The sequence below is a fragment of the Heterodontus francisci genome, chromosome 5 (genome assembly GCF_036365525.1).
Source record: "Heterodontus francisci isolate sHetFra1 chromosome 5, sHetFra1.hap1, whole genome shotgun sequence".
In the NCBI taxonomy this organism is placed as follows: domain Eukaryota; kingdom Metazoa; phylum Chordata; class Chondrichthyes; order Heterodontiformes; family Heterodontidae; genus Heterodontus; species Heterodontus francisci.
The window spans coordinates 58,188,323-58,260,411 of NC_090375.1; the positions used below are offsets into that span (position 1 = coordinate 58,188,323).

The window sequence follows — 72,089 nt, forward strand, 5'->3', positions numbered from 1 at the left end:
ACAGAACACTAGAACGTCTTACATTTCACCTCAACTCTCTTCTTTTACCTGCGAGTCATAATAACACAATAAACTCCCAACACTAATTGCTTCCTTAGAGCCCCAACTTAACTTTACAGAACATTAAATTGACACAGACACACTCAATAATTACATCACACTTTCATATTTCCATGCACCCCAGAATTATGAACTCCTGTAATGAGTTATAAACTCAAAGTGCCAAAGAACACATTAAAACTCACACACATACATTATTATCGGAAGCTTCCTTTGTATTCTCTGTTCTTACAAACATTTGTCTTGACAACTTGAAATTTAAGTTAGGACTCAAAATAGAAGCAAGCAAGATAAATAAATTACATTAGTGGTTTTGATTCCCCTTTCCTTCAACTGCTTTTAGTTTTCTAGGAAGCAAAAGAACTAAAGAGGAAATGAGAAGAAATTTCTTCACAAGGGGGGGTTGATAGGATGATGTATTCAGATTCAATAAGAACTTTTAAAGGCAATTGGTAATGTACTTAAAGAGGAAAAATTTGCAGGGGGATAGGGAAAAAGCTGGGGTGTTGGACTAAATTGGACAGTTGTTTCAAAGAGCCAGCACAGGCTTGATGGGACAAATTACTTCCTTCTGTGCCGTATGATTCTATGATTCGTTTTTTAAATTCTTTTGTGAAATGTGAGCATTGTTGGCAAGGTCAACATTTGTTGCCCATCTCTAATTTCCCCTGAGAATTTAGTGGTGAGCTGCTTTCTTGAACTGCTGCAGTCCATCTGGTGTAGGTACACCCACAATGCTGTTAAGGAGGGAGTTCCAGATTTTTGACCCAGCGACAATGAAGGAACGGCGATATAGTTCCAAATCAGGATGGTGTGTGGCTTGGAGGGGAAATTGCAGGTGGTGGTGTTCCCACGTATCTGCTGCCTTTGTCCTTTTAGGTGATAGCGGTCACGGGTTTGGAAGGTGCTGTCGAAGGAAGCTTGACGAGTGATTGCCATCTATGGTTCCTTGGATCTTGAGGTATCTGGCCTGCTGATATGATTAGAGTCACTGAGCCTCCATGGGGAGTTGGCTTCAACAAGCAAGCAAAGCATCTGTCACCTGCCTGTTGTAGCTGTGAACAGATAACTGAGAGATATCAGAAAATCATCTGAAGCAACTAGAATGAGGCCAAGGCATAGAAATTCAGCACTGGAACTAGGGTCACTGCCATCATCATCATTATGTCAGCCATAAATCAAAGAAAATAATGTCACTAAGCTTGTTTTAAATATTTACTTCCCCACACCACCCCACCACCACCCCGCAATTACCTATTCCATTATAACCCCAACCTAGCCATATCACTTCAGAAGCACTTGCGATGGACTATGGAGGGCCCTGACTCATCATATTCTTGCTTGGTGATCCACATTTGCTGGAAGGTGGAGAGAGAAGCCAAGATGGAGCCACCGATCCACACTGAATACTTCCTCTCGGGCGGAGCAATGATATTAATCTTCATTGTGTTCGGAGCCAGTTCTGTGATTTCCTTCAGCATTCGATCAGCAATGCCAGGAAACATGGTAGATCCACCAGCCAGGACAATATTTGCATAGAGACCACTCCTGATGCAGCTTTCACATGCCTTGATGCTATCATTGGCAGTCTCATGAACTCCAGCTGATGGCATTCCCAAGAAGGAAGGTTGGAATAGAGCTTCTGGGCATTGGAAACGTTCATTGCTGATGGTGATCACTTGACCATCAGGAAGTTCATAGTTTTTGTCCAGGGAGGAAGAGGAAGCGGCCATTGCCATCTCCTGGTCATAATCAAGAGCCACATAGCAAAGCTTCTCCTTGATATGTGTTGCAACCAATTTCTCAGCAGGCGTGATGAAATGGCACCTACGGTGAATCAAACTCTCTATTAAGTAGTCATTGAGCTCCCTGCCAGCAAAGCTTAGACGCCTAACACTATCCGGTACCATATAACCATCATTGACTGGCATAGCATAGGTCACACCATCACCACAGTCCAACACAAGGCCCGTGATGCGGCCTGTTGCATACATGGAGAGTACACCGGGGAGAGCAACATAGAATCCTGGTGGAGCAAAACTCTCAAATATCATCTGGGTCATCTTCTCCCGGTTTGCTTTGGGGTTCAGAGGTGCCTCTGTGAGTAAAACAGGACGTTCTGCTGGGGTAACTTGCAGCTCATCATAGAATGCGTGGTGCCAGATCTTCTCCATGTCATCCCAGTTGGTCACAATCCCATGTTTGATTGGATACTTGGAGATCCAAATGTCTGGCCTATCCCTGGCTTCATCCCCAACACAGTGGTCTTTTGGACCTTTGCTGACCATGGCATCCTAGAGTATAAAAGAAAACATTATTGTTTATCTTCCCCTTTCCCTACTCTATCATTCATCCTCCTCTTTTTCTACTCTATTATTTATCTCTCCTTTCCCTATTGTTTAACCTTCGATTTGCTCACCCTATTGTATATAAAACCCTTTCTCCACTCTGTTGTTTATCCTCCCCTTTCCTAGGTATTGAATTAGTGGACAACAAACTTACACCCAGCCAATTTGAGCATGTAAAGTCCTGTCTACCAACCTCTTTGGACAGATGCTGAAGCTGGGACAGCTGTCCCCTATACCAGCCAAGCAACAACCTGACATAGGCTTAGTGAAAGAATATCAGCCAATAGCTTAGACTTCATCATCAGCATTTCTGTGCATGTCCTCCCACTGGGCAGAACAGACCCACCAGAGCTGCAGGCATGGTGGTATAAAATTTGGGGTTGTTGCGGGAAATGGTCCTGGGAGTCCTCAACGTTCACTTTGGGCCCCATTAAGTCCTATGATTTCAGGTCAAACATGGGCATGGAAATCTCTTGCTGATTATCACTGAGTGCCCTCCCCCAGCTGGTGATCCAGTACTCCTCCATGTTGAGCACCATTTGAAAGAAGCACCAAGGGTAGCAAAGACACAGCATGTGATTAGGGTGGGGGACCAATGTCCACCACCAAGTGTGGCTCAGTGATATCCCCACTTACCAAGCTGAGTCCAGACGAGCATAACTGCCAGACTATCACAGAGCCTTGTGGAGACCAAATCCTTTCTTCACACTGAGGACACCTCCTTCATGTCTTTGATTAAGAACAGATCTAGCTGCTCAAAACTGGGCATCCATGAGGCACTGTGAGCAATCGGCGGCAGCTACAGAATTGTAAGCCACCACAATCTGTAACCCAGTAGCCCAACATACCCCTCAGTCCTCCATCTCCATCAAGCCAGACAATTAACCTTTGCTCAATGAGCAGTATGGAAGAGCATGTCAGGAGCAGCATCAGGCATACCTGAAAATAAGGTGCGAAAACTACTTGCATTCTCAACAGTGAAAGCAGCATACTATAGACAGAGCTAAGAAATCTCACAACCAACAGATCAGGTCAAAGCTCTGCAGTTCTGACACATCAGATTATCAATAATGGTGGACAATTAAGTGACATCCCTGTCCTCAATGATGGCAGAGCCCAGCACATGAGTGCAAAAGAAAAGGCAGAAATGTTTGCAACCATCTTCAGCCAGAAGTGCCGAGTGGATAATTTTTCTCAGCCTCTTTGAGCTTCTCACCATCATTGATGCCTGTCTTCTGCCAATTCAATTGCACATGACATCAAGAATCAGCTGAGTGCACTGGACAGAACAAAGGCTATGGGGCTGAAGAACATCCTTACTGTATTGCTGAAACTTGTGCTCCAGAACGAGCTGCGCCTCTAGCTAAGCTGTTTCAGTACAGCTACAACACTGACATCTACCCAACAAAGTGAAAAATTGCCCAAGTATGTCCTGTCCACAGAAAGCAGGATAAATCCAACACAGTCAATTACCATCCCATTAGAACAAGAACAAAGAACAGTACAGCACAGGAACAGGCCATTCGGCCCTCCAAGCCTGCGCCAATCTTGATGCCTGTCTAAAATAAAACCTCTGCAATTCCGGGGTCCGTATCCCTCTATTCCCTTCCTATTCATGTATTTGTCAAGATGCCTCTTAAAAGTCATTATCGTACCTGCTTCCACCACCTCCCCCGGCAGCAAGTTCCAGGCATTCACCACCCTCTGTGTAAAAATCTTGCCTCGCACATCCCCTCTAAACTTTGCCCCTCGCACCTTAAACCTATGTCCCCTAGTAACTGACTCTTCCGCCCTGGGAAAAAGCTTCTGACTATCCACTCTGTCCATGCCACTTATAACTTTGTAAACCTCTATCATGTCACCCCTCCACCTCCGTCGTTCCAGTGAAACCAATCCGTGTTTATCCAACCTCTCCTCATAGCTAATACTATCCAGACCAGGCAACATCCTGGTAAACTTCTTCTGTACCCTCTCCAAAGCCTCCACATCCTTCTGGTAGTGTGGCGACCAGAATTGTACACAATATTCCAAGTGTGGCCTAACTAAGGTTCTGTGCAGCTGCAGCATGACTTGCCAATTTTATACTCTATGCCCCAACCGATGAAGGCAAGCATGCCGTATGCCTTCTTGACTACCTTATCCACCAGCGTTGCCACTTTCAGTGATCTGTGGACCTGTACGCCCAGATCTCTCTGCCTGTCAATACTCCTAAGGGTTCTGCCATTTACTGTATACCTCCCACCTGCATTGGACCTTCCAAAATGCATTACCTCACATTTGTCTGGATTAAACTCCATCTGCCATTTCTCCGCCCAAGTCTCCAACCGATCTATATCCTGCTGTATCCTCTGACAATCCTCATCACTGTCCGCAACTCCACCAACCTTTGTGTTGTCCGCAAACTTACTAATCAGACCAGCTACATTTTCCTCCAAATCATTTATATATACTACAAACAGCAAAGGTCCCAGCACTGATCCCTGCGGAACACCACTAGTCACAGCCCTCCATTCAGAAAAACACCCATCCACTGATACCCTCTGTCTTCTATGACCGAGCCAGTTCTGTATCCATCTTGCCAGCTCACCTCTGATCCTGTGTGACTGCACCTTTTGTACCAATCTGCCATGAGGGACCTTGTCAAAGGCTTTACTGAAGTCCATGTAGACAACATCCACTGCCCTTCCTTCATCAATCATCTTCGTCACTTCCTCAAAAAACTCGATCAAGTTAGTGAGACACGACCTCCCCTTCACAAAACCATGCTCCTCTCGCCAATAAGTCCATTTGTTTCCAAATGGGAGTAAATCCTGTCCCAAAGAATCCTCTCCAATAATTTCCCTACCACTGACATAAGGCTCACCGGCCTGTAATTTCCTGGATTATCCTTGCTACCCTTCTTAAACAAAGGAACAACATTGGCTATTCTCCAGTCCTCTGGGACCTCACCTGTAGCCAATGAGGATACAAAGATTTCTGTCAAGGCCCCAGCAATTTCCTCCCTTGCCTCCCTCAGTATTCTGGGGTAGATCCCATCAGGCCCTGGGAACTTATCTACCTTAATGATTTTCAAGACGCCCAACACCTCCTCCTTTTTGATATCGACATGACCCAGACTATCTACACTCCCTTCCTTGGACTCATCATCCACCAAGTGCACTTTAGTGTACACTCAATCATCAGCAAAGTAATGGAAGGAATTTCAAACAGTGCTATCAAGCTGCACTTACTCACCAATAATCTGCTCACCAATGCTTAGTTTGGTTTCCACCAGGACCAAGCCACTCCATTCAAGGGCAATGAGGGATGGGCAATAAATGCTGGCCTAGCCAGCGACGCCCACAAACAACTAAAAAAGGGATAAATAAAGAAGGCAGACATAATATTGTTTATAAAAACAATCACATCGCTGAGAAGGGATGATTTGCTGGAAGGATCATCAATGAGGCCATATCAGTTGAACTGAAGAACAGGAAAGGGTCAATCACGCTACTGAGAGTGCAGTATAAGCCCCCAAGTAGTCATAGAACATAGAACATAGAACATACAGCACAGAACAGGCCCTTCGGCCCACAATGTTGTGCCGATCCTTTGTCCTCTGTCAAGGACAATTTAATCTATACCCCATCATTCTCCTTTATCCATATACCTATCCAAAAGCCTTTTGAAAGTCCCTAAAGTTTCTGACTCAACAACTTCCCCGGGCAAGGCATTCCATGCCTCGACCACTCTCTGGGTAAAGAACCTTCCCCTGACATCCCCCTTATATCTCCCACCCTTCACCTTAAATTTATGACCCCTTGTAACGCTTTGCTCCACCCGGGGAAAAAGTTTCTGACTGTCTACCCTATCTATTCCCCTGATCATCTTATAAACCTCTATCATGTCACCCCTCATCCTTCTCCTTTCTAATGAGAAGAGGCCTAGAATGTTCAGCCTTTCCTCGTAAGACTTATTCTCCATTCCAGGCAACATCCTGGTAAATCTCCTCTGCACCCTCTCCAAGGCTTCCACATCCTTCCTAAAATGAGGCGACCAGAACTGCACACAGTACTCCAAATGAGGCCTTACCAAGGTCCTGTACAGCTGCATCATCACCTCACGGCTCTTAAATTCAATCCCTCTGCTAATGAACGCTAACACCCCATATGCCTTCTTCACAGCCCTATCCACTTGAGATGCAACTTTCAATGATCTATGCACATAGACCCCAAGGTCTCTCTGCTCCTCCACATGCCCAAGAACCCTACCGTTAACCCAGTATTTTGCATTCATGTTTGTCCTTCCAAAATGGACGACCTCACACTTTTCAGGGTTAAACTCCATCTGCCACTTTTCAGCCCAGCACTGCAACCTATCCAAGTCCCTTTGCAGACGACAATAGCCCTCCTCGGTATCCACAACTCCACCAACCTTTGTATCATCTGCAAATTTACTGACCCACCCTTCGACTTCCTCATCCAAGTCGTTAATAAAAATCACAAACAGGAGAGGACCCAGAACTGATCCCTGCGGCACGCCACTGGTAACTGGGCTCCAGGCTGAGTATTTACCATCTAAGACCACTCTCTGCCTTCTATCAGTTAGCCAATTCTTAATCCAACTGGCCACATTCCCCACTATCCCATGCCTCCTGACTTTCTCCATAAGTCTACCATGGGGGACCTTATCAAATGCCTTACTAAAATCCATGTACACCACATCCACTGGTTTACCCTCATCCACTTGCTTGGTCACCTGCTCAAAGAATTCAATCAGGCTTGTGAGGCAAGACCTACCCCTCACAAAACCGTGCTGACTGTCCCGAATCAAGCAGTGTCTTTCCAGATGCTCAGAAATCCTATCCCTCAGCACCTTTTCCATCAACTTGCCTACCACCGAAGTAAGACTAACTGGCCTGTAATTCCCAGGGTTGTTCCTATTCCCTTTCTTGAACAGGGGCACAACATTTGCCACCCTCCAATCACCTGGTACCACCCCCGTCAGCAGAGAAGATGAAAAGATCATTGCCAGCGGCTCTGCAATTTCATCCCTTGCTTCCCATAACATCCTTGGATATACCCCGTCAGGCCCGGGAGACTTGTCTATCTTCAAGTTATTCAAAAACCCCAACACATCTTCCCTCCTAACGAGCACTTCCTCGAGCTTACCAGTCTGTTTCACACCATAGTCAGAGCGAGACAGAAGAGCAAACATGTAGGCAAAGTCTATGGGCCCTGACAACATTCGGGCTATAGTACTGAAGACCTGTGCTCCAGAGTAGCCACACCCCTAGCCAAGCTATTCCAGTAAAGCTACAATACTAGCATCCACCCAGCAATGTGGAAAATTGTGCAGGGATGTCCTGTGCACAAAATGCAGGACAAATCTAACCCGGCCAATTACTGCCCTATCAGTCTACACCCTGTCATCAGTAAAGTGATGGAACGGGTCATCAACAGTGCTATCAAGCGGCATTTGCTTTGCAATAACCTGCTCAATTTGTGTTCTGCCAGGGCCACTCAGCTCCTGTCCTCATTACAGTCTTGGTCGAAACGTGGACAAAAGAGCTGAAATCCAGAGGTGATGTGAGAATGACTGCCCTTGACTGAATATAGCTTCAAGGAGCCCTCGCAAAACTGGAGTCAATGGGAAATCGGGGGAAACTCTCCACTGGTTGGAGTCGTACCTCGCACAAGGAAGATGGTTGTGGTTGATGGATGTCAATCATCTCAGTCCCAGGACATCACTGCAGGAGTTTCTCAGGGTAGTGTCCTAGGCCCAACCATCTTCAGCTGCTTCATCAATGACCTTCCCCCATCATAAGGTCAAAAGTGGGAATGATTGCACAATGTTCAGCACCATTTGCGACTCCTCAAATACTGAAGCAGCCTGTGTCCATATGCAGCAAGACCTGAACAACATCCAGGCTTGGGCTGATAAGTGGCAAGTAATATCCGCACCATACAAATGCCAGGCAATGAACATCTCAAACAAGAGAGAATCTAACCATCTCCCTTGATGTTCAATGGCATTACCATCACTGAATTCCCCACTATCAACATCCTGGAGGTTACCATTGACCAAAAACTGAAGTGGAGCAGCCACATAAATGCTGTGGCTACAAGAGCAGGTCAGAGGCTGGGAATTCTGCAGCGAGTAGCTCCCCAATACCTGTCCATCATCTACAAGTCACAAGTCAGGAGTGTGATGGAATACCCTCCACTTTCCTGGATGGCTGCAGCTCCAACAATATTCAAGAAGCTCAACACCATCCGGGACAAAGGAACCTGCTTGATTTGCAACCCATCCACCACATTCAACATTCACTCCCACCACCACCAAGGCACAGTGGCAGCAGTGTGTACAATCTACAAGATGCACTGCAGCAACGCACCAAGGCTCCTTCGACAGCACCTTCCAAACCCGCGACCTCTACCACCTAGAAGGACAAGGGCGACAGATGCATGGGAACACCACCACCTGCTCGTTCCCCACCAAGCCACACACCATCCTGACTTATATAAATACCGTGGCTACAAGAGCAGGTCAGAGGCTAGGAATCCTGCGGTGAGTAACTCACCTCCTGACTCCCCAAAGCCTGTCCACCATCTACAAGGCACAAGTCAGGAGTGTGATAGAATACTCTCCACTTGCCTGGAGGGGTGCAGCTCCAACAACACTCAAGAAGCTCGACACCATCCAGGACAAAGCAGCCCACTTGATTGGCACCCATTCACATACATTCACTCCCTCCACCACCGACACACATTGGCAGCAGTGTGTACCATTGACAAGATGCACTGCAACAACGCACCAAGGCTCTTTAGACAGCACCTTCCAAACTGGCGACCTCTACCAACTAGAAGGACAAGGGCAGCAAATGCATGGGAACACCACCATCTGCAAGTTCCCCTCCAAGCCACATGCCATCCTGACTTGGAACTATATCGCCGTTCCTTCACTGTCACTGGCTCAAAATCCTGGAACTCCCTTCCTAACAGCACTGTTGGTGCATCTACACTCCCAGGACTGCTGTAGTTCAATAAGGCAGCTCACCACCACCTTCTCCAGGGCAATTAGGGATAGGCAATAAATGCTGGCCTAGGCAGCGATGCCCACATGCCATGAATGAATAAAATAACATTGCTGAGAAGTGGGGTGGCAGAGCAATTAGCACCACAGCCTCACAACTCCAGCACCTGGGTTCGGTTCTGGGTACTGCCTGTGCAGAGTTTACAAGTTCTCCTTGTGACTGTGTGGGCTTCCGCTGGGTGCTCTGATTTCCTCCCAGAGCCAAAGACTTGCAGGTTGATGGGTAAATTGGCCATTGTAAATTGCCCCTAGTGTAGGTAGGTGGTCGGCGAATGGGTGGGGATGTGGTAGGGAATATGGGATTAATGCAGGATTAGTATAAATGGGTGGTTGTGGTCGGCACAGCCTCAGTGGGCTGAAGGGCCTGTTTCAGTGCTGTATCTCTCTAAAACAAAATGGAGCAAAACTAGGAGAGGATTTCAACTACCCCAATATCAACTGGGATAAAATCAGTGTAAAAGGTACCGAATTGTTAAATTGCATTCAGGATTTTTTTTTTAGCCAGTATGTAGCAAGCTCAATAAGAGAACAGGCAGTTCTGGATTTAGTTTTCGGAACTGAAGCTGGACAGGCGGAAGGGAAATCAGTGGGAGTACATTTTGCTGGTAATGATCAATATTCAGTTAGATTTAGCATAGTTGTAGAAAAGGACTAAGATAGAGATAGAACTCCATGGGCTGGATTTTACCGAACCCCCCGACATCGGGGGTCGTGGCACGGCGGACCGGAAAATGCCTCCGGGAGAGACCCGCCACGCTCCCTGATGCTGGGAAGGCCAGGCCACATATTGCCCGCGGCGGCGAGGCCTCATGGCGCCGCCCCACCCCCCTCCACCACCGCTCAGCAATGGGAGCCATATTTAAATATGCAAAGCGCTACTTACCTTGCCACATTATGCATCCCGTTGCCACTTCGGAAGCACCTTCGAATATTCAGGTGAACTGGCATCTTTCACGTGCCTTCCCATTCCCAACTGATAAAAGCCAACAGGACAGAAGGTGCAGTGCCTGGAGCTAGTGAAGATTAGCGTTGCAATATGGATCTCAACTCTGCTTGCATGTGTACAGAGGTGGGAGGGGGATGGCATTACCGGAACACAACTCTGCAGGCATGAAGGGAGGTGGGTGGGGGGAAGGTATTACTGGGACACAACTCTACAGACATGAAGGGAGCTGAGGGGGGGATGGTATTACCGGGGGCACAGCTCTGCAGGCATGAAGGGAGGTACCGCATATCCTCCCTACATAAAGAGGGGCACTCTGTGCCCTTGAATGTATATGGGAGTGAAGGAACAATGGCACTCTGGGAACCCTTTGTGTAGCATGGTTGCCATTAATGGTAGGTATTTGAAGGTAACCTGGTTGGTGTGTTTTATTCTGGGATAAAAATACACTCTATGATTGACCGTATTGGTAAGTGAGAAAAAATTTAAATATATGTTGTGATCCATGGAGAAGTGGAGCTAGAATAAACAGTGCACTTCTCCCACCTCGGTTGTAACGCTACAGTGACTGGAGTAATACCTGACACAAGGAAGATAGTTGTGGTTGTTGGAGACAAATTATCTCAGCCCCAGGAGATGCTTGTAGGAGTTTGTCACGGCAGTATCCTTGGCTCAATTCTGAACTGCTGCTTCATCAATCACCTGCCCTCTCTCATAAGGTCAGAAGTGGGACTGCTTAATGAAGATTGCAGAGCATTCAGCTCCATTCTTAATTCCTCAGATAATGAAACTTCCATGACAGCTTTCAGAAAGAACTGAACAACATTCAGGCTTGTTTTAAAATATCAAAAATAAAAAGCTGGCATCACTAAACGTCCAAAATCCAAACTGTCCACTAATTTTCTTTGTAAAGGAAACCTGCCATCCTTACCTGGTCTGTCCTATATGTAACTCCCCAATATCACACTAAAGTGGTTGACTCTTAACTGCGCACTGAAATGGCCTGGCGAGCCATTCACACAGTTATATCAATCATGGCAACTAGGAATGGGCAATAACTGTGGCCTTGCCAATGACACTCGCATCTTGAGAATGAAACAACGTGTCATCAAGGAAAAAGCTGTCTGCTTGATCAGCACCTCATCCACTAGCTTAAATAACCATTATCTCCACCACCAACATACAGGGAGTATTATCTACAGGATGCAATGCTGCAACTCTCCAAGGCTTCTTTCGCAGCAGCTTCAGAACCCTACTCTATCCTTCATACACCCCTTTCAAATATCTATCCTTTATCCTCCCATATCCCACTCCTATCCTTTATTCTCCCATATCCCATCTCTATCCTCTATCCTCTTCGTTCTCTGCTGTTATCATTTTCTTTTCTTATTTTAACTCCTTGATTCTTCTGTTTTCCACAATGCATCTCCGCCGGTCAGGAAACCAGGACGACACAGATCAGAACCTGACAATAATTTTTCAATTTTGTCCCATCATGATCCAGCAGTAAGTGTGATCCAAGCCCTTTTACCTATTTCGTCCTTCCCTGTCCTGACCCTCAACTGTCCAGCACTATGGATGCAAATAAACATTTCAAGTAAAAGGATGGGTGCAGTTGGAAATGCAGTTTAAGTCATCAACAGCCAGAAGGAAATTTAGGGATGAAATTTGTTCTCTTTAAGTATTTCAGTTTGAGCAATTTATGAAGTTTACCTGGCGTTGAGGTATCCCCACAATAGAGGGAAACGCAGCTCTGGGAATATCGTCTCCTGCAAACCCAGCCTTGATTATCCCAGTTCCATTATCCACAACCACAGCCATAACTCAGAATCTGTGTGAAAAGACAAATATAAAATCACAACGTGGTTACACATGGGGATAAGAGAGTAGTAAAGAGAGAGACTGGCCTTTTCCAGCTCTCTGGGAGTTTTAACCATATTTAAAAGCTTGTATTCCACAGACATTCAACATTAGTTCCATCCAGACCGTGCATTTTTTGGAACATAAAGTGCAAGACAGGCAAATGCCATTCAGCCCATCAATCCTACTCCACCCAAAGCCCACCTTTGCTTACTATACCATGAATCCTTCTCTCCCCACCCAACCAATGTACATTAACCCATACTGAGCAACATTTTTAACTCTCCTTCTGGCACTTCAGTACAGTACTGAGGGTGAGTGATAAAAAAAAGTTTACACAGAAAGTTGTTATGATCTGGAATGCACAACCTGAAAGTGTGGTTTAAGCAGATTCAATCATAACTTCCAAAAGAGAATTGAATATCTACTTCAAAAGAAAAATTTTCAGGGTTATGGGGGAAACACAGCTGAGTGGAAATAATTGGATCATTTTTGTTATTAATTGCTGGGATTTGAGTGTCACTGACAAGGCCAGCACTTATTGCCCATCCCTAATTGCCCTTGAGAGGGTGGTGGTGAGCTGCTTTCTTGAACCCCTGCATCCATGTAGTGTAGGTACACCCACAGTGCTGTTAGAGAGGGAGCTCCAGGATTTTGACCCAGTGACGATGAAGGAATAGTGATATATTTCCAAGTCAGAAAGGTGTGTTACTCAGAGGGTAACTTGCAGATGGTGGTATTCCCATGTGCATGCTACCCTTGTTCTTCAAGGTGGTAGAGGTCAGGGGTTTCAAAGATGCTGTCAACTTGCTGCAGTGCATCTTATAGATGGAACACATTGGAGCCACAGTGAGGCAGTGGTGGTGGGAATGAATGGATTGCAATCAGGCAAGCTGCTTTGTCCCAGAAGATGCCGAACTTCAGCATTGCCGTTGGAGCTGTACTCATCCGAGTAACTGGAGAGTATTCCATCACAGACTTGTGCCTTATAGTTGGTGGAAAGGCTTTGAGGGGTCAAAAGATGAGTCATTTATTACAGAATACCCAGTCTCTAACCTGCCACAGTATTGATGTGGCTGGTCCAATTCAGTTTCTGGTCAATGGTGACCCCCAGTATGTTGATGGTGGGAGAGTCAGCAACAGCAATGCTATTAAATGTCAAGGGAAGGTTGTTAAATTCTCTCTTGTTGGTGCTGGCCATTGTCTGGCACTTGTGTAGTGTGAATGTTACTTGCTGCTTATCACCCTAAGCCTGAATGTTGTCCTGGTCTTGTTGCACACAGCCAACGACTGCTTCATTATCTGAGGAGTTGCAAATGGTTGGGCTTAGGACACTGCTCTGAGGAACTCCTCCAGTGTTATCTTGGGCTGAGATAATCAGCCTCCAACAATACAAGCATCTTCCTTTGTGTTAAGTATGACTCCAGCCAGTGGAGAGTTTCCCCCATTTCCCACTGACTTTAATTTTACTAGGGCTCCTTGATGTCACACTCAATCAAATGTTGCCTTGATGTCTAGGGCAGTCACTGTTATCTCCCTGTCTTGAATTCAGCTCTTTTGTCCATGTTTAGACTAAGGCTGTAATGAAGTCTGGAGACAAGTGGCCCTGGTGTAACACAAATTGAGCATCAGTGAGCAGATTATTAGTAAGTGCTGCTTGATAGCACTGTCAATGAACCCTCCCATCACTATGCTAATGATTGAGAATAGACCAATGGGGCAACAATTGGTTGGATTGGATTTGTACTGCTTTTTGTGGACAGGACATACCTGGACAATTTTCCACTGTATGAACATAAGACATAGGAGCAGGAGTGGGCCATATGACTCTGAGACTGCTCTGCCATTTAATAAGATTATGGTTGAGCTTCAAACGCAAATCCACTCTCCCACCTGATTCCCATATTCCTTGATTCCCATAGAGTCTAAAAATCTATTGATCTCAGCCTTGAATATACTGAACAACAGAGCATCCAGAGACCTTCAGGGTAGAGAATTCCAAATATTCACAACTCTGAGTGAAGAAATTTCTCATCATATCAGTCCTAAATGGCTGACCTCTTATTCTGAGACTGTGACCTTGCGTTCCAGACTCTGCAGCCAGAGCAAACAGCCTCTCAGTATCTAACCTGTCAGGCCCTCTCGGAATATGAGCCTACGAGCATATGAATTAGAAGCAGAGGTAGGCCATTCGGCCCCTCGAGCTTGCGCCACCAGTCAATACGATCATGGCTGATCTGTTTGTGTTTCGAATTCCACACTCCCATCTACCCCCGATACTCTTTGATTCCGTTGCCTAACAAGAATCTATCTACCTCCACCTTAAAAATATTCAATGTTCCTGCCTCCACCACCTTCTGAGGCAGAGAGTTCCAAAGTTGCACAACCCTCTGAGAGACAAAAATTCTCCTCATCTCTGTCTTAAATGGGTGACCCCTAATTTTAAAACAGTACCCCCTAGTTCTGGACTCACCCACAAGAGGAGACAGCCTCACCACATCCACCTTGTCAAGACCGTTCAGGATCTTATAAACCTCAATCAAGTCTTCCCTCACTTTTCTAAACTCCAGTGAAAACAAGCCCAGTCTGTCCAACCTTTCCTCATAAGAATCTGATGTTTCAGTGAGTTCAACTCTCATTCTTCAAAACTCCAGAATGTATTGGCCCAAAAACTCAATCTCTCCTCACAAAACAACCATCTCACCTGAGAATCAATCTAATAAACCTTTGTTTTACCCCCTTTAAGGCAAGTATATCCTTCCAGGGCGACAGCGCAAAAATCAAGGCTGACACTTGTAGGGCTGGATTTTATGGTGCACCCCCCCTCCCAAGGTGGAGTCAGAGGCGGGGGGGCCATAGAATCACAATGGGAGGCAGAGGGCGGAGGGCCCGTCACCATCCCATCACCAAACAATTTTGCCAGAGGCAAGATAGGCCAACGATGGCCTTCCCGCCCAGAGGCCAATGGAGGCCATTAAGAGGCCTATTAATGGCCACTTATTGGCCTCTTCCTACGGGGGTACCTCCGCCAAGTTGGGAGGGCGCTTTGTAAAATGAAGCGCCCTCCCTACAAGCTTGTGGGCGGGGGGGGGGGGAGGTGTTATTCTGTTCTTCATGGGCAATCTGTAGCCCATGGAGGACCCCCAGTGGCAAAACTTACAACTCCCTGGAAACCCCTTCCCCTGGACTTCCAATCCCCTCACTGGGGCCTTCCGGACTGGCCCTCACTTACTTAAGGTCCAGGATTCCAGGGCTGGGCCTGGCTCCAAGGCCTCTTCAATATCGGCAGTGGCCACAGCCCCCGGTGGCGCTGTCGCTACTGCTGAGCTGCTGGCCTTGTGATTGGCTGGCAGCTCTTGGAGGTGAGATCCCTTTCTTTAAAGGGACAGGGATCCCGGCAGGGAGCAGTTAGGCAGAAAAACAACAGAGGATCGCTCTAGCGGGGCATAAAAGGCCTAGGCGGGGATCCCCTCGCATTTTCAGCCAAGCACCAGGAGCTCCACCTCCTCCACAAAATGCAGCCCATAATGTATTGAAAATTCCATTGTGCATCTTGTCCACTTAAATCTACCATACACACATATGCCAGCAAAAGGAGCTGGAAGGAAGAATAAAAAGGAATCCATGTTTTAAAAGTGCATGCAGCAGTTTTATGTCTCTTGCTATCTCTGGCTGAACTTTACTGTTTAGTCCCAAGAACATTACAATCGCAATAGGGAATATTGCTTTCAGGTAGGAAGCTTTTGGATGGTGTTTGTCTAATTTCTGCAGACATCATTCTAAGTTGGTGATTTAAGGAACACATTGAGACTGTGCTAGAAACACATACACTGATCTCACCAAAATAACCATCCAATCAAAAAAATAATCTTGGATAATTACAGAGAAGTTTATTTTTGAAAGTAACGCAATCCTCGATCCTTAATCATGCAATATCACTGCGTTGCTTATGCCCATCTACCACCTTTTGATGTGCATTCAGAGCCATCATTTATATTCTCACATTGGCAAATGTGACTTCGGTGATGTTGAACATGTCTAACAGAAAATCAAAACACAACTAATCAAAGGTGTCTCTCTAGTCAACTACGCCAAAAAGCACTTGAGAAAGACAGGAAGCTGTCGGAGCTGCTGGAGTTAGCAAGCTCACTATTGCTTTCAGAGTCCAGAGCTACTGAAGTTGAAGCTGCTAACAGTAACTATCACAGTCTGAGTTCAACTTCTGTGAACACTATTCATTGCTCACATGCCAGGAAATCACCTGCAAAACAATGACAGGAGTCTCACAAACAGAGTTGCGACTTGTCCAAAGAGTTTTTCCACTGTGGTGGTACTTACCCAGACCAGACAGAGTATCCTGCTATTGGTAAACAGTGTAAAGCTTGTGGAAAACCTAACCACTTTGCTCATGTTTGTCACTAATCAGCAAAATCAACTACTAAGACAAATACCAACAGAATGGTGCCACGCATGCGTACCACAGCAAAAAGGCGAGAAAATGTAGTCAATGTCGAGGCAGATGACCCTGAACATACTTTTGAGCTCTTTCTTGGACACAACAAACAGCTACGTATGATAGTGACTATTGGCTGCTCGGATGTAGATGCTCTCATAGGTACAGGAGCATCTGTCAAAGTCATGGGAGACAAAATGTTCAACAAACTTCAGGATTGCCCCATTCTCTGCAAACCAGGAATGATGAAGATTTTTCCTTACAGCAGTGACAATACACTAGAACATATGAAGAGAGTGACATGCTTATCAGTTTCCACACAGCAACAAATCTGCACATGATTGCAGTCACATACGCAATTCCTACATACAACAACATTATTCTCGAATTGTATGCTGGTTGCTTCACTTATATCGGCAAACTGAAAGATATTACATGCAAGCTGCATGTAGACCCTAATGTGCCTTCAGTTACATTTCCATAGTGATGAATATCATTTCATGTCAGAAAGCAGACAGAGAAGGAACTTTAGCACCTACTTGACCTTGACATTAGTGAGAAAGTTGGGGATGAGTCTACACCTTGGGTCTCACCCATACAAATTGTCAAGAAATCCAAGAGCAAAAACTAGAATAGAATCTGCATTGATATGCGATCACAAAACCAAGCCATACAACGAGAAAGACACTTGACACCGACAATCGATTGTATCATGGGGAAAGTGAATGGTGCTAAACACTTCTCTAAGCTTGACCTCAATGCAGGCTACAATCAAATCAAGCTTGCAGAATAATCAAGATATCTTATTATATTCTCCACTCACATCAGACTTTTTCGATACAAGAGGCTCAACTTTGGAGTCAACTCAACAGCTGAGGTATTTCAGCACATGATTCATTCAGCGATTCAAGGATTTGAAGGCACACTGAACATCAGTGAAAATGAATTTGAGACATGCCTACATGCATGCCTACAACATCTCAGAGAATGTAACCTCACCTTGAACAAAGACAAGTGCTTGTTTATTGAAAGCAGCATTGAATTCTTCGGTCATGTGTTCAGCAGTGCAGGAGTGTCAACTGATCAACAGAAAGTTGAAGCCGTTACAAACACTGCAGATCCTACAAATGTGCAGGAAGTCCGGAGTCTGCTATGACTCATCATATACTGTAGTTGCTTCATTCCTGACCTCACTATGTTATGTATGCAATCTGACAAAAGAGACCACCAAGTGGGAATGGACTTAATTACACAAACAGGCAGTACACCAGATTAAACGACAGTTGTCAGCAAGTTGCGTAAATACCTATTTCAACCCTGAGAAAACGACCTAGCTAGTCATGGATGCAAGTCTGGTTGGGTTAGGTGTAGCTCTCATGCAGAAAGATAAGACAGGTTGCGATGGCAAACAGATCGCTAACGCCCATAGAGTAATGTTATTCGCAACAGAGAGTGAAGCACTCTCAGTCACTTGGAGTATCTTAAACTTTCATCTCTACTTGTATGGACGTGAGTTTGAAGTAATAAATGATCAAAGACCATTCGTGAGCTTGTTCAACAATTCACATTGCAAACCACCCACTCGAATAGAGCATTGGATACTCAAACTACAAGAGTACGAGTTCCAAGTTGAGTATCATCCAAGCAAGGTCAACCCAGAGGACTACCTTTCATGACATCTGTTGCCAACAATGGGTCCTACTAGTCGTGAGGAAAAGGTTGTTGAACAACATCTTAACTACGTAAGCCTAAATGCAGTGCCAAAGTTGCTAAAGCTATCTGACATCAGAACGGCAACAAAACAAGATGAGGCATTGCAATTATGTATGAAGGCTATGAAATCACGAAACTGGAAAGACGTGATCGAGAAAGCGTCTACAAATGAAATCACTCACACACGACAAGGTCTTCACAATGTTCAAAATGAGCTCACCATTACAACCACATCTGATCTCGTGTTATGCAGACTCATTGAGGGAATCTTGTCGATATAGCACATGAAAGTCACCAGGGAATTGTCAAAATCAAGCAACTCCTTAGAAAAAAGGTATGGTTCCCAGGAATTGACAGCATGGTAGAGCACAAAATCAATCAGTGTTTGCCATGTCAAGCGACCACAATGTCAAATCTTCATGATCTCTCAGGATGTCTGAACTACCTCCAGGACCATGGATTGAAGTTAGCATTGACTTTGCAGATTTGCCTACTGGTGAACACCTGCTTGTTGACACTGACAAATACAGCAGATGCCCAATCGTGGAATTAGTGATTTCAACTTCAATGAAAGCAGTGATCACAAAGCCTGACCAGATTTTAACCTTATTTGGAATCCCTGAAACAGTGAGAAGTGACAATAGACCCCAACTCACAGCAATGAGTTCAATAAATTTACGAACAACCTAGTTTTCGCTCATCAAAAAATCACACCCCATTGGCCAAGAGCTAATGGAAAAGTCGAGAGATTTATGTCTACCTTGAAAAAAATGACATATACAGCTACTGCTGACAGCAAGTCATAGAAGAAAGAGTTGTATCGTTATTTTCATAATTACAAAACGACTCCTCACTCAACTACTGGAAAACCTCCAGCTATATTCAACTGTGCACATCCTATGCACACATGAGCTAATGATCACCATGTAAGCAAACACGATCGAGAACAGAAGGAACGAATGAAAGTAAATGCAGAGCGAAACATGAAATTTAGAGCTACACCATTAAAGCCAGGAGATAAAGTACTTGTGAAACGTGATTGTCATGTTGGAAAGCAAACAACCCCTTATGACATCCAACCATTTGTTGTGACCAACACAAAATGATCAGTGATGATTGCTAGGTACAGTTCGCAAATCATCACATGAAATGTGTAATTCTTCAAAGCACAGGAAACATCATTCATAAGCATTGAACCTGATGCCAGCATCGGCAACTCAGATGAAGAACATGAGTTAAATGAGACTACACCTGATGTCAGACAATATCCTACTTATGAGAGAAAACGTCCTCCATACTTAAGTGATATGTTACGAAGTGAACTATTGTCAGTTGGTGAACAAATCTTTCATCTCATTGTATATGACTGAGTTCATTGCTAAATTAATATAAAAGTTAGAATATGTTTCTTTGTAAAGTTGAATGTTCAAGTTATGCTTATGTTGTGCAATTTGTCCACTTAAGGCTACCATATGCACCTTTTAAAAGTACATGCAGCAGTTCTGTATCTCTTACTAACTCTGGCTGGATCTTACTGTTTAGTCCCAAGAACATCACAACACTCCAATGCAGTACTGAGGGAGCGCTGCAATGTTGGAGGTGCCGTCTTTCAGATGAGACATTAAACTGAAACCCCATCTTTTTGCTTGGGTGGATTTAAAAGATCCCATGGCACTATTTTGAAGAAGATCAGGGGAGTTATCCCTGGTGTCCTGGCTAACATTTATCCCTCAATCAACATCTCAAAAACAGATTATCCAGTCATTATCACATTGCTGTTTGTGGGATTTTGCTGTCCACATACTAGCTGCTGTGTTTCCTGTATTACAACAGTGACTACACTTCAAAAAGTACTTCATTGGCTGTAAAGCACTTTTGAGATGTCCAGTGGTCGTGAAAGGTGCCATATAAATGCAAGTCTTTCTTTTTCCTTAGGTATGGAGAGCAAAACTGTACACAGTACGCCATGTGTGGTCCCACCAAAACCTTATACAATTGCAGCAGGTTTTCCTTACTCATATTGCAAACCTCCTGCAATAAAGGTCAACATTCAATTTACCTTCCTAATTGCTTGTTGTACCTGCATGTTAACTTTCAGTGTTTCATGTATAAGGACATCCAATTCCCTCTGAACACCAACATTTAATGGACTCTCACCATTTAAAAAAATACTGTTTTTTTAATTCTTCCTACCCATGTGGATAACCTCACATTTCACCACATTATATTCCACCTGCCACCTGCTTGTCCACTCGCTTAACCTATCTATAACCCTTTGCAGACTCTTTGTGGGGAATTCTCCCAGCACCTTGGAGGTGGGGGAATGTCATGATGAGAACTGAGTGTTATGTGGATTTGCATATTAAATACAATACAGTACTCACACATTAGATAATATAAGGTACATTCTGTACTAGTTAGGAGGTCATCTGACCTGGGAGTAAAAGGTCAGCTAGCATAGGTTGAAGGGCTGTATCTAGAGAGTGAAGACCGCCGAATAAAGTCTGTGAAGCAAGTTAAGTCTCAGTCATGTTAAGTGTCTTTACTGGAGGATCCAACAATGGGTGCTGGGAAAATGGCATAAAATGCCATTGCGTTGTGTCGGCTCCCCAAAGTGTTCCCGCCTTCTCGTAATACCGGAGGTGGCATCAGAGCAGTGACAGCAACCCACCCATCAGCGGCAGGAAGCCAATTAAGGTAATTATGGAGGCAATTAGTGGGCGTTTTTGGAAGGTTATGGAATGTTCCCAGTGGCACACAGGATCCCCACTGTGTCTGCAGCTCATCTATCCATAGGAGGTGAGGGCAGAGCAGGACGTCTGTGAGCCATGAGATTCATATACAGTGGTCACTTTAAAATTGGCATTCCTCAGGACATTCGTAGGCAAATGCTTACAATTGTTTGCTTGTCACCCGAAAATAGATCTACCAGATAGTGCTGGGTGTGAGCAATTGGCTGCTGGTCCCATCAGCAGTATGGCACCTCCATCTTGTGCCACCCTCTCATTCTCCATTCACCTCAGCAGCACACTGCATTCACAGTGAGTTTGCCAGATGCCATTCACTTTGGGCACTCTGATTGGCCCTCCCACATCCTCAGACCACTTGACGCCCCTAATTCGATGACGCTCCCGGAGGTGGCTCCTTAATTAGCTTGATGTCCCAACGCACGCACGTTTAGGTTTACGTGTGAAGTTGGACTCGTGATTCGAATGAGAAAATTCAGCCCTTTGTGTACTCTTCACAGCTTACTTTCCCATGTAACTTCGTATCATCAGCAAACTTGGATACATTACACTCTGTTCCGTTATCTAAGTCATTAGTGTAGATGGTAAATAGCTGAGACCCCAACTCTGATCTTTGTGGCACCCCACTAGTAACAACCTGCTAACCGAAAATGACCTGTTTATTCCTAGTCTCTGTTTTCTCTCCTTTACCATTCCTTTAGCCATATATTACCCCCAACCCCATGAGCCCTTATCTTGTGTAACAACCTTTCATATGACCCCTTATCGAATTCCTTATGAAAATCAAAATGTACTATGTCCAGTGGTTCCCCTTTATCCTGCTGCTTACAACCTCAAAAAACTCTAATAGATTTGTCAACCATGATTTCCCTTTCATAAAACCATGCTGACTCTGCTTAATCATATTATGATTTTCTAAGTGCCCTGTTACCACTTCCTTAATAATGGATTCCAGTATTTTCCTGACAACTGATGTCTGGCCAACTGGCCTGCAGTTCTCTCTTTTCTCCCTCCCTCCTTTCTTGAATAGCAGTGTCACATTTGCTACCTTCCAACCCACTGGCACTGTTGCAGAACCTGGAATTTTGGAACATCATAATCAATGCATCCATTATCTCTGCAGCCACCTCTTTTAGAACTCTAGGATGTAGGCCATCAGGTCCAGGGAATTTATCAGTTTTTGGTCTCATTAATTTCTCCAGTATTTTCTTAACTTTAATTATTAATTTAAACTTATTTAATTTCATTTACTTTAAGTCCCTCAATCTTATTAAACCCTTGGTTCTTCATTATTTCTGGTACTTTTTTGTGTCTTCTACTGTGAAAACAGACATAAAATATTGCTTAAGACTCTGCCATTTCCTTATTCCACATTATAATTTGCCCTTTCTCAGCTTTTAAGGGACCCATGCTTATTTTTGCAGATCTTTTTACATACTTGTAGACACTCTTGCAATCTGTTTTTATATTTCTTTCTAATTTACTCTCATATTCTATTTTATCCCTTTTAATCAATTTTTTGGCCATTCTTTGCTGGGTTCTACAACTCTCCCAACCCTCAGGCTTACAACTCTTTGTGGAAATATTATAAGCCTCTTCTTTTAATCTAATATTATCCTTAACCTCCTTAGTTAACCACAGATGGATCACATTTCCTATGGAATTTTTATTTCTCAATGTAATATATGCTCAATTAGAATTATGAAATATTTCTTTAAATGTTTACTATTACTTATCTACCATCATGCCCTTTAATCTAATTTCCCAATCCACCTTAGACACCTTGACTCTTGTACCTATGTAATTGGTTTTATTTAAGTTTCATATTAGTTTCAGACTTATGAGGTACATCACTCTCGGACTCAATGCGAAATTATTATATTCTCATATTATGATCACCCTTCTCCAGAGAATCTCTTACTCTGGTATTACTAATTAATCCCGTCTCATTACACAAGACAAGATCTAAAATAACCTCTTCCCTAGTTGGTTTCACAACATATTGTTCTAAGAAACTGTCTCAAATGCATTCCACGAACTCATCCTCCAACTTACTTTTGCCAATTTGATTTGTTCAGCCTATATGAAAATAAAAGTCCCAAATGATTATTGCACTACCTTTGTTACCAGCTTCGTTTATTTCTTGGTTAATACTCTGTCCAACAGCAGAGCTACTATTAGATGGTCTATAAACTACTCCCACCAGTGTTTTCAGGCCTTTGTTATTTCTTATCTGCACCCATACTGATTATACTCTTTGCTGTTCCGAACTATGATCCTTCCTCACTGCTGTCCTTATGTCATCATTATTACCAAGGTTAGCCACCCTCCTTTTCCATTTGGTCTTTGTGAAACAGAAAGTACCCTGGAATATTTATTTGCTAACCTTGGTCACCATGCAACCACTTCTTTGTAATGGCCATCAGATCAAACCCATTTATATTTATTTGTTCCATTAATTTGTCTATCTTGTTACAAATGCTTTGTGCATTCAGATAAAGTGCCTTTCATTTTAACTTATCATTTTCCCCTGATTTGACCTTATTCACTGATGCACTGTTACCATTAAACTCTTTGGCCCTTCCTATCACACTCTGCCTATCTTTAACCAATTCTCTGGACTCCCCTGTGGCCTTGAGTTTTCTCTTTAGATTTACTAATTTTAATTCACCTGAAACTTCTCCACACATAACCCACCCACCCCCCACCACCCCACTCCCAACTTTTTAGTTTAAAGCCCTATCACAGACTTAATTATTCGATTCACCAGGACATTGAATCCCAGCTCAGTTTAGGTGGAGCCTGTCCCAACACAACAGGTCCCTTTGTCTTCAGTACTGGTGCCCATGAGTTGAAGCCCCTGTCTCCACGCTGGGTCATGCATTCAACTCTGATCTCTTTGACCCTATGCCAATATACTCGTGGTTCATGTAGTAGTCCAAAAATTATTACCTTCAAGATTCTGCTTATTAATTTTGGACCCTAGCTCCTCAAACTCTCTCAGAAGAATTTCATTCTTCATTCTACCCATGTCATTTGTTCCTACATGGACCACCCCAAGTTCTTCTCCAGCCAGGAGGAGATGTTCTTAACCCTGGCACAGGCAAGGCAATGAAACCTTCGGAATTCCCAGCTGCAGCTGCAGAGTATCTATCCCCCTGACTAATTGTTCCCTACCTCTACCAGATTCCTTTTCACTCCTGCCACTTGAATGGCCTCCTGTACCACGGTATGATGGTCAGTTTGCTCATCTACTCTGCAGATTTTGCCCTTATCTAAACAGGTTGCAAGAACCTCATAGCTGTTGGATAAGAGAAAAGGCTGAGGTTTATCCAGCACTGCACCTGGGATCCACTTATTTGCCTTACTCACAGTCACACCCGCCTGCCCATGACTACTAAACCAGAGCTGTACCACTTCCTAACCTGAGGGGTGCGACTGCTTTCTGCATCAAAGGGTCCGGGTTAACTCACCTCCTCCGTGATGCCCCACAACGCCTGCAACTCGGATTCCAGCTCAACAGCTCTGAGCTGAGGTTCCTTGAGATGCAGACTTACTGCAGATGTGACTGTCTTGGATCGTAATGTTCTCCACAAACTCCCATATGCTGCAGTTGTGGCATATCACCTGCACTGCCATCCCTATCTAACTTTGCTTTATTTATATAAATAATTAAAGTATATGTATATAATCAGCTTAACTTATAGCTTTAAGTTTTTTTTAACTATTTACATGATCTAGTTTAAGATAAAGGTATATTAAGTTAAATACGTACCTGTAACACAAACCACTCCAAGTATTGAAGGCAAAAAAGCAGCAGCTCCTTCCCCTGCTGCACTGAATGCTCACTCTCACTAAATTCCTGACTTTTATACTCTGTTTATGATGCACTATGTTTATAGCCACTTAGGGCTGAATTTTTCTCACGGCCTCTTAGTGGGGTTGGAGGGTTGGGTCCCGCCTTTGAGGGAAATCCAGGGCCCCCAAACCCCCCCACCCCCATGAAGTCACCCACCCCCACCCTCACCAACCCCATCCGCCACCCCATCGCCAGGGCCTGCCTAAATGGCCCCGATGACCCCGAACCCACTTACCTCTCCCAGGGTCTCCAACCTCCTCAGTACTGCAGTGGCACTGCTGGTACTGCAGAGCTGCTGGACTTCCGACTGGCCGGCAGCTCGTGTGGGAGCTTGTCCTTTAAAGAGACTTTGTCCCCAAAGGCAGGCAGTTAATTGCCTGCCCGCCATGGAATTGCAATGGGGATCTGCCAGAGGACCGAGGCAGGGTCACCCCCCACTTTCTGGCCCACTGCTGGGAACCCCACTGCCAGAATAAAATTCAGCCCTGTATGTCAGCAGATAACTATAATAAAAGCAAAGTACAGCAGATGCTGGAAATCTGAAATAAAAACAAGAAATGCTGGAAATACTCAGCAAATCTGGCAGCATCTGTGGAGAGAGAAGCAGAGTTAACATTTCAGGTCAGTGACCCTTCATCAGAGCTGGTCATTTGCCAGTTCTAAAGAAGGGTCACTGACCTGAAACGTTAACTCTGCTTCTCTCTCCACGGATGCTGCCAGACCTGCTGAATATTTTCAGCGTTTCTTGTTTTTATGTCAGCAGATAACTGTTTACTTTTATACAGCTTTTCAAGCCACACCCAAGTTCTAAGCGCTCATAAAGCTTTTTGCTTACAGTAATTACCCTTTATTCAGGCAATTTCTTACAGCTGATTGTGTTAATTTCCAACTACCACTGACAGGCAGTGTTGACTAACTTGCAGTTTCTTTTACATTTTTTAAGCTCCAAGTTAAATTCAAAAAGCTAAACGAAATTTCAATTTGAGACTACTCACCCACTCTCACCAAATTCCCAACCTTTACCCTTTATTTATAAGACACTTCGTTTATGACTGTGCATCATAAAATAACTGTTCACTTCTATAGACCCTTTTGAGACACACCCAAGTTACAAGTGCTCACTCGGCTACCTACTCAGTTTGCCAGTGTCGTAACTGTACAGGAGCAGCTTGGCTAGAGGTCCAGCTAGTTCTGGAGCAAACTTTTCACCACTTCAGCCAGGATGTTGTTGGGGCCTGTAGCCTTTGCTATATCCAGTACGCTCAGCCATTTTTTAATATCAGGTGGAATGAATCAAATTGGCTGAAGACCAGTGTCTATGATGGTGGGGACCTCAGGAGGAGGCTGAGTTGGATCATCCATTCAGAAAATGCTTTAGCCTTGTCTTTTGCACTGACGTGCTGGACTCTGCCATCATTGAAGATGGGGATATTCATGGAGCCTCCTCCTCCCTCCCGTTAGTTGTTTAATTCTCCATCACCATTCACAAATGGATGTGACAAGTTTGCAGAGCTTTGATCTGATCTGTTGGTTGTGAGATTGTTTAGCTCTGTTTATAACATGCTGTATCCACTGTTCAGCATGCAGGCCTGTGTCGTAGCATCAGCAGGCTGGCCCCTCATTTTAAGATTCATCTGATAGTGCTCCTGGCACGTCCTTCTACACTCCTCATTGAACCAGTGTGGTCCTCTGATATGATCGTAATGGTAGAGTTAGGTATATGCCAGGCCATAAGGTTGCAGATTGTGGTGGAGTACAATTCTGCTGCTGGTGATGGCCCATAGCACTGCATGGATATACAAAACGTGCACAAATCTGCTGAACCCAAAAGGTGAGGTGAAAGTGACTGCCCTTGACATCAAGGCAGCATTTGACCGAATATGTCATCAAGGAGCCCGAGCAAAACTAGAGTCAATGGGAATCAGGGGGAAAGCTCTCTGCTGGTTGGAGTCATACCTAGCACAAAGGAAGATGGTTGAGGTTGTTGGAGGTCAATAATCTCAGCTCCAGGACATCACTGCAGGAGTTCCTCAGGGTAGTGTCCTAGGCTCAACCATCTTCAGCTGCTTCATCAATGACCTTCCCTCCATCATAAAGTCAAAAGTTGGATGTTCGCTGATGAGTTCACTATGTTCAGCACCATTCGTGACTCCTCAGGTACTGAAGCAGCCCATGTCCATATGCAGCAAGACCTGGATAACATTCAGGCTTGGACTGATAAGTGGCAAGTAACATTCATGCCACACAAGTGCCAGGCAATGACTATCTCCAACAAGAGAAAATCCAACCATCTCCCCTTGATGTTCAATGGAATTACCATCACTGAATTCCCCACTATCAACATCTTGGGGGTTACCATTGACCAGAAACTAAACTAGACAGCCATATAAATACTGTGGCTACAAAAGCAGGAAAGAAGGGGCTGGGAATTCTGTGGCAAGTAACTCACCTCCTGTCTCCCCAAAGCCTATCCACCATCTACAAGGTTCAAGTCAGGAGTGTGATGGAATACTCTCCACTTGCCTGGATGGGTGCAGCTCCAACAACACTCAAGAAATGTGACAACATCCAGGACAAAGCAGCCAGCTTGATTGGCACCCCAGCCACAATCTTCAACATTCACTCCCTCCACCGCTGATGTACAGTGTACCATCTACAAGATGCACTGCAGCAACTCCCAAGGACTCCTTCGACAGCACCTTCCAAACCCATGACCTCTACCACCTAGTATGAAAGTATGACTCTGAGAGTATGGTTATGTCAGACTGTCATTTGGCTAGGCTATGGGACAGCTCTCCCAATTTTAAACAAGTTCTAAGAGGTTAGTGAGGAGGAGTTTGCAGGGTCAACTGGGCGAGATGTGCTTTTATTATTTCCAGTGCCTAGATTGATGTCATGTGGTCCATCCATTTTTATTCGTATTAGACATTTTTGTAGCTTTTTAATACAACTCTACTTCCCTAAAGGGCATTAGTGAACTACATGGGTTTTCATGACAATCTGGTAGTTTCAACATCACCATTATTGATACTAACTCATTGTTCCAAGATTATTTAATGAACTGAATTTAAATCTTTTCAGAACATTTATCCAGGCCTCTGGATTACTAGTCCAGTTTTCCCTCCACAGATGCTGCCTGACTTGCTGAATGTTTCCTATCATTTTTATCTTTTATTTCTAAACCACTAGCTTCAGACTCCATAAAGAAGAATTTTCATAGAATTATAGACATGACAATACAGGAGGAGGCCATTCAGCCCCTCAGTGCCGGTACTGGTGCTGGTGCTGTCTGACATTTCCATACAGACCTTTTATAATCCTTCATTTCAAATACATATCCCATTTCCTTTTAAATAGTGTTCTATTCTCTGCCTCGACAGCCACTTCATAGAATCTTAGAAACCAACCGCACAGAAGGAGACCATTTGGCCGATTGTGTACCCATGCTGGCTTTTTCGAAGAGCAGTCCTAACTGTTTCAATCAATCCTCACAACTGAAGTTTCTCCTCTAGATCATCAGATCATTAATCCAGTAACATAACTACTATGCTACCCTACCCTAAGTGAGCTCTTCCAAAGAGTCAACACAGCCATGATGGACCGAATGGCCTCCTGTGACAAAGTAAAGTATCTGGTTATATCATTAGCTGAGAGTATGTAAACGAGGCAGTGCAGTGTTTCAGGTTATTTTTATGTAAAACTGGTTTTTTGAACAAGACATGCTGGGTGGGGAGTTATAAATTGCATCATTTATAGATTACATCATTTATAACCTTTTGCAACTGCATTCCACTGCTCCGAGCAAAAGATAGGTAATCAAATACTTACCTTGGTGACACCAATTCCTTCCGTGTTTGTAATGCTGTTATCTGGATTGAATTTGCATGGTAACTCAATATTAACATAATTCAGTTTATATAAATGGAGGCAGGGTGTAGGCAGGACAGCAGCGAGGTGGGCACAATTTAGAAAGGGGTCAGCAGCCATTATTTAATTGGAGATGGCAGAAGGAGAGGAACAGCGTGCCAGCAGAAGGACAGGCACCTATGTCAGGGTGTCCCCCCGTTTTAGCATTGCCTCCCTTGAGGTTCTCTTGCAGGCAGTCACAGTATACCGCAACATTCTATTCCCGGAGAGCAGCAGGAGGAGGCCAACAAGCCAGACCAAACAGTCTTGGCTGGAGGTGGCGGAGAAAGTGAATGGACACAGCGTGGTGAGGAGGACCTGGATTTGATGTTGCAAATGCTTTAACAATCTTCTGCAGACTGGCAAGGTGAGTGCAGCACTTCACACGATGACAGGCCTCCAAGTCTGCAGTCACAAGCATAAGCACGAGTTGAGCAGCCTGAGGGTGCATTGTCCTCCTGAACGGTCAACAGTGATGCAAGGAGCATCACTGAGCCATGGGCAAAGCTTACCTCTCTATCAAAAGTGCAGCAGGCAACACATCACATGTATTAGTGCAGATGGATGTAGTGAGGGAGTGTACATTGTCTTAACTCTCACCATCTTGACCTTGCAGGAGAAGAGACCGCATAATGCCAGAGAAAGGGCTTGGTTGGGTGGTGGAGTACCAAATCGGGCCATTCTGATGATTATGGAGGAGGTGGCCCTTGACCTGATCAGGGTGGCAGTGCATGAGGGACTGGGCAATGGCGAGAGGGGCGTCCATCCAAGACAGGATGAAAAGATCTGAACATCTTCAGCTGGCGGGGATGAAGCTCCCTCCTCCTCAGCTTCCTTCATGCTAAAGCAGTGGCTCAAAGGGCCTGCTTCAGCTCTGCAGAAGCATATAATGACAGAGGCATAATCACCTTCTTATGTTTATCACGGGCCAGATGTGGAGGGGGAGGCACCACAGGCCACAATGACACCATCAGCATCGTTTGCAGAGGAAGAAGAAGTGAGCGATCCTGCACCGTCACACCAGTCAAGCACACCCTCCATCAGCGCAGGTACACTCATTTCAGGGGGACTCAAGCAATCGTAGAATGGGTGACAGAGGGTGAGCAACACCCTGTGGTGAAGGAGGCAGAGGCAGCTGTGGGCAGTCCCCCTCGGAGGATGGAGGACAGACACAGCGGTGGAGATGCAGAGGTCCGGGTATCACACACAAGGCATGTCTTCCGAGGGCAGCAGAGGGAGATGTGTGCCTAAATGTCGGAGGTCCCTAAGACTGTGCAGAGTTATGGGCAGAGAATGAACGAGTCCATCCATGACACGTGCACCGCTATGTCTCAGGCATATGAGCGCAAGAGCTCATCCATTTAGAGAGTGGCCAACCTTTTGGAGAGCCATATGTGGTATCAAGCCGAGTGAGTGCAGGAGCAGCGTACTGACTGCCAGACAATGAATGCCATTTTCTGCAGCATTGACCGGTCAGTGGCACTGATGGCGCAACGATATATGGGGTAGATGTCAGGTGCACCCCAGCTGGTCGTCCACTCTGACATTCAAGCAGGCCATGAAAGAGCTGAGGCAGGTAGTGACAAGTGTGAGGGGGCCACCCCTCACAGGGCACCTTCATCATATGACGCCCCCTTAGCCCCTCCAACTGAAGCACCATTAAAGCAGGACGGCTTGTGGCAGCGGTACCCCTGCATCATCGCCGATGGGGCAGCCTGTTGCTGCACCCACACTGGCGCCTTGGCACCAAGGATGCCCACCACAGACATCTCAGCCTCATACACACACACGCACACAGACAGACGCACACACACGCACGCTTCACACACACACAGATGCACACACATGCACACACACACAGGGGAGGCGGTGGCATAGTGATATTGTCACTGGACTAGTAACCCAGAGACCCAGGGCATTGTTCTAGGGGCATGGGTTCAAATCCCACCATAGCAGAAGGTGGAATTTGAATTCAATTAATAAATCTGGAATTAAAAAGCTAGTCTAATGATGGCCATGAAACCATTGTCGTTGGTTGTAAAAACCCATCTGGTTCACTAATATCCGTTAGGGAAGGAAATCTGCTGTCCTTACCTGGTCTGGCCTACATGTGACTCCAGACCCACAACAATGTGATTGACCCTTACATGCCCTCTGAAATAGCCTAGCAAACCACTCAGTTGTATCGAACTGCTACGAAGTCAATAAAAAGGAATCGAATTGGACGGACTACCCGGCTCGACCTAGGCACTGGAAACGACAATGGCTAACCCAGCCCTGTCAACCCTGCAAAGTCCTCCTTACTAACACCTGGGGGCTTGTGCCAAATTTGGGAGAGCTGTCCCACAGACTAGTCAAGCAACAGCCTGACATAGTCATACTCACGGAATCATACCTGACAGACAATGTCCCAGACTCTGCCATCACCATCCCGGGGTATGTCCTGTCCCACTGGCAGGACAGATCCAGCAGAGGTGGTGGCACAGTGGTCTACAGTAGGGAGGGAGTTGCCCTGGGAGTCCTCAACATCGACTCTGGACCCCCATGAAGTCTCATGGCATCATGTCAAACATGGACGAGGAAACCTCCTACTGATTACCACCTACCGCCCTCTCTCAGCTGATGAGTCAGTACTCCTCCATGTTGAACACCATTTGGAGGAAGCACTGAGGGTGGTAAGGGCACAGAATGTACTCTGGGTGGGGGACTTCAATATCCATCACCAAGAGTGGCCTGGTAGCACCACTACTGGCCGAGTACTACAGGACATAGCTGCTAGACTGGGTATCCGGCAGGTGGTGAGGGAACCAACAGGAGGGGAAAACATACTTGACCTCGTCCTCATCAATCTGCCTGCCGCAGATGCATCTGTCCATGACAGTATTGGTAGGAGTGACCACCGCACAGTCCTTGTGGAGACGAAGTCCCGCCTTCACATTGAGGATACTCTCCTTCGTGCTGTGTGGCACTATCACCGTGCTAAATGGGATAGATTTCAAACAGATCCAGCAATGCAAAACTGGGCATCCATGAGGCGCTGTGGACCATCAGCAGCAGCAGAATTGTACTCAACCACAATCTGTAACCTAATGGCCTGGCATATCCCCCACTCAACCATTACCATCAAGCCAGGAGACCAAGCCGGGTTCAATGAAGAGTGCAGGAGAACATGCCAGGAGCAGCACCAGGTATACCTCAAAATGAGGTGTCAACCTGGTGAAGCTAGAGCACAGGACTATCTGCGTGCCAAACTGCACAAGCAGCATGCAATAGACAGAGCTAAGCAATCCCATAACCAACGGATCAGATCCAAGCTCTGCAGTCCTGCCACATCCAGTCGTGAATGGTGGTGGACAATTAAACAACCAACTGGAGGAGGTGGCTCCACAAATATCCCCATCCTCAATGATGGGGGAGCCCAGCACATCAGTGCAAAAGATAAGGCTGAAGCATTTGCAACAATCTTCAGCCAGAAGTGCCGAGTTGATGATCCATTTCGGTCTCCTCCTGAAGACCCCAACATCACAGATGCCAGACTTCAGCCAATTCGATTCAATCCGCATGATATCAAGAAATGACTGAAGGCACTGGATACTGCAAAAGCTATGGGCCCTGACAATATTCCGGCAATAGTACTGAAGACCTGTGCTCCAGAACTTGCCGCGCCCCTAGCCAAGCTGCTCCAGTACAGCTACAACACTGGCATCCACCCTGCAATGTGGAAAATTGCCCAGGTATGTCCTGTACACAAAAAGCAGGACAAGTCCAACCCGACCAATTACCGCCCCATCAGCCTACTCTCAATCATCAGTAAAGTGATGGAAGGTGTCATCAACAGTGCCATCAAGCGGCACTTGCTTCGCAATAACCTGATCAGTGACTCAGTTTGGGTTCCACCAGGGCCACTCAGCTCCTGACCTCATTACAGCCTTGGTTCAAACATGGACAAAAAAGCTGAACTCAAGAGGTGAGGTGAGAGTGACTGCCCTTGACATCAAGGCAGCATTTGACCGAGTATGGCATCAAGGTCCCTAGCAAAACTGAGGTCAATGGGAATCAGGGGGAAAACCTTCCGCTGGTTGGAGTCATGCCTAGCGCAAAGGAAGATGGTTGTGGTTGTTGGAGGTCAATCATCTGAACTCCAGGGCATCACTGCAGGAGTTCCTCAGGGTAGTGTCCTAGGCCCAACCATCTTCAGCTGCTTCATCAATGACCTTCCTTCAATCATAAGGTCAGAAGTGGGGATGTTCACTGATGATTGCACAATGTTCAGCACCATTCGTGACTCCTCAGATACTGAAGCAGTCCGTGTAGAAATGCAGTAAGATTTGGACAATATGCAGGCTTGGGCTGATTAGTGGCAAGTAACATTCGTGCCACACAAGTGCCAGGCAATGACCATCTCCAACAAGAGAAAATCAAACCATCTCCCCTTGAAATTCAATGGCATTACCAGTGCTGAATCCCCCACTATCAACATCCTAGGGGCTACCATTGACCAAAAACTGAACTGGTGTAGCCATATAAATACCGTGACTACAAGAGCAGGTCAGAGGCTAGGAATCCTGAGGCGAGTAACTCACCTCCTGACTCCCCAAAGCCTGTCCACCATCTACAAGGCACAAGTCAGGATTGTGATGGAATACTCTCCACTTGCCTGGATGGGTGCAGCTACAACAACACTCAAGATGCTCGACACCATCCAGGACAAAGCAGCCCGCTTGATTGGCACCCCATCTACAAACATTCACTCCCTTCACCACTGGCGCACAGTGGCAGCAGTGTGTACCATCTACAAGATGCACTGCAGCAACACACCAAGGCTACTTAGACAGCACCTTCCAAACCTGCGACCTCTACCAACTAGAAGGACAAGGGCAGCAAATGCATGGGAACACCACCACCTGCAGGTTCCCCTCCAAGTCACACACCATCCTGACTTGGAACTATATCACCGTTCCTTCACTGTCGCTGGGTCAAAATCCTGGAACTCCCTTCCTAACAGCACTGTGGGTGCACCTACCCCACATGGACTGCAAGGGTTCAAGAAGGCAGCTCACCACCACCTTATTAAGGGCAATTAGGAATGGGCAATAAATGCTGGCCTGGCCAGCGGCGCCCACATCCCATGAATTAATTTTTAAAAACACATATGCGCAGCCTGCCTCCACCTCATCCTCAGCCAGGTGGAGCACCCATTGGTGCAGCCGAGATCAGAGGCCTCCGCGGCAGTAGTCTCACAGCATGGCTCACATGGGTAACCTTTGTAAGGCTTTTGTAGTGCAATTAAACACTTGGACAATAGCAGGTAGAACAATCAACCACTGACTATAAGGAGTGTCAGGTGGTAACACTCGCCCTGTGGGGAAATGCTCCAATCTTGCTCTTTGGATATTCTCCACACGATCTCTCCGAGCTTTTCTGTGTCGTAAAAGAGTCAAACCAGCTAATGGCTGTGCTCAGTACAATTAACTTCTACCTATTTCCTACTTTGCCTGCCTCCTAGTCTACAAGCAAGAGACAATGGTTTCTTTCTTACCTTTTGGAGATCATGGAGAAAAATGTCTGATTTAATCACTTTAAGATTCCAACTACAGAATGAAGAGGGAGGAGCCTAGCTCCAGTTGGAATTTGGGCGTTTTTGTTTATAGATGACTCAACATTTCTTGACAGGCATTCTCTAAAAAGCTTCCACTTCTATTCAGCTTTAACCCTATAACTGTCAGTGACGACACACTGTTCAGGAAAAGGAATGTTCACAAGACGGATATGATTAACACCATCCACAACCTGCATTCATATAGCGCCTTTAGTAGAATAAAATGAATGGTCTCCATCTTAGTGACAAAGAAGCCCATGGTCTCCTCACAGTTGTTGGAGCTGAGGGTGGAAAGGGGTTTAAGGAGACATTTCGTCATGGAGAAAAGAAGGCAGGGGTGGTCGTTGCATTTCAGGATGATCCTGGACTAGTGAGCAATTTTGACAGAGGAAAGCTTGATCTAATGTGGTCCAGACATATCTGGTGATGAATAGTTAAAGATGGGCTGTACCAAGAGGAACAAATGAGATGGACCCTGAGCTCATCTATCTGGAAAGAGCTTACAATGCCACTATCAGAGCATCCAACTGTTCTATAAATCATTTCCACATATCTGTAACAAAAATGAAGAATTTATATTTAAGGTTATTTCTGTCATTGGGAGCTGAATTTTTTTGGAATGGCAGAAGTCCCGTTGCCGGGGCAGAAAACAGGAGGCAACCCCACTGGAGCCAGTGGCGGGTCTCGGGGAGGCATGTTGCCAATTAAGGACAGCAGCCCGCCCAAGAGCTGCTGGCCCAATCAGAGGGCGGGCAGCTCAGCAGCCTCAGCAGCTGATTAGGGTAGGGGAATTGGGGGCAGGAAACGTCAGTTAGTACCAGCAGCACCTTTGCTGGGGGCTCCCTCCGTGGGCGATGGAGTGGCCAGAAAGGAGGGCTGCCCCAGAGCCCGCTGAGAGGCCGTTATGTTTCACTGGGTGTTCTCCCCACACGGTGGCAGACCCCCCGATGCAGGCAAAATGCACACAAAGGCGGGAAGTGGCCCTTAATTGGCCGCTTAAGTGGCTCAATTGGCCTCCCAGCAGGCAACCGATCTGCCAACCTTCCCGCTGCTGGCAAAATGGCATGGCGGTGGGAAGACGTCTTCCAGGGTCATTTTGCTAGCCTTCCCACCTCCCAAACTGTCCCTAAATGGGCCGGAAAATGCCAGCCTGGGCTTCCTGCTTCTGATCAAAGTTTATACAGGGTTGTACACTGACACTTACATTGTGGACCTAATAATGTAATCAGGCAGATGAGCTGAGGGAATCTGGCCAAATAGTCGAAAATGTTAAAGCTATGGATAAAGTGGGCAGGGGCAGGCGATGGCATGGATGTGGAAGTAATGGGTCTTTCATTATGTAGAAGGTTTGGAGTTGAACAGACACATCAAGGATCTAAACAGTCTAGTTCAGTCTGCAACAGAAGCTGGGGAGGGCGGTGAAGTTGCTGGCAAGCGTACAGACATTGTGCTTGAGGTCAAAGGCAATCCAACTGGATGTAAGATATGACTTTTGTTGGTTAAGAGTATCAAGAGATATGGGGCAAAAATTGGTAAATTGAGTTGTGGTAGGGTTCATCTGTGATCTAATTGAATGGTAGAACAGGCCTGAGAGGCTGAATGGCCTTCTCCTGTTCTTATAATCCTATGCAGTTTGACAGCACAGAAGTGGCAGAGCTTACATTCTCAAAGTCGGAAGTGGGTTCCAACCCACAGCTTTCAGTGGGCACAAAGCTCAGAGTGCTACAAATACATATCTTGCAGTAACTAGCAAGTAACTTCTTTCTTTAACAAAAGCAGGCTTCAATTGGAAAGCAAGGGACCACTAGGTGATTGGTGAGTAGCTGGTGAGTTTTTTTCTCCAGCTCACAGAAGTTGTAAAATTTATTCCTGGTAACTTTAGATAATCATCTATTAAATGCATATCTTGCACTATATGGGAACTCCAGGACACTTCTCAGCTCCTGGATAATCACATGTGCAGAAAGTTTTGTCAGCTAGTGAAGCTTGAGCTCTAGGTTTCAGAGCTGGCATCACTACAGCGCATCTGCAACATGGATAGCACATTTCAAGAGGTGGTCACCCACAGCTTAATAGTATGCAGGCAGAAAGGGAATAGGTGACAACCAGACAGACAAGAAGGCGAGGAAGACCAAGCAGTTAGTGCAGGAGCTGCTGAGTTCATCTTGCTCTCTAACTGATATGATGGATCATCTGGGGAGTGCAGCTGGTGCTAAGCCCATGACACCATTGGTGGCTCAGATGTACAAAGAGAGGAGGAAGGTCACAAAAGCAATAGCAAAAAGGCATTCAAGTGTTAGGAGAATACAGGGGCATTTCTGTGGCTGAGGATGTGACTCCAGGATGATATGTTACCTCCCTGGTGCCAGGGTCAAGGATATCACTGAATGGCTGCAGAGCATTCTGAAGGGGGAGGATGAACTGTTAGAGGTCATGGTTCATATCAGTAACAATGACATAGGTAGAAAGAGGGATGAGGTCATCCAGGCAAATTTCAGGGAGCTAGGAAAGAAATCAAAAAGTAGGACCTCAATGGTAGTAATATCTGGAATACCCCCAATGCCACACATTTGTGAGTTCAGAAATAGGCAATTGTGCAGATCAATGTGTGGCTGGAGAGACGGTGCAGGAGGGAAGACTTCACATTCCTGGGGCATTGGGACAGGTTCTGGGGGAGATGAGACCTGTACAAGCTGGACAAAGGGACAGATGAAAAACTGGAAATAGAAGGCTGGAAATTAGTAAGCAAGTACAGAGGGCAAAGAAAACAAAGGCTAGAAAATAGAAACAAAGAAGTTTGGCAGTGCTTAATATCGTATGCATCAATACAAGAAGTCGAGTGAATAAGGCAGGTAAGCTGAGGGCACAGATAGACACTTGAAAGTTTGATATCCCAGCTATTACTGACACATGGCTTAAAGAAGGGCAGGAACGGCAACTCTCAACATTCCTGGTTACAGGGTTTTCAGATGGGATAGAGAGGGGGATAAAAAAGAACAGTCGCAACATTGGTTGAAGGAACAATCATAGCCGTGAAGAAGGACGATGCACTAGAAGGATGATCAAATGAGGCCATATGAGTTGAACTGAGGAACAAAAACGGGCAATAATACTTCTGGGATTGTACTATAGACCCCCAAACAGTCAGAGGGAGATAGAAGAGCAAAGATGTCGGCGAATTTTTGAGAAGTGCAGAAATAATAGGGCATTTTTTTTTTTATTCATTCAGGGAGTGGGCGTCGCTGGCTAGGCCAGCATTTATTGCCCATCGCTAATTGCCCTTGAGAAGGTGGTGGTGAGCTGCCTTCTTGAACCACTGCAGTCCATTTGGGGTAGGTACACCCAAACTGCTGTTAGGAAGGGAGTTCCAGGATTTTGACCCAGCGACAGTGAAGGAATGGCGATATAGTTCCAAGTCAGGATGGTGTGTGACTTGGAGGGGAACTTGCAGGTGGTGGTGTTCCCATGCATTTGCTGTCCTTGTCCTTCTAGTTGGTAGAGGTCGCGGGTTTGGAAGGTGCTGTCTAAGGAGCCTTGGTGCATTGCTGCAGTGCATCTTGTAGATGGTACACACTGCTGCCACTGTGCGTCGGTGGTGAGAGGGAGTGAATGTTTGTAGATGGGATGCCAATCAAGTGGGCCATTTTATCCTGAATGGTGTCGAGCTTCTTGAGTGTTTTTGGAGCTGCACCCATCCAGGCAAGTGGAGAGTATTCCATCACACTCCTGACTTGTGCCTTGTAGATAGTGGACAGGCTTTGGGGAGTCAGGATGTGAGTTACTCACCTCAGAATTCCCAGCCTCTGACCTGCTCTTGTAGCCAAGGTATTTATGTGGCTACTCCAGTTCAGTTTCTGGTCAATGGTGACCCCTAGGATGTTGATAGTGGGGGATTCAGCGATGGTAATGCTGTTGAATGTCAAGGGGAGATGGTTAGATTCTCTCTTGTTGGAGATGGTCATTGCCTGGCACTTGTGTGGCGCGAATGTAACTTGCCACTTATCAGCCCAAGCCTGGATATTGTCCAGGTCTTGCTGCATTTCGACCCGGACTGCTTCAGTATCTGAGGAGTCACGAATGGTGCTGAACATTGCACAATCATCAGCGAACATCCCCACTTCTGACCTTATGGTTGAAGGAAGGTCATTGATGAAGCAGCTGAAGATGGTTGGGCCTAGGACACTACCCTGAGGAACTCCTGCTGTGATGTCCTGGAGTTCAGATGATTGACCTCCAACAATCACAACCATCTTCCATTGCACTAGGTATGACTCCAACCAACGGAAGGTTTTCGCCCTGATTCCCATTGACCTCAGTTTTGCCAGGGACCTTGATGCCATACTCGGTCAAATGCTGCCTTGATGTCAAGGGCAGTCACTCTCACCTCACCTCTTGAGTTCAGCTGCTTTGACCATGCTTGAACCAAGGCTGTAATGAGGTCAGGAGCTGAGTGGCCCTGGCAGAACCCAAACTGAGCGTCACTGATCAGGTTATTGCGAAGCAAGTGCCACTTGATGGCACTGTTGATGACACCTTCCATCACTTTACTGATGATTGAGAGTAGGCTGATGGGGCGGTAATTGGTCGGGTTAGACTTGTCCTGCTTTTTGTGTACAGGACATACCTGGGCAATTTTCCACATTGCAGGGTAGATGCCAGTGTTGTAGCTGTACTGGAGCAGCTTGGCTAGGGGCGCGGCAAGTTCTGGAGCACAGGTTTTCAGTACTATTGCCGGAATATTGTCAGGGCCCATAGCTTTTGCAGTATCCAGTGCCTTCAGTCATTTCTTGATATCACACAGAGTGAATCGAATTGGCTGAAGTCTGGCATCTGTGATGCTGGGGACTTCAGAAGGAGGCCGAGATGGATCATCAACTCGGCACTTCTGGCTGAAGATTGTTGCAAATGCTTCAGCCTTATCTTTCGCACTGATGTGCTGGGCTCCCCCATCATTGAGGATGGGGATATTTGTGGAGCCACCTCCTCCAGTTAGTTGTTTAATTGTCCACCACCATTCACGGCTTGATGTGGCAGGACTGCAGAGCTTAGATCTGATCCGTTGGCTATGGCATGGCTTAGCTCTGTCTATCGCATGCTGATTATGCACTTTGGCACGCAGATAATCCTGTGTTGTAGCTTCACCAGGTTGACACCTCATTTTGAGGTGCCCAGGAATGTCCTGTACACAAAATGTACTCTGGGTGGGGGACTTCAATGTTCATCACCAAGAGTGGCTTGGTAGCACCACTACTGACCGAGCTGGCCAAGTCCTAAAGGACATAGCTGCTAGACTGGGTCTGCAGCAGGTGGTGAGGGAACCAACACGAGGGAAAAACATACTTGGTGCTGCTCCTGGCATGCCCTTCTGCACTCTTCATTGAACCAGGGTTGGTCTCCTGGCTTGATGGTAATGGTAGAGTGGGCGATATACCGGGCCATGAGGTTGCAGATTGTGGTTGAGTACAATTCTGCTGCTGCTGATGGTCCACAGCGCCTCATGGACGCCCAGTTTTGCATTGCTAGATCTGTTCGAAATCTATCCCATTTCGCACGGTGGTAGTGCCACACAACACGATGGACGGTCTCGTCAATGTGAAGGCGGGACTTCATCTCCACAAGGACAGTACGGTGGTCACTCTTACCAATACTGTCATGGACAGAAGCATCTGCGGCAGGCAGATTGGTGAGGACGAAGTCAAGTATGTTTTTCCCTCGTGTTGGTTCCTTCACCACCTGCTGCAGACCCAGTCTCGCAGCTATGTCCTTTCGGACTTGGCCAGCTCGGTCGGTAGTGGTTCTACCGAGCCACTCTTGGTGATGAACATTGAAGTCCCCCACCCAGAGTACATTTTGTGCCCTTGCCACCCTCAGTTATTCTTCCAAGTGGTGTTCAACATGGAGGAGTACTGAGTCGTCAGCTGAGGGAGGCCGGTAGGTGGTAATCAGTAGGAGGTTACCTTGCCCAAGTTTGACCTGATGCCATGAGACTTCATGGGGTCCAGAGTCAATGTTGAGGACTCCCAGGGCAACTCCCTCCCGACTGTAGACCACTGTGCCACCACCTCTGCTGGATCTGTCCTGCCGGTGGGACAGGACATACCCGGGGATGGTGATGGCAGTTTCTGGGACATTGTCTGTAAGCTATGATTCCGTGAGTATGACTATGTCAGGTTATTGCTTGACTAGTCTGTGGGACAGCTCTCCAAACTTTGGCACAAGCCCCCAGATGTTAGTAAGGAGGACTTTGCAGGGTCGACAGGGCTGGGTTTGCCGTTGTCGTTTCCGGTGCCTAGGTCGATGCCAGGTGGTCCGTCCGGTTTCATTCCTTTTTATTGACTTTGTCGCTGTTAGGTACAACTGAGTGGCTTGCTAGGCCATTTCAGAGGGCATGTAAGAGTTAACCACATTGCTGTGGGTCTGGAGTTAATATAAGTGGAATTAAATTACCCTAATTTTAACTGGGATAAAATCAGTGCAAAAGGTACAGAAGGAGCAGAATTCCTAAAATGCATTCAGGAGAACTTTTTTAGTCAGTATGTAACAAACCTAAAAGAGGAAGGGCAGTTCTGAATTTGGTTTTAGAAAATGAAGTTAGGCAAGTGGAGGGGGTATTAGTGGGAAAGAATTTTGGTGGTAATGATCATAATTCAGTTAGATTCAGCATGGTTATGGAAAATGACAAAAACAGACCAAGTGTAAAAGTTTAAACTGGGGAAAGGCCAATTTTACAAAGCTGAGATGTGATTTGGCAAAAGTGGACTGGAAACAGATACTTGAATGTCAGAGCACAGCATTTAAAGAGGAGATAGAAAGGGTTCAAATCAAATATGTTGCCAGAGAGGAAAAAGATAGGACTCCCAAATCTAGACCGCCCCCCACCACCAGAAATCAAAGAGCAAACAGAGTAGGATAAGGCAAAAGAACGAAAGCTTATTGTTGTGTTTTGTACCCCAAGCATGAAGAAACTAGATTCACGATTTGTGTGTGTGTGTTAGGTTGGCATCCTTCCATCTATGAAAGACACGCAGCAAACAATCCAATCTTGGTGCACCTTTGCTGATGGCTGCGAAGGCCAATCCTTGAAGACAGGTTCTGCCACAAGTGCCACATGTGAAGCTGCCAAGTGATGCTATGAGTTGTTGTTTTTGACATTGGCATTTGTTGCCAAGTTGCTGTAGCAACTGGTTGTTGTGGTAGTGAACACCAGTCCACAGGATATATTGCTATTTCCCTCTTTCGCCAGCTAATGACTCTCAGTTGACATTTAGGGCCCTCATGTCACAATTGCAATCATCCTTGAAGCGGAGTTTGGGCGCCTCACTGGTCGTCTGGCCCCAGCTACCTCACCATACAGAGGCGGTTATGTATGCGACTGTCTTCCATCCTGCAGACATGTCCGATCCACCGAAGCCACCTCTGTTTGATCATTGCCAGCACACATGGGAGCTCTGCCTTTGAGAGAACTGCCACATTTGTGATTTTGTCCTGCCAGGATATACTCATAATGTGCCACAGACAGTGAAGATGGAAATTATTGAGCTTCTTTTCCTGGTAGCTGTAAGTCACCCATGTTTCACAGCCATAAAGCAAGATGTTGAGAACACAGGCCTTATAAACCATAGCTTGGTCTTAAGGTTCAGCTTGGTGTTATCCCATGTGCATTTTGCGAGTTGGCCAAATGTGGTAGCTGCTTTCCCTATGTATGTATCGAGCTCTGTATCAAGGGACAGATTGTCCATCACCGTGGACCCAAGCTGGCAGAATTTGCTAACCACTTCCAGTCGGGTTATATTTAGTGTGATCAGGGGTGGAGATGCAACACCTTGTCCCATAACTATGGTTTTCTTGATGCTTATACTCAAAGAGAACAAGTTACAAACATGGGAGAGACAGTCCATGAGTCTTTATAGCTAAGTTTCCATGTAAGCGACTAGCACAGCATCATGAGTGTAGAGGAGTTCTCTGATCAGGAATGTGTTTTTGTCTTCACTTTCAGCCTTGATAGATTGTAGAGCTTGCTGTCTGACCTAGTATGTAAGTAGATTCCTTCCATATCTGCAGGGAAGGCGAAGGTCAGGAGCATGGAGAAGAAGATGCCAAACAGAGTGGGGGCTAGGACACAACCCTGTTTCACTCCAGTGCCATTTCCATGCCGGCAGATTGACTATGGACATGATCTTCTCCAAATGCCAACAACAAAAGAAGTGTAGGGAATAGAGTATACCCCTTTACCTTACTTTCGTAAGGCATTCGACACCATCAGCAGAGCAGGGCTGTACAAGATTTTGGGAAAAATTGGCTGTCCACCAAAGTTCCTCAGTCTCATCCATTCCTTCCATGACAACATGCACTGCACTGTACAGTTCGATGGCTCCGCTTCTAACAGTTTCGGAGCAAAGAATGGAGTTATGTCTGTGTGTGTGTGTAGACTTTATTCAAATGGCTGCTCAGATTTGTCTTAGTTTCACTTTTGGAACCTCACTGCCTCAGGGTTACAGAATCATAGAAATTAAAGCACAGAAGTAGGCCATTCAGCCCATCATGTCCACACTGGCAGACAAGTAGCCATCCCGCCTAATCCCACTTTCCAGCTCTTGGTCTGCAGTGTTGTTCAGTCTTTTCTTTGTCTGTGAGATTCTCTTCACCTCCTTATCATCTTTTCATTCTTGTCATCATTTCTTCATGGAAAGGATCTGGAAATGAGTATAACCATTGCACTTTAAAAGTGAACCTGCACAATTTTTAAAAATCCACAGATTGAAAAAATTGAAGACATCTGCAAAAGCTGGAGGAGCCAGTCAGTTGACTGACAGCATAGTAAGCGGTCTTACAAACACAACATAGAGCAATCGATCACTGAGCAATCAAACACAACACTGATGTCAGCTCCCAAGAGGCCCAATACTGCAAAGAAGTCGAGAAAGTGCAGGGGTGAAATTAAAAAGGAAATTAGGGAAGCAAAGGGAAGGCATAAAAAATTGGCAAGTAAAATCAAGGAAAACCCAAAGATATTTTCTAAGTACATAAAGAGACAGAAGATAATTAAAGAAAGAGTAGGGCCAATTGGAGACTTAAAAGGTATCATGTGAGTGAAGGCAGAAGCACATGGGCAAGGTTCTGAATGAATACTTTGTGTCTGTCTTCACTAAAGAAGGGAATGATGTTCAGGAGAAGGAGTGTGAAATATTGGATGGTATAAACATCTTTTTCTTTCTTTTGGGCCTCCTTATCTCGAGAGACAATGGATACGCGCCTGGAGGTGGTCAGTGGTTTGTGAAGCAGCGCCTGGAGTGGCTATAAAGGCCAATTCTGGAGTGACAGGCTCTTCCACAGGTGCTGCAGAGAAATTTGTTTTTTGGGGCTGTTGCACAGTTGGCTCTCCCCTTGCGCCTCTGTCTTTTTTCCTGCCAACTACTAAGTCTCTTCGACTCGCCACAATTTAGCCCTGTCTTTATGGCTGCCCGCCAGCTCTGGCGAATGCTGGCAACTGACTCCCACGACTTGTGATCAATGTCACACGATTTCATGTCACGTTTGCAGACGTCTTTCTAACGGAGACATGGACGGCCGGTGGGTCTGATACCAGTGGCGAGCTCGCTGTACAATGTGTCTTTGGGGATCCTGCCATCTTCCATGCGGCTCACATGGCCAAGCCATCTCAAGCGCCGCTGACTCAGTATAAACATAGGTATAAACATAGTTAGAGAGGAAATATTAAGGGGTTTAGCATCTTTGAAAGTGGATAAATCTCCTGTCCTGGTTGAAATACATCCCAGGATGCTAAGAGAAGCAAGGGAGTAAATAGTGGAGACTATGAACAACATTTTTCAATTCATTCTGGCTACAGGCATGGTGCTTGGATGACTGAAGGATTGTTAATGTTGTACCATTGTTTAAAAAGAAAGGAAGGGATAGATCAAGTAATTACAGGTCAGTCAGCTTAATCTGGTGGTAGCAAATTATTGAAAAAAATTCTGAGGGACAGCATAAATGATCATTTGGAAAGACATGGATTCATCAAGGACAGTCAGCATGGATTTGATAAGGGACGTTTGTGCCTGACTAACTTGATTGAATTTTTTGAGGAGGTAACAAGGAGGATCAGTGAAGGTAATGCATTTGATGTAATTTACATGGAATTTAGCAAGGTTTTTGAGAAGTCCCACATGGCAGACTGGTGAGAAAAATAAGAGCTCATGGAATCCAAGGACAAGTGGCAAGTTGGATCCAAGATTGGCTCAATGGCAGGATGCGAAGGATAATAATGATCGAGAGGCGTTTTTGTGACTGGAAAGCCGTTCCCAGTGGAGTTGTGCAGGGCTTAGTACTAGGTCTTTTGCGTTTCATGGCATTTATCAATGATTTAAACTTAAAGATAGGGGAATGATTAAGAAGTTTGCAGATGATCGAAAAATTGGTTGTGTTATTGATAGTGAGGAAGAAAGCTGTAAACTGCATGAAAATATCAATAGACTGGTCAGGTGGGCAACAAAGTGCTAATGGAATTTAATCTGGAGAAATGTGAGGTAATGCAATAGGGGAGGGAAAATCAGGCAAGGGATACATAATAAATGGTAGGATACTGAGAAGTGTAGAGGAACAGAAGGGCCTTGAAGTGTATGTCCACAGATCCCTGAAGGTAACAGGACAGATAGCTAGGTGGTTAAGAAGGCATTTGGGATACTTTCCTTTACTGGCTGAGGCATAGAAAATAAGAGCAGGGAGGATATGCTAGAACCATATAAAACTGCTAGTTAGGCCACAACTAGAGTGCAGCATACAGTTCTGGTCACCACATTACAGGAAGAATGTGATCACAATAGAGAGAGTACAGAGATGATTTATGAGAAAATTGCCAAGAATAGAGTATTTTAGCTATGAGGAAAGATTGGATAGGCAGTTTCTTTGGAATCGAGGTGGACAAGGGTGATTTAAATGAGACGTACAGAGTTATGACGGGTCGAGATAGAGTGGATAGGAAGAAGCTTAGCAAAGAAGCCAATAAGCAGGGACATAAATTTAAAGTAATTGGCAGAAGTGTTAGAGGGGAGTTGAACATAGAACATAGAACATAGAACAGTACAGCACAGTACAGGCCCTTCGGCCCACGATGTTGTGCCGAACCTTTAACCTACTCTAAGATCAAACTAACTACCTACCCTTCATTCTACTATCATCCATGTACCTATCCAAGAGTCGCTTAAATGCCCCTAACGTATCTGCTTCTACTACCACCGCTGGCAGCGCATTCCACGCACCCACCACTCTCTGTGTAAAGAACCTACCTCTGACATCTCCCCGAAACCTTCCTCCAATCACCTTAAAATTATGCCCCCTGGTGATAGCCCTTTCCACCCTGGGAAAAAGTCTCTGACTATCCACTCTATCTATGCCTCTCATCATCTTGTACCCCTCTATCAAGTCACCTCTCATCCTTCTTCACTCCAATGAGAAAAGCCCTAGCTCCCTCAATCTTTCTTCATAAGACATGCCCTCCAGTCCAGGCAGCATCCTGGTACATCTCCTCTGCACCCTCTCTAAAGCTTCCACATCCTTCCTATAATGAGGCGACCAGAACTGAACACAATATTCCAAGTGTGGTCGAACCAGGGCCTTATAGAGCTGCAGCATAACCTCACGGCTCTTAAACTCAATCCCCCTGTTAATGAAAGCGAACACACCATACACCTTCTTAACAACCCTATCAACTTGGGTGGCAACTTTGAGCGATCTATGGACATGGACCCTCTGTTCCTCCACACTACCAAGAATCCTGTCTTTAAGCCTGTATTCCGCATTCAAATTCAACATTCCAAAATGAATCACTTCACACTTTTCCATGTTGAACTCCATCTGCCACTTCTCAGCCCAGCTCTGCATCCTGTCAATGTCCCGTTGCAACCTACAACAGCCTTCCACACTATCCACAACTCCAGCAACCTTCGTGTCATCGGTAAACTTGCTAACCCAGCCTTCCACTTCCTCATCCAAGTCATTTATAAAAATCACAAAGAGCAGAGGTCCCAGAACAGATCCTTGTGGAACACCACTGGTCACCGAGCTCCATGCTGAATACTTTCCATCTACTACCACCCTCTGACTTCTATGGGTCAGCCAATTTTGTATCCAGACAGCCAACTTTCCCTGAATCCCATGCCTCCTTACTTTCTGAATGAGCCTACCATGGGGAACCTTATCAAACGCCTTGCTAAAATCCATTTCCACCACATCCACTGCTCTTCCTTCATCAATGTGTTTTGTCACATCTTCAAAGAATTCAATGAGGCTTGTGAGGCATGACCTGCCCCTCCCAAAGCCATGCTGACTGTCTCTAATCAAACCATGCTTTTCCAAATAATCATAAATCCTGTCTCTCAGAATCCTCTCCAATAATTTGCCCACTACCGACGTAAGACTGACTGGTCTATAATTCCCAGGGTTATCCCTATTCCTTTTCTTGAACAAGGGAACAACATTTGCCACCCTCCAATCATCCGGTACTACTCCAGTGGACAGTGAAGACACAAAGATCATCGCCAAAGGCGCAGCAATCTCTTCCCTCGCTTCCCGTAATATCCTTGGGTATATCCCGTCTGGCCCCGGGGACTTATCTGTCCTCATATCATTCAAAATTTCCAGCACATCCTCCCTCTTAACCTCAACCTGTTCGAGCATATCAGCCTGTTCCACGTTGTCCTCACAAACGACCTGGTCCCTCTCACTAGTGAATACTGAAGCAAAGTATTCATTAAGGATCCCCCCTACCTCCTCCGACTCCAGGCACAAGTTCCCTCCACTATCCCTGATTGGCCCTACCCTCACTCTGGCCATCCTCTTGTTCCTCACATAAGTGTAGAACGCCTTGGGATTTTCCTTAATCCTACCCGCCAAGACTTTTTCATGTCCCCTTCTAGCTCTCCTAAGTCCATTCTTCAGTTCCTTCCTGACTACCTTGTAACCCTCTAGAGCCCTGTCTGATCCTTGCTTCCTCGACCTTAAGTAAGCTTCCTTCTTCCTCTTGACTAGCTGTTCCACATCTCTTGTCATCCAAGGTTCCTTCACCCTACCATCCCTTCCCTGCCTCATCGGGACAAACCTATCCAGTAGTCGCAGCAAGTGCTCCCTAAACAACCTCCACATTTCTGAGGAGAAACTTTTTTACCCAGAGGGTGGAGGAGGGATCTTTTCACCCAGAGGTGTCTGGAATTCACTGCCTGAAAGGGTGGTAGAAGCAGAAATCCTCGTCGCATTTAAAAAATGCTTGAATTTGCACCCGAAGTGCTGTCTTCACAGTCTCCACCTGAACCATGCTGGGAACAGTGTTCTGTCAGTCTCCAACTGAATCGTGCTGGGAACAGTGTTCTGTCAGTCTCCACCTGAACCGTGCTGGGAACAGTGTTCTGTCGAGTCATATAATCAGGGTGATAGAGAGAACTTTCCACTAAATAGTGGGGGGCGAGGGATTAGGTGAAAGCAGATATGATAAATTAAAGAGAGAGGACAAGGCTGGAGAGCAAAGTAGCAATAAGGGAAATAATAATCAGAGCATGACAGAATGTACAAAATTAAGAGTATGTAAGCAGCTAAGGCTAGAGGCTGTGTAAATAGTAAAAAGACAGAACTAAAGGCTCTGTATTTGAATGCACAAGACATTCGTAACAAAACAAATGAATTGATAGCTCAAATAGAAATAAATATGTATGATCTGATAGTCATTACAGAGACATGGCTGCAAGATGACAAAGGCTGGGATCTGAATATTCAAGGCTGCACACTTCCTTGAAGGACAGGAAACTAGGAAAGGTGGAGGGGTAGCTCTGTTAATTAAGGATGACATTAGTACCATAGAGAGAGGTGACAGTTCTAAAAATCAAGATGTAGAGTCAGTTTGGGTAGAGATAAGAAATAGTAAAAGTAGGAAGTCACTTGTGGGAGTAGTTTATAGGCCCCTTAACAGTAACTACATTACAGGACGGGGTATACAGGAAGAAATAATGGGGACTTGTGAGAAAGGCATGGTGATAATCATGGGTGATTTTAATCCACAGATAGATTGGATGAATCAGATTGGCTAAGGTAGCCTGGAAGATGGGTTCATGGAGTGTTTTCGGGACAGTTTCTTAGAGGAGCACGTTCTAGAGCCAACCGGAGAGCAGGCTATTCTAGATCTCGAATGTGTAATGAGACAGGATTAATTAATGACCTCATAGTAAAGGTGCCCCGAGGTAACAGTGATCACAACATGATTGAATTTCGCATTCAGATTGAGGGTGAGAAGAGTGGATCTAAGACTAGTGTTTTAAACTTAAATAAGGGTAATTATGAGTGTTTGAAGACAAAGCTGGCTAAAGTAAACTGGGAAATTAGGTTAAGGGATAGGTCATTAGAGATGCAGCCATTTAAGGAGATATTTCATAACACTCAGCAAAGATACATTCCAGTGAGAAAGAAAGACTCTAAGAGAAGGGTGCACCATCTGTGGCTAACTAAGGAAGTTAAAGATAGTACCAAATTGAAAGAAAAAGTGTACAATTCAGGAAGAGTAGTGGTAGTTCAGAAGATTGGACAGAATATAAAAATAGCAAAGAATGACTGAAAGAATAATGAGAGAAAAATTAAAGTTTGAGAGAAAGCTAGCTAGAAATTTTAAAACGGATAGTAAGAGTTTCCACAGGTATTTAAAAAGGAAACATGTAAGTTAAGTGAGTTTTGGTCCTCTAGAGAGAGAGTCTGGGGAGTTAATAATGGAAAATAAGGAAATGGCAGAAGAATTGAACAGTTTTTTGCATCTGTCTTCACTGTGGAGGATACAAATAACATCCCAGAAATAATTATGAATCAGGAGTTGGAAAGGAAAACTTAAAACAATTACCGTTACCAGGGAAAGGGTACTGAGAAAATTATTAGAACTAAAAGCTGACGAGTCCCCAGGTCCTGATAGACTTCATCCTAGGGTCTTAAAAGAAGTTGCTGCTGAGACAGTGGATGCATTGGTTTTAATTTTCCAAAATTCCCTAGATTCTGGAAAGGTCCCATCAGATTGGAAAATAGTGAACATAACTCCACTATTCAAGAAAGGAGGAAGACAGAAAGCAGGAAACTACAGGTCAGTTAGCTTAACATCCGTCATAGGGAAAATGCTGTAATCTATTATTAAGGAGGTTATAGCAGGACATTTAGAAAATCTCAATGCAAGCAGGCAGAGTGACCATGGTTTTGTGAAAGGGAAATCGTGTTTGACTAATTTATTAGAGTTCTTTGAGGAAATAAGAGGCAAGTAAAAAGCAACATGGATAAAGGGGAGCCTGTGAATGTGGTGTGCTTGTATTTCCAGAAGGTATTTGACAAAATGCCACATCAAAGGTTACTAAACAAAATAAGAGCCCATGGTATTCTCTCTTTGGCCTCCTTGTCTCTTAATGCCATCATACATTCCTCTGATGTTTCCGGTGTCGGAGGCCAGCTGAATACGAATGCATAGGTGTTGCCAGAAGTCATTTGCACAGTGCCTGGCTGTTCTTTGTGCAGTGCTTCTGGCTACCTTAAGTGCTATGGATATTAGCTCACTGGGGGCTTTCTTGTATTTCAACAGTGCAGTGCCCTTAGCGGCTATGACAGTTTCCAGCTCTTCAAAGTGAGATTGAAATCAGTCTCCATTCTGCTTCTCACGTTTGCCAAAGGTGGTCATTGCTGAGTCTTCGATGGCGTCTCTGATGTGGGCTCACTTCGTCTCTGCATCCCCTGCAGGAGTGTTTTGAAGGGCTTTTTCAAGTGAATTAAGAAACTTATGTAACAGCTGTGGATAAGAAATTCTGCTAGTGCTGATGCGTGGGCAGCCCTTCTGCTTGGAGTGATGTAGCTTCTTTGGTTTGAGTCTAACTTTGCTGCACACCAGGGAGTGGTCGGTGTTGCACTCCGCACTGTGGAAGCTGCATGTGATTTGGACACTGTTTATAGAGGCTCGCCTTGTGACGATGAGGTCCAGCTGGTGCCAACGACATGATCTTGGGTGTCTCCATGAAACCTGGTGACAGAATTTAGTATGAAAGAACGAATTGGTGATGCAGAGGTTGTGATAGGTACACAACTCCAGCAGTCTCTGTCCATTCTCATTCATCCTTCCAATGCCATAGCGCCCAAGGCAGGAGGGCCATGAGTCATGGTCAGCCCCAACCCTAGCATTAAAGTCCCCCAGTATTAGGAATGCTACTAATGATATTATGGAGTTCCTCATAAAACTGGTCTTTAACTTCAGGTGGAGAGCAGAGTGTTGGAGCATAGATGCTGAGTAGGTGTACTGGGCCAGAGGCGGTGAGCAGTCAGATGGACAGTATGTGTTCCGAGCCATTTGAAGGTGCTCTATCATGCTGAGCAAAGAGTTTCTGATGGCGAAGCCCACTCCATGCTGTCTTGGTTCTTCAGGATCCCTACCCTGCCAGAAGAAGGTGTAGTCTTGCTCTCTTAGAGATCCGCTCGCAGGGAGGCCGTGTCTCCTGAAGTGTTGCAATGTCCACCTTGAGCCTACTGAGCTCGTTGTTAATGATGGCGGTCTTCCGAGAGTCGTTGATTTGTGTAAAGTCTTCTGACAGGCCAGAACACATAGTTCTGACATTCCAGCTTGCCAAATGAAGGACTGGTACCTTCTTTCCTTTTGTTGTCGTGCTGTTTTGTGCGGTGTTACAGTCCACTTGTCGGGCAATGACCCTGAGCTCCAAGCACCCATTGACGCAGGTGGACTGTGGCGGGACAGAACCTTTCTGACAGGGGGCTGCCCGGTTTGAGGCGGGCGGTAGCTGTCCAGTGAGATGCAATGACCTCTCCCACTGACAAAGGTATAGGGGATTGAATATGGTATATCAGCATGGATAGGGGATTGGTTATCTTCTTCTCTTCTTTGGCCTCCTTGTCTCGGGAGGCAATGGGTAAGCGCCTGGAGGTGGTCAGTGGTTTGTGGAGCAGCGCCTGGAGTGGCTATAAAGGCCAATACTAGAGTGACAGACTCTTCCACAGGTGCTGCAGAAAAATCTGGTTGTCGGGGCTGTTACACAGTTGGCTCTCTCCTTGCGCTTCTGTCTTTTTTCCTGCCAACTGCTAAGTCTCTTCGACTCGCCACACTTTAGCCCCACCTTTATGGCTGCCCCCCAGCTCTGGCGATCGCTGGCAACTGACTCCCATGACTTGTGATCAATGTTACAGGACTTCATGTCGCGTTTGCAGACGTCTTTAAAGCGGAGACATGGACGGCCGGTGGGTCTGATACCAGTGGCGAGCTCGCTGTACAATGTGTCCTTGGGGATCCTGCCATCTTCCATGCGGCTCACATGGCCAAGCCATCTCAAGCGCCGCTGACTCAGTAGTGAGTATAAGCTGGGGATGTTGGCCGCCTCGTGGACTACTGTTTTGGAGATACGGTCCTGCCATCTGATGCCAAGGATTCTCCGGAGGCAGCGAAGATGGAATGAATTGAGAAGTCGCTCTTGGCTGACATACGTTGTCCAGGCCTCGCTGCCATAGAGCAAGGTACTGAGGACACAGGCTTGATACACTCAGACTTTTGTGTTCCGTGTCAGTGCGCCATTTTCCCACACTCTCTTGGCCAGTCTGGACATAGCAGTGGAAGCCTTTCCCATGCGCTTGTTGATTTCTGCATCGAGAGACAGGTTACTGGTGATAGTTGAGCCTAGGTAGGTGAACTCTTGAACCACTTCCAGAACGTGGTCGCCGATATTGATGGATGGAGCATTTCTGACGTCCTGTCCCATGATGTTCGTTTTCTTGAGGCTGATGGTTAGGCCAAATTCGTTGCAGGCAGCCGCAATCCTGTCGATGAGACACTGCAGACACTCTTCAGTGTGAGATGTTAATGCAGCATCGTCAGCAAAGAAGAGTTCCCTGATGAGGACTTTCCGTACTTTGGTCTTCGCTCTTAGGCGGGCAAGGTTGAACAACCTGCCACCTGATCTTGTGTGGAGGAAAATTGTGTGGAGGGGATTGGTTAGCTAACAGGAAAAAAGAGTAGGCATAAATGAGTCATTTTCAGGTTGGCAAGCTGTAACTAGTGGAGTGCCACAGCGATCAGTGCTGTGGCCTCAACTATTTACAATCTATATCAATGACTTGGATGAAGCGACAGAATTTATGGTTGCTAAATTTGCTGATGACACAAACATAAGTAGGAGAGTAAGTTGTGAAGAGAACATAGGGAGTCTGCAAAGAGATGTAGATAGGTTAAATGAGTGAGCAAAGATTTTTCAGGTGGAGTATAATGTGGGGATGTGTGAACTTGTCCACTTTGGCTGGAAGGATAGTAAAGTAACATATTATTTAAATGGAGAGAGAATGCAGAACTCTGAGATGCAGAGGGATCTGGGTGTCCTAGTATATGAAACACAAAAAGTTAGTATGCAGTTACAGCAAGTGATTAAGAAGGCAAAGCAATGTTGTCATTTTTTGCAAAAGGATTGGAAGATTGTAGCCAGAGCTGCAGCAATTTCCACCTTGACTTCCCTCAGTAACCTCAGATGCATCCCATCCAGACCAGATAAATGTTTTCCACTTTGAGTACTGCCAACCTTTTAAGTACTTTCACTGTATTTTTATTCTATTCAAAATCACTACTGCCTCACCCTTTACTGTGATATTGGTAGCATCCTCTTCTCTAGTGAACCAGATGCAAAGTACCCTTTTAGTACCTCAGCCAAGCCCTGTGTTTCCACAAGAAGAGCTCAATTTTTGTCCCTAATCAGGCCAACCCTTCTTTTGACTATTCTTTTACCATTTATGTATTTATAAAATACTTTTGAGATCCCTTTTATGCTAGGCACTAGACGATTCTCATGCTCTCTCTTTGCCCCTTTTACTCATTTAGATCTTCACTGTACTTTCTAAATTCCTTTCAAAATCCTAAAACCTCAATCAAATCACCACACAACCTTCTATATTCCTGGGAATATAAGGCTAGTTTATGTAATCTCTCTTCATAATCTGTCAGGCAAACCACCCCCCTCCCCACCTACCAAGACTGAGGCACACATTATTTCACCATATGAACATTAAAACTTAAAATTGCAAGCCCTGACTGGAAGGACATTTGCATAGTACTAGCAGTGTTGGAACAATGGGGGCCCAGTCATTGCTTCCCCAATACACAGAAGAAACAGTCAGACCAGTTTTAGTCACATGACTAACTGGCTGTTGTAGAGAATTTGAACTTCCAACAAAGGATTTTGAACTGAGACAGAGCCGTGTGCTCATGGAGGAATGATCTCTCCTGGAACTGAAGCAAGAATTACCTCCTCTCGTGTCTGCCTGTCCCATCTCCTTCCCACGGAATGGAATCTTGTGAAAACACGTGAAATGCAAAGAGAGAAAAGTCTCCTACGTGAACAAGGTTTAAGAAGAACACCAGGCCACAACGAAAGCAAGACTACTTACATAAAGGACTAAACTTTGAGCTCAAAGCACCGTAACAAGATATTGCCTCAAACTGTTCCACCTTATCATTTCTTCTCTTTTCTGTTCCTATCTGTATGTCTATATCGCGTGTGCATGCTAGCATAGGCACATCGTATATCTGTAGGCATGAACCGTATTAGAGTTTAAGTTTTAAGTTTGAATAAAATTTCATCTTTCTTCTTTAAACCTGAGAAAGCCGATGTGAATTGTTTATTTTTGTCTTATAATTGGAAAACTGTGAACAGGGATTCACAAAAAGGGGAGCTCAAAACACAGTGCGTTTAAAATTAATCTCTGTTACACTAAGACCAGGTAAAGACACATTTCTCACCTGGTCATAACAAATCTAATACTTGGAGCTTTGGTAACATTCTGGGGAACCTATGCTGCACTCCATCCAAAACCAATATATCCTTTCTAAGGTGCAGTGCCTAGAAAGTTCAACAATGCTCCAGATGTGGTCTAACCAGGGCTTTGTATAGCTGTAATAAAACTTCCTCCCTTTATATTCTAGCCTTCCAGTTATAATGGCTAACAACATTCCATTCATCTGACTATTTTTTGTAACTGACTGCTACATTTTATTGATCTGCATACATGGGCCCTAAATCTCCTTTATTTCTACTGTGCCTAGCATTTCATCATTTAAAAGATACTTGATCTATCCATTTTTGGTCAAAAATGGATGACTTCACACTTACCTGTGTTGAAATTCATCTGCCACAATTTTGCCCACTCACTGAATCTATCTGGCTCTTTATAATTTATGCTCCCATCTACAATGTTGTGCCATCAATCTTTGTATCAACAGCTAACATGGATATATGGCTCACTATTGCATTGTCTAAGTCATTAGTAAGCATACTGAATTGTTGAGGCCCCAGCACAGATCCTTGTGGGACACCACTAGTCACTTCCTTCCAATTCAAATAAATATCCATTATCCATACTCTCTATCTTCTACTGCCTAACCAATTTCCTAACCAGGTCAATAATTTGTGTTCGATTCCATGAGCTTTAATTTTAGCTCACAGCCTCTTATGTAAAACCTTATTGAATACTTGCTCAATGTCTATATGAACTTCATCCATAGATATTCCCTTGTCTACTACTTTAGTTACTTCCTCAAAAAATTCAATGTTTGTTAGGCATGACCAATGCACTATAAATGCATGTTGGCTATTTCTAATCAGTTTTATAAAGGTTCATCATAACTTCTATTTATAAAGCCCACAATCCCGTATGCTTTTTTATTGCTTTCTCAACCTGCCTTTCCACCTTCAAGAATTTGTACACATATATCCCCCACCCCCTGCCCTGGTGCCTCTGTTCCTGATCGTGTTATCTGTTTTTTTTGTGATATTAATTGAGGGATAAATATTGACCTGGACAATGGGGAATATACCTCTGCTCTTATACAAAATAGTGTCATGGGACCTTTTATGTCCACCTGAGAGGGCTGACAGAGTCGTAATTTAACGTCTTATCTGAAAGACAGCACTTCAGATAGTGCAGCCCTCCCTCAGTATTGCACTGGAGTGTCAACCTAGATTTTGTGCTCCAGTTGCTGGAAAGGTGAACAACAATTGCATCTATATAGCACCTTTACATAGTAAAAGATCCCGAGGAGCCTATCAAACAAAATTTGATACTGAGCCTCGTAAGGAGATATGAGGACAGGTAATGAAAAACTTTGTCAAAGAGGTAGATTTTAAGGAGTGAGTTAAAGGAGGAGAGAGTGGCAGAGAGGCGGAAATGTTGAGGAAAGTTCAGAGCCTAGGGCTCAGGCAGCTGAAGGCACAGCAACCAATGTAGAGCGATTAAAATTGGGCAAGCGCAAAAGACGATAATTGGAGGAGCACAGAGAACCAGATGGTTGTAGGGCTGCGGGAGGTTACAGAGATAGGGAGGGGCAAGGTCACGAAAGGATTTGAAAACAAGGATGAGAATTTTAGAAATCAGGGCATTGCCAGACGAGGTCACAATGTAGGTCAGTGACAATAAGGATGATGGGTGATTGGGACTTAGTGCTAGTTAGGATATGGGCAGCAGAATTTTGGATGAGTTCAAGTTTATGGAGAATGGAAGATGGGAGAACAGCCAGGAAAGCATCGGAATAGTCAAGACTAAGAGGTAACAACGACATGGATGAGTGTTTCAGCAGCAGATGAGCTGAGGGCGGGGCAGAGATGAGTGATGTTACAGAGGTGGAAGTAGACAGTCTTGGTGATTAAGTGGTATGTGGTTGGGAGCTCATCAGGGTCAATTAGGACACCAAGGTTGCAAATGATCTGGTTTGGCCTCAGAAAGTGGCGAGGGTGAGGGATGGAGTTGATAGCTACAGAATGAGTTTGTGGCAGGGTCTGATGATAGCCCATATCCTTTTGACTTCTGAGAGTGCTACCACTGTGCCACGGCTGATACCTGGGCTGGAATTTTTCAAAAAAGGTAAGTAGTCCCACTGCCAGTCTGAAAGCAGGACACTACCCCTTGCAGGCAGGCAGCGGGACCCCGGGCGGCATTTTACCACTGTTGGCCAATTAAGAAACCACCGTCGGGACTGCTGTCCAACTGAGACATAAAGTCATAATGGCACACAAGGAGGCCATTTGGCCCATCAAGTCCATGTCGGCTCTTTGTAGACCAATCAAATCAGTCCCAATCCTTGACTCTATCCCCGTAGCCCTGTAAGTTTATTTCCCTCAAGTGCCCATCCAATTTCCTTTTGAAATCATTCATCATCTCCACTTTCACTGCCCTCGTAGGTAGCAAGTTCCAGGTCATCATCACTAGCTGTGTAAAAAAGTTCTTCTTTACATCCCACTTGCATCTCTTGCCCTAAACCTTCAATCTGTGTTCCTTAAACCTTGTACCATCAGCTAATGGAATAGCTGTTCTTGGTCTACTTTATCCAGACCTGTCATAATCTTGTACCCCTCTATCAAATCTTCCCTCAATCTCCTTTGCTCAAAGGAGAACAACCCCAGTTTCTCCGACCTAAACTTGTAACTAAAATCCCTCATCTGTGGAACCATTCTGGTAAATCTCCTCTGGACCCTCTCGAGGACACTCACATCCTTCCTAAGTGTGGTGACCAGAACTGGATGCAATACTCTAGTTGTGGCCTACCCAAAGCTTTATAAAGGGTGAGCATAACCTCCATGCTTTTCTGTTCAATACCTCTATTTATGAAGCCCAAGATCCCATATGCTTTGCTAACGACTCTCTCAATATGTCCTGCCATCTTTAAAGATCCAAGCACATGTACTCCCAGGGCCTCTGTCCCTGTACACTCTTTCGAACTGTACCAATTAGTCAATATTGCCACTCCCTTTCCCCTTTGCCAAAATACATCACCTCACATTTCTCTGGATTAAATTCCATCTGCCACTTGTCTGCCTATTCTGCTAGTCTATCTATGTCCTGTTGCAGGCAGTTGGTATCGATAATTCCATCTCACTGTGTGCTACACGTCCAAGTTTGGTATCATCTGTAAATGTTGAAACTTTACTCTGCATTGCAATATCCGAGTCAATTATGTATATTAAAAAAGCAGTGCTCCTAGCACTGACCCTGAGGGAACATTACTGTCTACTATCCTCCAATCTGAAAACCAACTATTTACCATGACACGCTGTTTTCTGTCCTTCAGCCAATTTTTTCATCCAAGCTGACACTGACCCTCCCATTCCATGAGCCTCAAATTTGGTAACCAGCCTTTTATGTGGTACTTTGTCAAAGACTTTCCTAAAATCTATCTAGACAACATCCATTGCTTTCCCTTCATCAACCTTCTCTGTTACTTCATCAAAAAAAATAATCAATGCAGAGTAAAGTTTCAAAATTTACAGATGATACCAAACTTGGAAGTGTGACAGACAGTGAGGATGAAACCAAATGCCGGCAACAGGACATAGATAGGCCAGCAGAATAGGCAGACAAGTGGCAGATGGAATTATCGATCTGCCTTTTACAAATCCGTGCTAAGAATTTCTTACCTAGCTCAGTAAACTCTTTCTGCAAGACCACATCCCGCTTTCTACCTATGTCCATGGTACCAATGCAGACCACGACTGCTGGCTGTTCACCCTCCCTACTCAGGATGCTCTGCAGCCGCTCAGTAACATCCTTGACCCTGGCACCAGGAGGCAACAAACCATCCTGGATTCATGTCTGCAGCCACAGAAACACTAGCCTCTGACATCACTCCTTGCTTTTTTTGGAAAATGCCATAGAAGAGCCATTCTTTCCCTGCTTTGATTTAATCAGATGCCGCTGCTGTTGCCACGTCTTGTTGTCTCTCGCTCCCTCACTCGGAGTGCTCCTTGTTTTGTAAAAGACCAGAATAGCACCTCTTCCCTCATTACGCCAAATTCCCTCCCTGACCAAATTTCCCGAGTTATATACTCTGTCAAGCTGGACTTCGTGCTACTCACTACTTACATTTTTTTTATTTTTTGTATTTAGAGATACAGCACTGAAACAGGCCCTTCGGCCCACCGAGTCTGTGCCGACCATTAACCACCCATTTATACTAATCCTACACTAATCCCATATTCCTACCACATCCGTCCCTATATTCCCCTACCACCTACCTATACTAGGGGCAATTTATAATGGCCAATTTACCTATCAACCTGCAAGTCTTTTGGCTGTGGGAGGAAACCGGAGCACCCGGAGGAAACCCACGCAGACACAGGGAGAACTTGCAAACCTGAGCAAAAACTTCCTGTATTTATCCTAGAATAAATTCCAAGACCTGAGTCAGCCCCTGCTGACCAGGTAACCAATTCTAACTGATAGATGTGGCTGCCACTTTGGCCGCAGGAAGAAGAGCCTGCATCCATGCTGAGGTGCCCTCAAAGGCAAGGTAATTTTTTTTTAAACCCAGCCGGAGCCAGCCAGACAGGCCCCAGCTATCAGGGTGTGCACCCTCCAGTGGCAGCAATGTAGCCGCAGGGATGGCCATTGCAGTTGGGGGGGACCCGCCGTGGGCCGTGGATTGGCCATAAATAATGGTTCTTCTTTCCCCCACCCCTTGGGAACCCGATGGGAGGCTGCCAGCGTTTACTTGACAGTCTTCCTACATGGCAGCATCCCCTGCCAATGCCAATTAATACCAGCAGGCATGGGAAGTGGCCCTTAATTGGTTTAATTAGCCACCTGCCTCTGGCTGAGATTGCCACCATTGGTAATATCCCGCGGTGAGGGGAAAACATCAGGCTCCCCTCCCAATGTCTTCTGCCACCATTTTCCAAGGCCTTCTGCCTCCCAGCCCGCCTCCAGAGGGCTGGTAAAATCCAGCCCCTAATTACTGAGCCAGAGAATGTTGTAAAATAATTGTTGCGATTTCTAATTCAGAAAGGAATGAAATGGCTGCAAGAATTCAACAGTTGGTTTTAGTCAGACAAGCAAGTACCACTTAAGGTGGGAGGTAGGAATGGTGGCACACTGCCAGGCACAATTGATCAGAATGTATACACCGAGCACTGGAGGAGCAAAGACAGGGGACAGGCAGCAATGGGGTGCTTTTCTAGACCCGTCCCCTGTCCCCGCCTGCCAAAAAGACATGCTAGATCTTGTACTGTCCAGGATATAACCATTGTTTCTCTTTCAATAGGCGAACCATTTGATTGACAGACGTTCTCTTTGAGATTCTTTGCAGAGAGGCTGTTGGAGAACACATTTAAAAGTCAAAGTTAAGTGGGAACAACAAAGTGATTAAAGAGATCACATGCACAATGCAGGGACATGGACAAGCCAGAAAGCTGCTGGAAATTAAGATAGCGAACTGGAAGATCAATTGGCTTTTAATTTTTTTAACAGGACAGGGAAAGGAATCTCTGAACAACTGGGAGACTCCCAGCATGCAGATTATAACACACACTATTAGGAACAAAATCTAGAAGAATGTCTCTTTCCGCATTCAGTATCCCTTGGAGAAGGGAAGATAAAGATTAGTGAAGCTGCATAATGGAACATTTTGCTTGTGACAATGCCCCAAGCAAGTTCGCATCCACTCAAGGAATCGGATTAGAAGCACTTGCGATGGACGATGGAGGGCCCTGACTCATCATACCCCCGCTTGGTGATCCACATTTGCTGGAAGGTGGAGAGAGAAGCCAAGATGGAGCCACCGATCCACCCTGAATACTTCCTCTCGGGTGGAGCAATGATCTTAATCTTCATTGTGCTGGGAGCCAAGGCTGTGATTTCCTTCTGCATTCGATCAGCAATACCTGGATACATGGTGGATCCACCAGACAGGACAGTATTGGCATACAGATCCTTCCAGATGTCGGTATCACATTTCATGATGCTATTGAAGGCAGCCTCATGAATCCCAGTAGTCTCTTTTCCTAGGAACGAAGGTTGGAAGAGAGCCTCTGGGCATCTGAAACATTCATTGCCAATGATGATGACTTGATCATCAGGTAGCTCATAGCTTTTCTCGAGGGATGAAGAGGCAGCCAAGGCCATCTCAGTCTCAAAATCAAGAGCCATGTAGCATAGGTTCTCTTTGATGTCACATACAATCTCCCTCTCAGCTGTGGTAGTGAACGAGTACCCACGTTCTGTCATTATCTTCATCAGGTAATCAGTAAGGTCCCTGCCAGCCAGATCTAGCCGCAGAATGGCATGGGGCAAGGCATACCCCTCATAGATGGGCACGGTGTGGGTAACACCATCACCAGAGTCCATTACAATACCTGTAGTGCGGCCAGAGGCATACAAGGACAGCACAGCTTGAATGGAGACATACATAGCTGGTGTGTTAAAAGTCTCAAACATTATCTGGGTCATCTTCTCCCGGTTGACTTTGGGGTTGAGAGGTGCCTCTGTGAGGAGAACAGGATGTTCCTCTGGTGCAACCTGCAGCTCATTGTAGAAGGTGTGATGCCAGATCTTCTCCATGTCATCCCAGTTGGTCACAATTCCATGTTCAATTGGGTACTTCAGGGTTAGAATCCCCCTCTTGCTCTGGGCTTCATCACCAACATAACAGTCTTTCTGACCCATTCCCACCATGACACCCTGGAATTAGGAAAACAAAATATGCTAAGGAAACAAAGGTCTGTAGTTGCAGAAAATATACATCAGGATTTAGTTAGCCAGTAAGAAAAATTAAGCACAAACAGATCTGTATACACAGTGCAGTAAATTGGTGATCAGTAACATTAAGTTTTTACTGATACCACGCAGCAAGTTCATGATCTAAGAAGAGCTACAAGACTGTGGAGGAAGGGAAAATGAAGGACCTCCTTTTTTAAAAGAATTCATTCTCTTGAAGTGGGCTATACTGGTAAGGCCGGCATTTGGGCTGGATTTTAATAGCGCACCACAAATCGCGGCGGTACACTTTGAAGACGGCAGCCGGCCCGCGTGGAGTGGCCGCTGCTGAGCCCCAGAAATATTTCGTGCAGGGCCTCATTTCAATGGAGGGGGCGGTGCGGCCATCCCTGATGACGTAAAAGGGGTGGCTGCTCCATCCCCATAAATGGCGTCTGGCGCCACTGCGCAAGCAACGGTGCCATTTTTAAGGGGCTTCAAGCCCTAACAGATCATTTGATTGTTTAAAGGGAATATTACCTTTACTTTAAATAAAAACAGTAACGTCCACATCAATGACCCTCTTCCACCCCCACCCCCACCCCCCAATCATCAGACAATAAATTTATTTCCCTCACCCCCTGAGAAACCATTTTTGCCAGTCCCAACCTTTCACCCCCAAACTTTATTATCTTTGCCCTTCAACTCCTTCCCACCATCTTCTCAGCCAATGGAATCAGTTTCCTCCCCTCCCCCACTCCCGACCTGAAAATTACATGGATTTGAATTAATTTTATTATGCAAATGAAAGCTCCGCCACCTCTCCCAGAAGAATCTTCCGCCCCCCCACACCCCCACTCCCCGCCACGACCCCTGACACCGGAGGGGTAGTAAACTTCAGCCCAAATTTCACATCCTTAGTTGCCCTGAGAAGGTGGCGGTGGGCCTTCTTCTTGAACCGCTGCAACTCAGGTAGTATTCATTGTAATGGTTTGTTACAACGGAGAAGTTCGATAAGCCCTTCAGGAAAAGTTAAGAGTCAGCAGCCACATTGGTGTGGGACTGGTGTTCCATCTGGACCAGATTGGCTAATGACAGCAGGTCTCCTTTCCTCAAAGACATTCGTGGACCAGATGGATTTTTACAACATTCTGACAGTTTTTTTATTTCCAGGTTTTTTTTAATGAAGAAAATTTAAATTCTTAAATTGCCAGTTCTCCAGATTGTTAGTATAGTAACATAGTTCCATTGTCAAACGTGGCTCAGTCGTGGCAATCTCGTTTGAGTAAGAGCATTATGTGTTCAAGCCCCATTCCAATCTAAGCTGACACTTCAGTGCAGAAGTTAGGGAATGCTGCACTGTCGGAGATGCCGCTTTTCTGATAAAATGTTAAACTGAGGCCCTATCTGCTTCCTCAGGTACAGGTAAAAGACAAGGGTAGATCTTCTCAGTGTCCTGGCCTATTTTTAACCCTCAAATACATCACTAAAACAGATTATCTAGACCTTTATTTCATTGCTGTTTATGGGACCTTGCTGTGTACAGATGAGCCACTGCATTTCCCTACATTATGATGTTGACGTCTGTTATGACTGACCGTTCCAGTCAAAGCCCCCAATCAAAATATATGATTCTGATTGTGGTTCAATCCCATCCCTTCACAGATCGCCTAACATATCATTTAAAACTTTCCAAATTAAAGAAAGACCCAGACAAATTGTACCATCTATTAACCCCTGAATGAGGCTAACCAAACCAGGTGTCTTCAAATCAACAAATTAACTGTTTAACTAAAAAAACTAAACTCTTAAACACTACGAAGATATAAACAACATTAAAAATAGAAAAAATTAGAGTCCTTGCAAATTTACACTCCTGCCGGAGGTAAAAAAGTCCAAGGTTGCTTGAAGTCCTCACAGCCATCTGATGGGGAGAAAAAAGGTTCTTCAACAGTAGAACAGTGCGTAGTAACAATAAGTGATGCTTTCCTTCTCCAGCGATGAATTTCCACAATTAACGACTTGCAAACACTTTTTAAATGAACCAATTTGGCTTTTGAATTTTTAAGGGATGAAAGATTGATACAGTCTAACTTCCCTTCCTTCAGTTTAAATTATCAGAGATCTCTGTTTTGGCTTGACTTTTATAGAATTTTGCGAGAGAATAATAAATAAACAGACTAAATTCTCTTCCTTCAGTTGAAATGGTCTTCTTTCAGGTGCTAATACCCAGCTGTTTGCCTGTGTCCTCTGTTAGAACAGTCTGTTTGCACTATAAGCCAGTTCAAAATTAAATTGTAACAAATGTATCTCTTGATGCTTAGTCCTAGTGGCTGTATCCAAGGCAATAAGAATGCACCCTTTGAATCTCAGTCTCCAAATGGCTGTATCCAAGGCAATGAGAATGCACTTTCTCAGTAACTTCTGAGGCCTGCTTGTTCTGAAAGCAGTACTGATCCTTTGCTGTCTTAAAGGCACACCACATATTTCCCGGAGCGAAAAGAAAAAAAAATACAGGATCATGACGCTACACAGCAAGGGCTGAATTTTCTGGATTTAATCCATGCTGAAATGATGGGACTATTAGCAGGTCGGGAACCCACTGGCAGCTTCAGTGGGCTTTACTAAGGATCTTTAACTGTCCCATGGTATTAGCATTAGAGCCATAGAGTTATACAGCACAGAAACAGGCCCTTCAGCCCATTGTGTCCATGCCAGCCATCAAGCACCTAACTATTGTTATCCCATTTTCCAGCACTTGGCCCGTAGACTTGTATGCTATGACATTTGAAGTGCTCATCTAAATACTTCTTAAATGTTGTGAGGGTTCCTGTTCTACCATCTCTTCAGGCAGTGCGTTCCAGATTCCAACCACCCTCTGGGTGAAATTTGTTTTCCTCAAATCCCCATCTAAACCTCCTGCCCCTTACCTTAAATCTATGTCCCCTGGTTATTGACACCTCCGCTAAGGGAAAAAGTTTCTTCCTATCTAACCTATCAATGCCCTTAATATTTTGGATACCTCAGTCATGTCCCCCCTCAGCCTTCTCTGCTCTAAGGAAATCAACCCTAGCCTTTTCAGTCTCTCTTCATAGCTGAAATGCTCCAGCCCAGGCAACATCCTGGTGAATCTCCTCTGCACCCTCTCCAGTGCAATCACATCCTTCCTATAGTGTGGTGCCCAGAACAGTACACAGTACTCCAGCTGTGGCCTAACTAGCATTTATACAGCTCCATCATAACTTCCCTGCTCTTATATTCTATGCCTCAGCTGATAAAGGCAAGTCTCCCATATGCCTTCCTAACCACCTTATCTACCTGTGCTGCTGCCTTCAGTGATCTATGGACAAGTACACCAAGATCCCTCTGACCTTCTGTACTTCCTACAGTCCTGCCATCCATTGTATATTCCCTTGCCTTGTTAGTCCTCCCAAAATGCATCACCTCACACTTCTCAGTATTAAATTCCATTTGCCACAGCTCCGCCCATCTTACCAGCCCATTTACATTGTCCTTTAATCTAAGGCTTTCCTCCTCACTATTTACGACACCACCAAGTTTTGTGTCATCTGCGAACTTACCGATCATACCTCCTATATTCACGTCTAAATCATTAATGTACACTACAAACAGCAAGGGTCCCAGCACTGATCCCTGCAGTACACCACTGATCACAGGCTTCCACTCGCAAAAACAACCCTCTGCCTCCTGCCACTAAGCCAATTTTGGATCCAATTTGCCAAATTGCCCTGGATCCCATGGGCTCATACCTTCTTAACCAATCAGCATCCCGTCTCTGGGTTCCTCAGCCAATCAGGGACGGCAAGTGGGATGATGTGCTGAATTTATCAAAGGAAGATTTTCCAATTAAGGAGGACCCCGGGGGAGGAGAGGGGTAGCTGTGAGGAGGGTGGTGTACCTCCAGTGGCCCCTTGTCGACCACTGGCAATGCGTGCAGTGGAAAGGAGGTTTTGTTCCAGGAGGCTGCAGGTGTCAGCAACAACCTGACATGAAAGCCTGAGCCTCCTGAGGCACTGGTGCTCAGACATGTTGAGAGAGCTGATCCTCTGCCTGTAGACCCTATGTTGATTTCTGTGTCCATCCCATCTGCCATGTGGAGCAGCATTTGACTGAGGAGAAGACAGCTGCTGTTGCTGGTGTTGGTGGTGCTTCTTGCCTTGCCCCCCTAATCAGAGTTCTTTCGTGAAATAATGGAGAGGTTTGATGAGGATAGTGCAGTTGATGTTGTGTATGGGGACTTTCTAAAGGTATTCGATAAAGTACCACATAATAAACTTGTTAGAAAAACTGAAAACCATGGAATTAAAGGGCAGAAGCTGTGTGGATACAAAATTGGCTAAGGGACAGAAAGCATAGAGCAGTGGTGAATGGTTGTTTTTCAGTCTGGAGGCTGGTGTGCAGTGGTGTTCCCCAGAATTAGGTATTGGGACCATTGCTTTTTTAGATATATGTTAATAACCTGGATTTGGGTTTAATAGGGCATAAATTCAAATTTGTAGATGACATGAAACTCATAAATATAGTGGACAGTGAGGTGGAAAGTAACAGATTTCAGGAGAACATAGGAGACCTGATGAAATGGGCAGACACATGCCAAATAAACTTAGTACAGAAAAATGATTATTTTGGTAGGAAGAATGAAGAGAGACAATATAAACTATCGGTAAAGATACAATTTTAAAGTGGGTACAGGAACAGAGATCTGGGGGTACATGTACACAAGTCTTCAAAAAAGTTGAGAAGGCTGGTAAAAATCATACAGGATTTCAGGCTTTATAAATAGAGGCATAGAGTACAAAAGCAGGGAGGTTAAGCTAAACCTCTAATAAAATTACTGGTTAAGCCACATTGGAGTTCAATTCTGGGCACCACACTTTAGAAAGGATGTCAAGGCCTTGGAGAGGATGGAGAGGAAATTTACTAGAATGGTAGAGGATCTGGATCAGCGCAGGCTTGGAGGGCCGAAGGGCCTGTTCCTGTGCTGTAATTTTCTTTGTTCTCTTTGTTCTAATGATGCCAGGGATGAAGGACTTCAGTTATGTGGACAGTGTAGAGAAGCTAATATTGTTTCTATGTTTCTGTGTTCTTCTTAGAGCAGAGAAGATTAACGGAAGGGGAATTTAATAGAGATGTTCAAAATTATGAGGGGTTTTAATAGAAAAGATAGGGACAAACTGTTTCCAGTAGTGGAAGGGTCAGTAGCCAGAGGACATTTATTTAAAATAACTGGCAAAAGAACGAGAGCTGACACAAGGAAAACTTTTTTTCTTAAACACAGTATCAGCAGTTGTTATAATCTGGAATGCACTGGCTAAGTGAGTGGTGAAAGTTGATTCAATAGAAACATTCAAAAGAGAATTGAATAAATAGTTGAATGAGAAAAAAAATACAAGGCTATGGGGAAAGAGATGGGGAGTGGAATTGATTGGATAACTCTACCAAAGAGCTGGCACAGGGATAATGGGCCACATGGCCTCCTTCTACGCTGTATCATTTTGTGAATCTAAGAGAAAGACACTCATGCTCACACAAAGTTCAACACTGCTGACTACATTATTATTTGAAGGTGTGTGTCTGAAGTGATCACACTTTCTTCGCCTATTTGAGGCAATTTGTGCAGAATACAATTATGTTCATTACTATAAACTGAATATCATGATTTTTAGGGGAGGGAAGATTCTTACACTTCCATACATTACAGCTCCTGACCAGACTATTTTAATTAGACCAAAATGATTGGCACTGTGAGTAAGTGACCAGGTTCTCAGTAAGGTCTATCTAAATGTCTCATTATAAACTTCTGTTTTTGGCTTTTTATACACCACGTCCATAGATGTACAATATGTAGGAGTGTTGGGTGCAATGGAAGAAGGCCAGGGAAAATATACATCCTCCTGACCTACCTTGCACCTTAATAACTTTCGCTAGAATATTTCACTAGTTGCAAATGGTTGCTTGGACCAGAATGATCTAATACAAGTTGTTAAAGAGAGTGAAGTATGCCTTTCAGAAGCAGGTTAGTGTGTTTGCGAAGGCAGATTTATGTATTCCAAAAAAAGTTCTATAATGCAAATACACCTTATAGTCACATGTTGGTGTGCTTAAATTCTGGAGTAAATCTTCAGTTTGAGAATTTTAAATTCAAACTTTGTCTCCCAAATTAAATTAAGGCTAAGGTTTTCAGTTATTCAAGCTTCACTACGAGTCCTGTATGCGTGCTAGTTGGATGACAGTGCAAACCATAACATTGGTCCTAATGAACAACAGAGTTTTCTAACACACTTTTCACAATCCGCCTCCCTCCCCACAATCTCCGTCACCTAGAACACAAGGTCAGCAGGTACCTGGGAACATCATCACCTCCAAGTCACATACTATCCTGATTGGAACATATATCTCTGTTTCTTCATTGCCACTGAATCAAAACACTGAAATTATCAAACAGAATTGTGGGAACACCTTCACCACACAGACTGTAACGGTTCGAGAAGGCAGCTCACCACCACCTTCTCAAGGGATTGGCAATGAATGCCAACTTTGCCAGATACACCCACATCCCAAGAATGAATATTTTAAAAAGCTTAGTATCCAAAATAACCTTCACATTGTTCCTAATGAGTTCCACAAACACTTAATAAAAAACTATTTTTTTTAAATAATCACATTTTATTAAGTTCCCCTGACTATTTGTTGATCAACTTCAAAACAATTATTGAGTGGTTGAGTCATGGTGATCAAGCATCTGCACCGACCAATGGATGTAAGGTGAGCTGCTCATATTAGGAGGAGAAGGAATGCAAATGTGGGGATAGTGAAAGAAGTCCAGACTCAACTTTTCCAAAGCCCTCATGGTCAACCTCCCATCTTCCCCCTTCATAAATCTGACCTCATCCAAAGCTCTGCTGCCACAGACTAACTCACACCAAAGCCGGAATTTTTTTGGGTGGGAGGCCCCGTCCAGCAGCCAAAAACTTGGTGGCGAGCACACCTCCGCTAGGCCTGGGAGCCAGACTGGGATTTTTCACTCCCCAGGCCTTTAATTGGTCTTGGGTGGGACTGCCACTTCCTGGAGGCAGGAAGTCCCACCTAATGGAGCTGCCAGCCAATCAGCAGGAACTGGGAATGGTGGCCACTGCTGGGACTACACCCAGCCATCGGAAGGATGGCCCTGGAAAAAGTTACGTTTTTAGGGCCTTGCCGGAGACCATCAGTTGGGCCCCAGCGAGGCAAGGGGGTTCGGTTAGGGGGGGGTGAGGGGAGTGTTGTGCATTGGGGGTGGTTGGGGCTTCAGGGGCGTCCCTCCATGGGGCACAGGGTACCCAATCAGGAGGGCCCCCCACCAGCCTGCAAGGAGGCTGCCTGGTTTCACCAGGTGGGCTTTTTGAGGCCTCAGCCGCCTGCCAGCCAAGGGTAAAATACCCGCGGCAGCAGGTGGAGGCCCTTAAGTGCCAGTTAATTGGCCACTTAAGGGTCTTGATTGGCCTGGGGCGGGTGGGCCATTTCTTGCCGCCACCACCCCACATAAAATTGCAACGGGGGTGGGAGGGGGTTGGGAATGGCCTCCCCCGCCTCCCACTCAATTTTACCCCTACCCACCACCAGCCCACTCCTTTGGCGAGAATAAAATTCCAGTCCAAGTCCTGTTCACCCATCATTATTCACAATCTACTTTGATTCCCAGCCCACCAATGGCTCTATTTAAAAATTCTCATCCTCCTATTTAAATCCCTCCATGACCTCACTTCTCGTTACCTTTGTTGCCTTCTCCAGCCGCATAAACCTTCAAAAATGCTGCACTCTTCGAACACTGACATTGCATGCATCCCTCATTTCCTTTGCCCCAACACTGGCAGCTGTTCCTTCAACAGCCTAGGCCCTAATCTCTGAAATTACCTCCCTCAACTTCTCTCTCTCTCTCTCCTCATTTAAGAAGCTCCTTAAAACCTACTTATTCAATGAAGCTGATAGTTACCCCTTCAATATCTCTTCTGGCTTGGTATCACGCTCAGTGGCATTAATGATGGGCTTCCAACTTTTGAGCATTGTATTTTCTTCAGTGTTTTTCACCATAGACACTGCTTACTTAAGCAGAAAAAGGAGAAAGGGAAAGAGACTCAAAGGGAAAGAGATTGAGAGACAGACATTGAGAAGCATAAACTATTGGGATAGTGATCACAGTCCCTAAATCTGTCATTTAACATGCAGTTTGCTTTCTTGAAGGGTTTAAAAAGACGATAGCAGGTAACGAGTTGAAGGTCTCCCCCCCTAAAAAAGATAGTTGAGAGTTTTTAAAAAAGAGTTTCTGTGAATACTGACCTGGTGTCGATGCCTCCCCACGATGGAGGGAAATACACCTCGAGGAGCATCATCCTCTGCAAACCCAGCCTTACACATCCCAGATCCATTATCCACAACCAGAGCTGCAACCTCATCATCCGCCATGGCTCAGAACCTGCTAGAAATCACTGCACAGCGAGAGACAGAGCAAGAGAGAGAGAGAGAGAGAAATCACACATCAATACATTGAGAAAACAATAACTATTTAATATCCCCTGCATGGAGTTCTGATGAAAGTTCACAGACCTGAAACGTTAACTCTGCTTCTCTCTCCACAGAGGCTACCAGACCTGCTGAGTATTTCCAGAACTTTCTGCTTTTATTTCACAAAACCTCTCAACTTCTTTGAGTCAAATCCAATGTTAAGTCCCTTGCAATCTGAGTAAGGGTTTATGTATTTATTGCGCTTCCCTCCTTAATACTGCATTGGGCTCCAGATCATTGGCATCACATGAGGTAGGCACAGTGTTGGCAGTGGGGCTGAGGGTGCGGTGGGTGGTGCAGTGGTGGTGTTAAAGGTCTCCACCATATAAACTTCTATTTTTATAAAAGCTTTTGAAAAAAATGTGTACGTCTACAAAAATTTAAAATATTTTCTCCGTATTCTGTTGCTGGATTATACCTTTTAACTGGTGGGGGAGGCTTTAGTTTTGAGGCAGGTCATAGTCATTATCATTTTCTTTGATGATGTCTGTGAAATCCCTCCCCTCATCAGTACATTCCAAGTACTATCTGCAGTCGGATGGTTTCAATGGAGAGTGAAATTGGATGGGGTGAGAGAGTCGGAGATTGAGTAGGAGAATAGTTTGGAGAGTCAGAGATCACAGGGTTGAGTCAAAAATTGCGGAAGGGTGAGTGGGGCTAGCAGGTCGCAGGGTGTGTAAAGAGGTAAGCTTGTTGGGCCTGGAGAAAGCAGTCCTGCTTCTTCTGACCCACAGGCAGTGCTATTAATATACTCACCTTACAGATCCTTTTTTGCCTCATCCAGCCTCCATGGGCTAAAAATAAAATAATTCTGTTGAAATGGAGACAAGCAGCTTTTTTTTAAGAGAGAGAGGAATAAAGGCAGACAAATAGGCAGATATATAAAGATAGAAACATAAGCAAAGTTAGAGAGAGAGGTAGAGAAATAAGATGAAGAGAGGCAGAAACAAATAAAGGAAGATGAGGAGAAACAAAAGAGAGAGAAAGAGAGACTGAGTTAGAGAGATAGAGAGGGACAGGGATAATGGGCTGGATTTTGTTCTCCCCCAGGCATCGGGTTCCATGGCGGGGGTGCCTGAAGATGGCTCCGGATGAGGCCCGCCATGAACCTTGACGCCTGAGGGCCCGGCCTCATCTTCCCAGCTGCGGCAAGGCTCCATGGCGGCACCCCCCACCCCTCCCCCACCCACCGCTGGGCGATGGGACAGCAATTAAAATACTCAAATCAATAAAATGAACACATTTAAATAGACTTAGCCGTGATCTTCGGCGTAGCAGCTGGCACTCCTGTGCCTTCAAATCCCCATCCGGGGAAACACGGCACCACATTGCTGGGGAAAGGGGAGGAGGACGAGGTCAAAGAAACATAATGGGTGTAGGAGATGGTGGGAAGGGTTGACCTTTAAATTTTGTGCGGTTTGTGGGGGAAGGTCAGATGTAAAAGTTTTCGGGGGGGCAAATAGTTATTGTAATTGTTATGGTGGGGGGTGGGAAAGAAGCGTTACAATTTTTTATTTAATTCTGTGGGGTTACTTCTTTAAAAATTTTAATGTGCCGGCAGGGCTGGCTGCCCTTTAAAAATGGCACCAGCGCCTGCGCACAGGCAGCTGACAACATTGCTGGTGACGGACAGCCCGCCCCCTCCACATGATTGGGGGCTGCGGGCTGTCCCAGCTGTTTAAATGAGCCACCGCACGAGAGATTGCAGCGGCTCTTTGGCATGCGGCCCACACAGGCGGGTGCCGAGCTCTTAAAATCCAGCCCATAGAGTGACAGAAACAAAGAGGAGACAAAGTGAAAGTTAGAGATGGGAGAGATAGAAAGCAAGTAAGAATAGATTGAGAGACAGAAACACAGGGAGAGATAGAAATGGGATAGAAGAGAGAGAAAATGAGAGAAATGCAGTTATAGAAAGAGAGGGAGAGGAAGAATGACAGCCAGAGACAGAGGGCTGAATTTTATTCTCTTGTCGGAGGTGGGCTCATTGTGGGGGGTGTGGAGAATCTCCGCAAAGCCGTCCTCCATGAATCCCGGCGCCGTACTGCAGTGTGCCAATTTTGTTGGAGGTGGGAAAGTACCATGGCAGTATTGATGGCCCGACGCGATGGCATCATCATTGAAATGTTGTAAATGCTGCTTTAAATAAAGTTGAATCTAGTTCACTGCGATCCAATGAATGTTTCTTAATTTTCTGGTTGACGTGCGGCACTCACGTGCCTACAGTTTCATGACTTTGAAAAGCTGGTGCCACCGAGGCAAGATTGCTGCAAGCCAAAAGATAATCTAACCAGAGTAGCATAGAGGAACTGGGGTTTAGAGTGGCCATTGGTGCTGTGCTGAGTGTCCAAGCGGTTTATGTGTGAACAGAGGGAGTTCTGCAAGGGGCTTGTGTGAGAATGGGAGGAACTGTGCAAGGGGCACAGTTCTGTGCAAGGAAAGAGTAAATGCAGGGCTGGCAGG

General features: G+C 45.2%; 2 protein-coding genes across 6 annotated transcripts; both read right to left on the reverse strand.

Moving 5' to 3' along the window:
• Positions 1-1,349: 1,349 nt before the first annotated feature.
• LOC137369859 (actin-2-like) lies at positions 1,350-34,549 on the reverse strand. 2 transcript variants are annotated; one of them, XM_068031490.1, is made up of 3 exons: positions 34,503-34,549; positions 12,139-12,256; positions 1,350-2,354 (listed from the first exon to the last, which is right to left on the reverse strand). In XM_068031490.1, exons 2-3 carry the CDS (start codon positions 12,244-12,246, stop codon positions 1,350-1,352), a joined length of 1,113 nt encoding a protein of 370 aa, XP_067887591.1. In that variant the 5' UTR covers positions 12,247-12,256; positions 34,503-34,549. The 2 variants fall into 2 exon arrangements, with proteins under 2 accessions (XP_067887591.1, XP_067887593.1); XM_068031492.1 differs by lacking the exon at positions 34,503-34,549 and adding an exon at positions 17,738-17,826.
• Positions 34,550-60,050: 25,501 nt separating this feature from the next.
• Positions 60,051-69,530, reverse strand: LOC137369860 (actin, cytoplasmic type 5-like). Of its 4 annotated transcripts, XM_068031496.1 has the most exons (3): positions 69,405-69,497; positions 60,568-61,052; positions 60,051-60,378 (listed from the first exon to the last, which is right to left on the reverse strand). In XM_068031496.1, exons 1-3 carry the CDS (start codon positions 69,480-69,482, stop codon positions 60,051-60,053), a joined length of 891 nt encoding a protein of 296 aa, XP_067887597.1. In that variant the 5' UTR covers positions 69,483-69,497. The 4 variants fall into 4 exon arrangements, with proteins under 4 accessions (XP_067887597.1, XP_067887595.1, XP_067887594.1 ...); XM_068031494.1 differs by having other exon boundaries at positions 60,051-60,923; positions 69,405-69,530; XM_068031493.1 differs by having other exon boundaries at positions 60,051-61,052; positions 69,405-69,530.
• Between the last annotated feature and the right edge of the window lie 2,559 nt (positions 69,531-72,089).

Excerpts from the sequence above, each read along its gene's own strand:
- LOC137369859 (XM_068031490.1), bottom strand. The coding sequence starts at position 12,246 with ATGGCTGTGGTTGTGGATAATGGAACTGGGATAATCAAGGCTGGGTTT. Across the intron at positions 2,355-12,138 it reads TGGGGATACCTCAACGCCAG|GATGCCATGGTCAGCAAAGG; the intron begins GTAAACTTCATA and ends TTTATACTCTAG.
- LOC137369860 (XM_068031493.1), bottom strand. The coding sequence starts at position 69,530 with ATGGCGGATGATGAGGTTGCAGCTCTGGTTGTGGATAATGGATCTGGG. Across the intron at positions 61,053-69,404 it reads TGGGGAGGCATCGACACCAG|GGTGTCATGGTGGGAATGGG; the intron begins GTCAGTATTCAC and ends TCCTAATTCCAG.